The sequence below is a fragment of the Silene latifolia genome, chromosome 5 (genome assembly GCF_048544455.1).
Source record: "Silene latifolia isolate original U9 population chromosome 5, ASM4854445v1, whole genome shotgun sequence".
Taxonomy (NCBI): domain Eukaryota; kingdom Viridiplantae; phylum Streptophyta; class Magnoliopsida; order Caryophyllales; family Caryophyllaceae; genus Silene; species Silene latifolia.
In genome coordinates, this window is record NC_133530.1 from 84,497,580 (window position 1) to 84,569,668 (window position 72,089).

Sequence of the window (72,089 nt, forward strand, 5' to 3'; positions counted from 1 at the left end):
TTTGGATAACCTATAAAGTATGTCTTGACCGATCGTGGGCCGAGCTTATCCTCGTGTCTCCACTTGACATAAGTCTCGCAACCCCAAACCCCAATAAAGGACAAGTTGGGGACCGTTCCCTTCCACATTTCATATGGAGTCTTGTCGACAGCTTTAGACGGACTTCGGTTAAGTATAAGAGCGGCTGACAAAGCATAACCCCATAATGAATCGAGCACTACCCGTGTGACTCATCATGGATCGAACCATATCAAGTAAGGTTCGATTTCTCCGTTCGGACACACCATTCAATTGAGTACTGTTCGGTGGAGTTAAGCGCAAAACGATTCCACGATCTTTTCGGTGTTGATCAAACTCATTTGAAAGATATTCGCCACCCCGATCTGAACGGAGTGCTTTAACCTTTCTACTCAGTTGATTCTGAACCCTATTCTCGTATTCCTTGAATTTCTCAAAGGACTCACTTTTATGCTTCATTAAGTAGACATATCCGTATCTACTCAAATCGTCCGTGAAAGTGATAAAATATCTATAGCCATCTCTAGCGGTAATTGACATAGGTCCACATACGTCCGTATGTATGAGTCCTAATAGGTCACTAGCGCGCATTAAAACACCTTTGAAGGAAATTCGAGTCATCTTGCCAATGAGACATGATTTACACGTGCCATATGTAGAAAAATCGAATGCGGGAATTGTCCCATTATCGACGAGTTTCTTCACGCGTTTCTCATTTATGTGTCCCATTCGACAATGCCATAGATAGGTTTGATCTTTGTCACCAACCTTTAATTTCTTATTATTCATGTGTAATACTTCCGTGGTTTGATCTAAGATGTAAATTCCATTCATGGAAACTGCTTTTGCCATAAATCATTTCATTAAAAGAGAAAATACAAATATTATCCTTTATTGAAAATGCAAAACCGTCTTTAGCAAGTACGGAAACAAAAATAATGTTCTTAGATAAACTGGGTACATAGTAACAATTATTTAAAGATAACTCAAAACCACTAGGGAGTTGGATTACATATGTTCCCTTCGAGGCGCGAAACTCGTGCTCCATTCCCGACTCGCAAGTCCACATCACCTTTTTCGAGAGGTATGATGTTCTTTAGGCCCTGCAAATGATTACACAGATGAGAACCACAACCAGTATCTAGTACCCAAGTTCCGAAACTTGCATGGTTAATCTCAATCATATGAATATAAGATGACATACCAACAGAACGACGCGGCTGCTTTGATGTCCTCACGGTAGACGGGACAGTTCCTCCTCCAATGTCCAGTCTTGTGACAATGGTGGCACTCTATGTCACCGCCCTTGCTCTTTGCCTTGCCCTGTGAGCCACTAGTCTCACCTGGCGCACTCTTACCGTTTTCTGGCGTCTTAAACTTTGGCTTACCTACAGCTAGGTCGCCATGAGCCTTGCCCTTATCTTTACCCTTGTTTGAAATCATGAGAACACCCTGCTTCATGCTCCCACTCAATTTCATATCCTTCTCGGTCTGTACGAGAAGGGAGTGTAGCTCATGAGGACTCTTTTTCAAGTCATTCATGTAGTAGTTCGCCCTGAAAAGGGCAAAACCATCGTGAAGAGAATGAAGCATTCGGTCAATGACAATGCTCTCACCGATTTTACAATTCGATGTCTCCGACTTCTCGACATTCTCAATCATGTGAAGAATGTGTGGGCTAACCGGTTGGCCCTTCTGGAGTTTCGCATCAAAGAAGCGACAGGTATGCTCATATGTAACGATTCTCGGTGCTTTTGAGAACTCGTTAGTGAGCGTGGTGAAAATCTTGTTTGCACCTTGGGCAATGAAGCGTCTCTGCAAATTGGTTTCCATTGCAAAGATGAGTACGTTCTTTATCGCACCCGCTTCCATAACGAAGTCACTATAAGCGATTGACTCGTTGAAACCTGCATTGGGGCCTGGGTTGACCGGTATTGGCTCAATTAAGTACTTGAGCTTACCGTCAACAATGGCAGCATTCCGTAGTGCCGCCTCCCAGTCCGCAAAGTTGGACCCATCATTCTTCAGTCGCGTGGACTGATTCATTTGGTCCATGAATACTTTTAGCCAGGATGAACGATCTAGTGTGGCACTAGGCATTGGGATTGCGTTATTTCCAGCCATTTGTTGTAACAGTATTATCGAAAATAATCGTGTTCTACACTGCGAAAGAAGAATAAAAATAATAAGCATGTGCATCGTTTTGATTTTAAGTCTAATGAATTAATGTCATAACGCGAAGACTCAAAATATTTATACAATTGACCTCCCTCAAGAATTATATAAATGATCCCAAGACTCAATTCTCTGTAAATTGATAAGCTAATCTTTTAGCTAATTCTACCGTTAGAATTCTTGGTCGATAAATTTCTGTAAATACTATCTTAAGTCCATCATAATCACGAGAAACTCTTCGGACTATGATGTTGAGGTAAACTAAGTCAACACAACTACTTACCCAACGTAGAAGGGGTCATATTAGGCCTACCGACGAAGAAGGGATTCATAGATGTTTGCCCTTATAAAGACTAATCTCAATTTCCGTTTTAGAGGAAGATCCCATCATCTTTATTTTAATTCATTTTAAGTGAACTAATATCTAGCATGCGAGAATGAATAAACTAAGGTGATGGCTCAATAAGACTATGACATCTGTATGTCCATGAAAACTATCATACAACCTATATGAGTCAATTTTCATGCATTTTAGTAGTAGGTGGTTTGTTTTAGGCGGAATATGATGCATAAAACTAACATGTGAATGAAAAGCAATAAGAATGAAAACGTAAAAACAGTAAAAGTCCTAGTGTGGCCTATCCTATCAAAATGAACAATAAATACAAGTTTGGAATCCATCCTTGGACCCGAGAAGCTTGTCTTGATGTTCCATCTTGATCCATGTAGCGGGAGTGAGCTCCAATTTCCATCTTTAGTCTTCTTTGAAATTACAATAAATAAAATTACATAATTGACCTATTTATTACATTCTAATTTCAAAACCCAAAACTAAAATAAAAGGAGATTCGACATCTCATAATTACATAAAAAATCATGTTTCCTTCATTACGAAAACATAATTTGACTAAGGCCACACTAAGTATTACAATTTACAACTGATTGCAAAATTAAATACGTAAATAAAATTCATTCAATCGATTCATTCAACAAAATTAAAAGCATCAACTAAAAATAAATTAAACATACATGACACAATTTTTTAATTATGTTGATTAATTTATCCAAACCACCTATTTAAATTAAATTAAGTGACAATTCCGCAATTAATCACATTAATTTCATTCTTAATCCATATTAAACTTGTAATATGAATTCTATCCGTCAAAATTTTAAACTGCTTTAAAAAAATTCGGTATCTTTAAATTGTGAACCGTTTCACAATAACTAATTGGCCAAAATAAAAAAAAAAAACCTTTTTTTCTTGTTTGGTCTTGGCAGAACCATATAAACAAATTTTTTTTTTTTTTTTTTTTATAAATTCCCAGCTCACGACTGGAATAATAAAAAAACAGCCAAAATAAATTGTATGCGGCATTAAGGCAAAAACAAAACCTTCCCCTTATTTTTTCTAGATTCGGCATTCCAAAAAAAAAAAAAAAACAACCCAAAAACAGTTTTTTTTTTTTTTTTTTTTTTTTTTTTTTTTTTATGAACACTGTTCACGGTGAACAGTAACCGAATAGAAAAAAAAAACTCAACGGCAAAAAAAAATAAAACAGCCGTCACAAAAAAAACTTGCGGCAAGAATTGCCTTAAAACAAACCCGATGAATAAAATGTTTACAGTTGCCATATAGAACATGATTTAGCAAATGAGTTAATGAACATGATTAATCTTATATGCTAAAACGATATAGCAAAAACAAGTTCTTGTATCATCGACATGATTATTCCATTAACAATTTAATTTAATCCGAATTAAATCAAAATATCTACAAATTCATTTTATTATCATCTTAACTGATTAAAACAATAATTTGTATGAATCAAATGGAAATAAATCATCAACAATAAGAGAAAAAACGAGAAAAAACAGACGGTAAAAAAAAATTTACCTCACGGCAAAAAAATTTCAGCCGAAACAAATTTTTTTTCTTTTCGAAATTCCTCATTGTTTACATACAATTTTACGAAAATCATAAAAATTAAAATCCGTGGCCTAGCTCTGATACCACTTGTGGGAAATAATCTGTATACTCCTCATAATATTGAAGGATTATAACGAATTTAACAGTGATGATCAATAGTCATAAACAAAATACATAAACAAAGTATAAAGGATTCAGAATTAACCTTCGGTCCTAGCAAAATTGGCCTAAGAACAATATCAAAATTGATATTCGCCTATCAGCTGCACCCAAGACGATATGAGATATGCCCTATTGATTGTGCTAGAATCGATCTAAAATTTTCTGTAAAATTTAGTTGTTTTAGAATAATTCTCTCCCTTTCTTTCTTATACTGACCGAAAATTAGGAAGAATAAATCTTTCCTAATTTCGGCCCATCTGACCGAAATATATAAAATGTGTTGAATTGTCATCTAGTGAGGATCGAACCCCTGACCTCTTGGTTTGTGTACCCTCACTATTACCACTATGACACATTCATCTTGTTGATATTAAACATAACTGATTATATTTAATTACGAATTAACAGATTAATTCGTCCAAGCTAACATTACATACATTTAATTAAATATAACTTATTATATTTAATTTACGAATTGACAGTTAATTCGTCTCAACTAATATTATTTAATTTTCATTAAATAATTATCTCATCAACACATTGACTAACTATTTAGTCATATTGGGCATCAATGTGATTATATTTCTATAACCACATTTCTCAAATACATCATATAGGTGTGACCTTTAGGGACCAGTTGATCACCGCCATCTGTATGATAATAACGTCAAACTTTCTAGCAAGCCAACCGTTATTAGGTAAACGTTAATCAACTGATTAAATATACGAAGTATACCCTTGTGAACCTGTAAGAGATTTACAAATGTTATCACACTAATTTGTGGAGGACACAAGCTCCAACACAGACGTATGATTTTTGTATAAGGGGGTACAATTTTTTTTTTCAATATTCTCTTTTTAAAGCACTTTTTTAAATATTGAAATTTTTGTTTTACAAAGTAATCAAAATGAAAAAAATATGAAGCTTTCAATGAATTTTTTCTTCACTAAATAATGTTAGTTGTATAACAGATTTATTTTCCTATAATACTTTTAGTTTAAAACGATTGTAATTTATGGCATTAAGGAATTTGACTTTTATGATATATAAGACTTTCTTAGTTCCATTATGAGTTATTATCAATAAGTACTTGTGGTCTAATGGTTGAGAGGTTAAACATGTTATTATGAGGTCTAGTGTTCAAGCCCTATTGGAAATTAATTTTTGCCTCTACCAATTCTGCTACCCTAACTATATGCGTATAATGGATGCTTATACATATAAATTTCTAAAATATCATGGTGGACAGCTGCCCACCCCTTAAATCCGCCCCTAGAGTTAGTTCTTGTTTTTCGGATTAATCTCAGCTAATTTCAATTCAACTTTATTCAGTTCAGTTCTATTCAATTAAGTCCAACTCAACTTTTCACTAATTAACTTACTCGAGTTCAATTTTGTTAAAGTTAATTTAACTCTTTTTAACCAATCATATTTTATACTTCCTCCATTCAACTCCACGTCTCCACCCTATCATATTTCTTTTTGCATCCATTCATCTCCACTCTATCAGTTTCCTAAAAAATAATGTAAAATGACCCATTTGCCCTTATGAAAACCTCATATTTACATCTTTTTGTCACTCTTACCCCACTACAAATTATCATCAAATTCCACCCTAATTAAAATAAAACAACTTTCACACAACCTTTCTTTACAGCGGTTAAAAAAAAAAAAAAAAAAACTTTCACACAACCATCTATACTTTTATTACTTGTTTATTGTTACCTTTAATATTTGTGCATTTTGCATTATGATAGAGTGGAGTTGAATGAAGGAAGTATTATGTTGTGGCTCGTTTATAAAAACCAATAAAATGCCTTTACATAAAATTCAACGTTCAAAAGGAAGAGACCAAAATATTGGAGATTAATCTTTGTGTCAAAGTTGGGAGGAAGTACAACTACAACTGTGGGTCAATCAAGAATCAAGAGAATAAGGCAAGTCATTTTCCCACAAAACCCTCTTAATTATGACTTTTGTTGAGAATTAATGATGTCAACCTAATCATCAACTAAATAGCTCTTTAATCTTCATCTATTTTGCTATAAATTTCTAAAATATCATGGTGGACAGCTGCCCACCCCTTAAATCCGCCCCTAGAGTTAGTTCTTGTTTTTCGGATTAATCTCAGCTAATTTCAATTCAACTTTATTCAGTTCAGTTCTATTCAATTAAGTCCAACTCAACTTTTCACTAATTAACTTACTCGAGTTCAATTTTGTTAAAGTTAATTTAACTCTTTTTAACCAATCATATTTTATACTTCCTCCATTCAACTCCACGTCTCCACCCTATCATATTTCTTTTTGCATCCATTCATCTCCACTCTATCAGTTTCCTAAAAAATAATGTAAAATGACCCATTTGCCCTTATGAAAACCTCATATTTACATCTTTTTGTCACTCTTACCCCACTACAAATTATCATCAAATTCCACCCTAATTAAAATAAAACAACTTTCACACAACCTTTCTTTACAGCGGTTAAAAAAAAAAAAAAAAAAACTTTCACACAACCATCTATACTTTTATTACTTGTTTATTGTTACCTTTAATATTTGTGCATTTTGCATTATGATAGAGTGGAGTTGAATGAAGGAAGTATTATGTTGTGGCTCGTTTATAAAAACCAATAAAATGCCTTTACATAAAATTCAACGTTCAAAAGGAAGAGACCAAAATATTGGAGATTAATCTTTGTGTCAAAGTTGGGAGGAAGTACAACTACAACTGTGGGTCAATCAAGAATCAAGAGAATAAGGCAAGTCATTTTCCCACAAAACCCTCTTAATTATGGGGGTGTTTGGTAAACGGCGGATTGGGAAATTTTCAGCATATTCAAGGCTTTTAGCATGTTTGACTCACCAATCTACTATTTTGAGTGTTTGGTAAATGGCATATTGAAAGAGTAGATTGGAGCTCAATCTATCAAGCTTTTCCAATATCTTTCTTCTACCCAAGATATTCACATTAGTAGATTGTGAAATATGAATCCGTCAACAATCTACACATAGATACAACAAGTTATTAACCAAAATCTGCTAATTATCAAACACTTCTACAAAATCTGCTAATTGAAATATACTAGTCAAACCTGTTAATCCAATCATTTTTATAATCTACTTGTGCGTCTGCTTCGCTAATATCAATCATTGATTCAAAAAGAAAGCCTATGACTTTTGTTGAGAATTAATGATGTCAACCTAATCATCAACTAAATAGCTCTTTAATCTTCATCTATTTTGCTATACATTTATAATTTTATAGTCAAGTGGAATAGGGATACTTTCTAATTCAATCGGTTTCTCTTTGAAGAGATGGATTTTGTCCGTCTACAATGAGAATATGTGTACTTTCAAATTCAATTTTAATTGAATGAACCACTAATTTCGTGGTTTACTTGGACAAAGATCATTTTATTTAGTAGAAAGTACGATTAAATAAGAATTGGAGGGAAATATGTCAGAATCCGACCTTAGCTCAGTTGGTAGAGCGGAGGACTGTAGTTGTTCAAGCAGTTAATCCTTAGGTCGCTGGTTCGAATCCGGCAGGTCGGACTTTTTTTATATTTATGATATTTTGTGGATGTTTACTTAATAGTGTGGCAACAATGGTAGTTAATTAACTGAGACTGCAGCAGTGGGTAATCTTAGGTTGCTGGTTTTGATTTTGGCCGCTTAAATTTCTGTTTACTGTTAATGAATGCCCAACAGTTTATGGTTTGGTTGTATGAGATGGATAACTCAGTTGATTGTGTCAATTGAAACTGTATTCTGTATTGCTAACAAATGTATTGCTGCGTACATTAGACAGCTCCGCTCTGCAATTTGCGGGAGTTTTTGAGGCACTGTGTAATGTTGTTGATGATGAACTGATGACCACTAATTTATAGAACAATTAGTAATTAGTCGGAATTCCGTTGCTTTAAATTTGGTCGTGTAACTGTTTGAAGTTGCAAAATCCCCATGAACAACTAATTTCAGTTGCTGTAGAAGTTTATTACTACTTGAGTGTGAGTTGGTACTCAAAACATTTATTGCTGTGGGAAATCGTGATTAATCTTCCAAAGCAGTAGGACCATTGGCGGACTATTTGTGATTGATCATACGCCACGTTTTCCAGTCTAATAAATATTATGAACTGTGATTACTCTTTTGAAAGTGATTAGATGTTGGTTTCAGCAGCTCGGTTGAAAATTTCTTTGCTGTCATTGTCATTCTGTTTATTTTCAATTTGTATTTTACTTTGAACGGTCAGATATGGCTAGCTTGAAAATACAGTATATATTTGGAAACGCAGTGTTTTATTTTGATAGCATTTGTAGAGGTTGTAAATATGTCTTTGTTCTTATTTATGCTTCAGCTATTGTTAGCGCTGAAGTTAGCAGCAAGCATCGGAAATATTGCTTTTCCGAATTGTTCTGAACTTTGTGGTAAGGTCACGATTCCATACCCATTTGGTATTGGCGACAATTGCTACTATGAAGAATCATACGAGATCACCTGCAATAAGTCTTACAACCCGCCAAAACCATTTTTGCGTAAGTTCAATGTGGAGGTGTTGGATATCAGCTGGCCAGGAAAGTACTCAATACTTGACCCACGTTATAACTCAGAAGACGCCACGGACCTGAGACTGACGGTAGGCCTGCAAACTCCAAACCTTTGTCATAGTGAGGGAACAAAGCAAGTAAGTAGTTACGATTTTCGTGATAGTCCATTTCTATTTTCAAGGTGGTATAATGTGTTCGTAGTGGAGGGCTGTGGGGGAAGTGTTGTTTTGAAGAATAGGAGCGGAGACATCTTGACTGGATGCGCTTCATTTTGTGACAGTGTTGGTCGTCAGAATAACACAAGTAGTTGCTACGGGGTTGGATGCTGCCAAGCCTCACTCTTATCATCTCCGACAAGTAACTACATAGAAAAGGGGGAAGAAGGAGATCTTGATTTTTATAAATTATCGCTTGATTTTGAGCAACAATCCACAACTAACTCATGCAGTATATCCGCAACCTTGATTCAGAGTAAGTCAGTGAATGAATTTGCCGGGAAATTGTCAAGTTTGCCAACGTTGCCTACAGTCTTACAATGGCAGGGTATATATACACCATCCGATAATTATAAGAACTTCTCTTGTTATAAGGAATATAATAGTGGTCCACAATGCTATTGTGATTTCCCTTATGAAGGAAACCCATTTCTTCCTAATGGCTGCCAAGGTAAACGACAAATGACGTTCATTTTATGATCTATCCATTTCCAATGCTGTCATGGAGTTACTAACTGGACGCTGTTTTTCGTTTGTTTGTTTGTGATAGTCATTGAAGAATGTCGCAAGTGCAAACACCGCTGTGTTTCAGATTATAATCAAAATTTTACAAGTAGAATTATTGTGTGTGAGAAGAATCCATTGTTTAGACGAGCCTCCGTTATTGGTAAGTAAAATTCCTTTCAGATTGTGCTTTTCTATAATTTAGTCTTTGGGAAATCCGTTTGTTTGAGATAGTCATTGATCTATCCGTTTCAATGCTGTCATGGAATTACATACACGGATACACCTGTTTACATGGCTACATTGTACTCAGCAGAAAAAGATTGTTTATACAGATTCTACAATATAATGTTTCGACTTTTTAAGGCTGTCGCATATGTACAGTAGGTTCGTATAAAGCCTTGCATTAGTTTTAAAACGCAAAGAGATGGTTTCTAGATAATTAATGATGAAAATTGCATCGAGAATTTGTTTGGATGGCGGTTATTTCAGTAAATAAGAACTAGAACAATTTGATGAACTCTTTTGGTATAGTTGGATAAAAAGAGTTCAGTAAATAAGAGTAATAATCAGAAATACCTGTTGTGCCTACACAGTAGTGTTTTACGGCCTAAAATTTCCTGCCCAGCAATCGCCTGAATACTTTTCTTACAAACTAACCTCCCAAGTACACTGTTTGGTAATATGCATCATACTGCTGCTGCTGTTGTGTCTTACATAGTGACTCTTATTTTGGAGAGGAGTGAGACGCGTGCTATGCAGTTCTATTTTAATACTTACATGGATTTGTTGTGATCTTTGTATCTCTGTTGAGTCTGAAATCTGTAACTTTAATGTTTTTGGACGACATTTTGATAAACTATAGATACATGATGATGTTTACAGGATTCAGTTCCGCCATGGGTTTAGTGCTATTGGTTCTTGTTGGCTATTGGCTTTATAGATATTTGAAACGAAGAAAAAAGCTTAAGCAAAAAGCCGACAACTTCAAGAGAAATGGTGGTTTACTACTGCAACAACAAATGTCTTCGAATGAGGGTACTCTAGAGAGGACCAAAGTCTTCACCGTCGCTGAGCTAGAGAAAGCTACTGACAATTTCAATGAGAATAGAATACTCGGCCAAGGAGGACAAGGTACAGTATACAAGGGAATGTTAATGGATGGACGGATTGTTGCCATTAAGAAGTCGAAAAGAGTTGACGAGTCTCAGGTAGAACCCTTTATCAATGAGGTGGTTATTCTGTCTCAGATTAACCATCGGAATGTGGTCGGTATACTGGGATGTTGTTTAGAGACGGAAGTCCCGACCCTTGTCTATGAGTTTATCCCTAATGGAACACTTTATGAACATATCCAAGGTGGAGGTGATGATTTTCACATTAATTGGAAAATGCGCTTACAAATTGCAGCAGAATCTGCTGGTGCTATCGCGTATCTGCATTCATCTTCATCAGCTCCTATTTACCATAGAGACATCAAGTCGAGCAATATACTTCTGGATGAAAAATACAGGGCTAAAGTTTCTGATTTTGGGACCTCTAGGGCCATTAACATTGAACAAACTCATGTGACCACTGCTGTTCAAGGAACATACGGTTATTTGGATCCCGAGTACTTTCAGTCCAATCAATTCACCGAAAAAAGTGATGTTTATAGCTTTGGTGTAGTCCTTGTTGAGCTCCTAACAGGCAAGAAACCAATATGCCCTCTTGGAAATGGTGGATGGATAAGCTTGGCAGTTGAGTTCCTGTCAAAGATGGAAGATTCCCGTCTTTTTGACATCCTGGATAGCAGAATTTCAGATGAGGGTAAAAAAGACGAGTTTATTGCAGTGGCTGAACTTGCCAGGAAATGTTTGAATATGATCGGGAAACAACGGCCAACAATGAAGGAAATTGCAGTGCAACTGGATGCGATTAGATCCTCTCAAATGCCGATTTCAAACGAAGTAAGTAATCACGCTGTCACAGAAGTGATCCACTTTCATAGCGGTCCTGTGAGTACAAGCATGTTTTCTTTAGATGACGGTCCTCCTGCTTCCACAATCGAGGTTCAGCCGCTCATGGGTAGGACCTGACTCATCAAGTTACATCCTGTAGAATTCAGATTCTGTGATATACAGTGGCAGATTCAGCAGTTTTTATAACCAGGGTCTTGCTGAATATTATGTAACATATCATTGTATAAAATTTCAGTTTCAGGTATTTTTAAGCATGAAAATTAATCGAAATGGGCAAAATTGTTTGACTTTACGATGTTCAAGGAGGCCGTCTTCAATTAGGTGAATCCACCAAAGGTAGTGTATAATTTCTTAAGAAAGATTGTGATTTTTTCAGGTTTACTGAATACTTAAGTTCAATGTAATGCTACACACTTTTCCTGTACACTACATTCACCTGTGATTGGAAGAGACAGAGTTTATTATTAAATTTTGTGTTAAAGATGGCACTTACTTTAACTTTTGTCTGTAAAGGCATCTTGAAGGAGAAAAGTAATATGATAATCCTTAGAAAAATTTATATAATTTGAGGCATGTGATGCTAAACTGGTTTGATCACATTTTAAGATAACATACAAAATTTAAGAATTGAAAGAATAAATGTTGTTTATTGTTGGACCTCTAGTCCTAATTAATTGTTTTGATAATGACAGTAATGATTTGTATGTGAACTTAATATATAAACATATGCGTGTAATTGTGTGCTTAAGTCTTTATTTAGAAAGGAACAATTACAGTGACGCAAGCTTGAAGTTTGGACCAAGGAGGTACAACTTCAAATACACTTGATAGATGTATTCAAGCAAGATCAAGACCAAACAACAACCACGAGACTCAAGATGAGAGACTTGTGAAGAGACGATGCGTGTACTGAAGATCTACTGAAGATTAGTTAGTATAGGTCGTCATTCGGTAATGGTTTTACTTTGTTTGATTTAAAGGTTAGTGAAGTTATGACCTAATAGACATAACTTCATTGCTAGACAAAAATGATGCGTTAATTTTTGGAAAATATATTTTTAATGGTTTATAAAAATAAGAGAGTATTTATTTGGTTGGAATTAATTAATTAGAATTTAAGTTAAATAAACTATTGGTTTGTAACACGATATTTATATCGTCATGCAACCTAGGGCTTTAACTAAATTCTATCTCGATTTGTTGCGGGCTAGAGAAGCAAGGATGGACCGAAGGAGGCCTTGGGCCGGCCGAACCCTAGGGTGGCCGAAACCCTAGGAGGCCAAACTCCCTTCCTTTGCTTCCTACTTGTTCATCAAATTATTTGTTTCCAGAACATTCCTATGCCCTAATTCCAGAACATTCCAAACCCTAATCCTCTCTACTATAAATACTCTCATTCATTCAACATTAATTGTTGACACACACATCTACATAATTCAAGAGAGAAAAATATTTTTAAGCAAAAATCATTTGAGCTTTAATTCTTATTTTCATATTTGCTTATACAAAAATCACGCATCAAATTTGTCAATCACTCGAAGAAAAATCGTTATTGGATATTAAATACACAAGGATAGTATACTCACTCGCATAACGTGAGATTAGTATTTATCGTTGTATTTTTCTTATTAACGTAAGAGCAACCTAGAGTATTTAGCGATACTCAATCTGAGTTATAATCATATAGTTGATTATACGAGTGGATTGATAATTTTTGTAATCCGGAGAAAGGTACTAAAAATTATTAATCGAGAATAGTGGACGTAGGTTTCGACTTGTGAAACTGAACCACTTCAAAATCCTGTGTGTCTCTCTTTCTCTCTCTCTTTATTATTGTTATTTCGATTTTGCATTTATTGTTAATAATTTAATTAGTTGATTTTAATCAATAAAATCAAGTAATTAATTTATATCATATATTTCGAAAAAGCGGTCATCGTTTTTAATACTCAATTCACCCCCCCCCCTCTTTCGTATTCGATCAATAGACTCCACAATTGGTATCAGAGCCTCGTGCTCTTGATAGCCTAACAGCTAGAGTTGATCGATTTTTTTGTTGTCTATTTATCGTCTTTTCCGCTGCATTTATTTTCTATCAAATGGATTCCAAACACCTAAAGTGTCCTATATTCAATGGGAAGAACTATGGTCTATGGAAAAATATGATGACCCACTTCATTAAAGGAAACGACCGGGAGTGTTGGTTGATTATCAAGAATGGTCCGAATAAGATCTTACTTGCAACCAAAGAATGGCACTACCGTCGAAAAGAAAGAAGAAGATTATATTGAGGCGGATTATAAAAAGGCTGAGAAGAATTCAAAAGCAATAAGCTTATTGCAAAACGGTATGATTGCTACCGAATTCGATCGTTTCTCAACCAGTTCATCTGCCAAGGAAATATGGGATGGTCTAGAATTAGCCTATGAGGGAACCACTGTTGTCAAAAAGCAACGTATGGCATTGCTAATGCGAAAATACGAGCTTTTTGCCATGGAGCAAAACGAGTCAGTTGATAGCATGTCCTCTCGCTTTTCTAGCATCATCAATGAGCTAAAGAATTTAGGAAAAACTTTTGACTCCGAGGAAATTGCTAGAAAAATACTCGAAGTATGTCTCATGAGATGGAGACACAAAGTATCTGTCATAGAAGAATGTAAGGACCTAACTTCATTATCCTATCAGGAGCTACTCGGAACCTTAATGGCTCACGAGATTACTCTTAATCAGGATGAGGAGGAAGTTGGCACAAGCAAAAAGATGGCCTTACAAGCTGAGTCTAGCAAAGTTGATGATTCTTCAGATATTGAAGAAGAAACTAGCTTGTTTGTTAAACGTCTTAGGAAAAACCCCTTCTTTCAAAATCAAAATAAGACCAATAACAAATCAAAGCAAACTCCCAAGAAAAATTTTGAGTCAAAAGGGTCTTTCTCTAATCGTGGATGCTTCAAGTGTGGTGAAAATGATCATATGATCAAAGATTGCCCTACATGGAAGAAAATTAAAGACAAAAATCTACATGACAAAACAAAGAAGGAATTCAGGCAAGTTATGATGGCATATTGTTGGGGAGACTTGGACTTTGAAGATGGCGACTCCGAAGATGAAGAAGAAACTGCCAACGTTTGTCTAAGTAACGTCAGTCTTGACCTATTCTCCGAAAGCGACAATGAAAGCAATGCTTTGAGAGATGTCTTGTCGGAAATTCAGATTCGATTCGAGAGGATGATGAGGTAAATTATCCTGACCTTAAAAAGCGTGTTAGGAAACTTTCTAAGGAAAATTTACTTAAGTGTTGTGAACATACCCTTGATCACTGTCATGAACAAAGTCTAGAGTTAAAAGACCTTAGGGAACAGATTTTAGATATTGCTTGAGGAAAACCAACTTCAAAGCCAACGCCAAAAGCTCAAATCTAAAGTTATGGCTACTCCAGCTGCAACTTCAGACATGACAAATGTTGAGAAGAAAGCTCTTGAATCAAAAGTTAAGGCTAGTGATGCTATAACTTCAGAGCTCAAACTTAACATTAAGAATCTTCAAGCTAAAGTTACGGCTAGTGATGCCATAACTTCAGAGCTTAAACTCAACATTAAGCATCTTCAAGCTAAAGTTACAGCTAGTGATGCTATAACCTCTGAGTTGAAGAAAGTCAATGAGATCTTAAAAGATGAGCTTAATGGCAAAGATAGTGTGGTTTCCGAACACAAGAGAGAAATTGTATTTCTCACTAAGCAATTAGAAGAAACTAGTAATAGCATGTCCAAACTTAAGGAACAACATGAAATTGAGAAACGTGTCTTAAATGAACGTTTTGATAAATTTCGTGATAACTTTGAGAAAGGTAGCTCTTCCAAGGATTCAAAAGAAGATCATTCAAAATGTGAAAAAGAAATTGAGTCCTTGAAAGAATTACTTTTACATGCTCGAAAAGTTCATGATAAGTGGGAAGGTAGCACAAAGGTTTTAAACTTTCTTACTGAACAATCTGATAACAACATGAAGATGGGACTTGGTCATGAATGCTATAGTCGTAGAGACCATGATAAATGCAAATCAAATCCTTCTGAAAATGATTTCAGAAAAAGAAAATACGTTAATCTTCCAGAATACTTGATTTGCAATTACTGTGGCTCTACTGGACATATACAAGTCAATTGTGTCAAACTTGCTTGGGATAAGAAAAAGAATGTCGAAACTGCTAAGACTTGTGATTTCATAGTAGAAGACGATGTCTCTACTATAGATGAGCCTAACGACAATGAAGAACGCAATAATGAGTTTAGATGGACTTATGATATGGCTTTTGATTACTCATCTGTTCCTTCAAAATCAAACAAAATAAATGAGAATCGAAAGCATACATTCAAGCCCAAAGTTCAAAACCCTAAACCTAGAGCGTCTCATGAAGGTACTAGACCTAGAGCTACTTTTGTTAGAGCTAAACCTAAAGTACCTTATGTTCCGACTGTTAGACAACCCAATGTCAAAGCCAAAAGAATAACAAGACAAGTATGGGTTAGAAAGGATCAAATATATAGAATTACTAACCATAAAGGACCCAACTTAGCTTGGGTACCCAAAAGTTGTATTTGATTCATTTGCAGGTAGAAGTGAAAGAAAATAATCTATGGTATCTCGACAGTGGATGCTCGAGACACATGACAGAGAGGGACGAAGTCTTTTCTTTCACTAGAGCCCTTCTTTGGTGGCAAGGTTACCTTTGGAGATAACAAGAAGGGTATGATTATTGGAGTAGGAAAAATTGGAATTTCAACCTCTCACTCAATCGATAAAGTATATCTGGTAAGTGGTCTTAAACACAATTTACTTAGCATTTCTCAATTATGTGACAAAGGAAATAGAGTTGTTTTTCATGCCGATGTTTGTCGTATCATAATTGAAGGTACTAGTAATGTTTTACTTGAGGGTCACCGTATGAGGAATGTGTATATGATTGACTTAAATGCTGTCAATACAAATTCCTTTACGTGTATGAAAGTAACTTCAGATGAGTCTTGCTTGTGGCACAAGAGGTTTGCACACGTTAGTCCAACTATTTTAAAGAAACTTAAGTCCATGGATTTAGTTGAAGGCTTGCCCTCAATTAATTTCGAGCAAGAGACAATGTGTGACTCATGTGCCCGTTGCAAACATGTTAGATCCTCTTTTAAACCTAAGAGAATAGTTAGCACTAAACGACCACTTGAGATGGTACACATGGATTTATGTGGACCTATGAGAGTTAGAAGCCGTGGTGGATCAAAGTATGTATTTGTTCTAGTCGATGATTACTCAAGGTACGTCTGGCCAATCTTTCTTTCTTCTAAAGATGAAACTTTCGATGAGTTTGTGGTATTAATGAAGCTTGCCCAAAATAGATATGAAAATAAGCTTATTTCGATTCGGACGGATCACGGCACGGAATTTGACAATCAATCATTTATAGAATATTGTCGGGAAAATGGTGTGGGGCATAACTTCTCCGCACCACGTACCCCACAACAAAATGGTGTCGTGGAACGTATGAATCGAACCCTAGAGGATATGGCTCGCACTATGCTTTTGTGTAGTGGCCTTCCTAGAAGCTTTTGGGCAGAAGCTGTTAGTACCGCATGCTATGTGCATAATAGAGCTATGATCCGACCTGTTTTGAAAAAGACTCCCTATGAACTTTTAAGAGGGAGAAAACCCAATATATCACATCTCCGTTGCTTCGGGAGCAAATGTTTTGTTCATAATAATGGAAAAGAAAATTTAGGAAAATTTGACCCCCGAAGTGATGAAGCTGTTTTTCTGGGTTATTCGGATCATAGTAAAGCTTACAAAGTGTTCAACAAAAGAACCTTGAGCATAGAAGAAAGTGTTCATGTTCGCTTTGACGAAGATAATGTGTTTGATAAAGTCGAACAGAAGAAGAGGGATCCGAGATGAGCCCGATTTCTTTCTAGCAAGAAATGAGCCTTTAAATGAAGATGAAGATATTCAAGGTATCAATGATGAACTAGAGAATTCTGCAAACAATCCTAAGAGAAGTGATGAGTCCATAGTTAATGATACTATCGACCCTTCCTTAGATAAAGAAAAAGATCTTGAAGTTATACCTAATGATGGTGTAACTTCCGATCCAAATCATGATATGTCTAATGAAGTTAGTGATGCTTCTGAAGAAAATCCCGAGTCCAACTCAGGGGGAACAAATCATGATTCTTCGTCTACAGTTGAAGCTAGTCCATCAAATGATAATGAGCCTAGAGTTCTCAAAAAGTGGAAACATCAAAGCTCCCACCCTTTGGACAAAATCCTAGGGGATCTAGAGCAAGGCATTAAAACTAGAAGGTCCTTGAATAATTTTTGTTCGTTCTTTTCGTTTCTATCAACTATCGAACCTACCAATATTAAAGAAGCTCTTGCGGAACCTGATTGGATAATTGCTATGCAAGATGAGCTTCAACAATTCGAACGCAATAAGGTATGGCACTTAGTGCCACGACCTAGTGATCGAACTGTTATTGGTACTAGATGGGTGTTTAGAAACAAATTGGACGATACAGGACTTATTACAAGAAACAAGGCACGACTAGTTGTCCAAGGCTACAATCAACAGGAAGGGATCGATTATGACGAGACCTTTGCACCTGTAGCGAGACTTGAGGCTATACGTCTCATTATTGCATTTGCCGCTCATAAAGGAATGAAACTGTTCCAAATGGACGTTAAGACAGCATTTCTTAATGGTTATTTGGAGGAAGAAGTCTATGTAGAACAACCTCCTGGATTTTTAGATAGCAAGTTTCAAAACCATGTCTATAAATTAGACAAAGCTCTATATGGTTTGAAACAAGCTCCAAGGGCATGGTATGACAGATTATCCAAGTTTTTGTTACAAAATAATTTTACAAGAGGATCCGTCGATAAAACCTTGTTTCTAAAATCCGAGGGTTCTAATTTACTTGTTGTACAAATTTATGTAGACGATATTATATTCGGTTCTACTAATGAAAAATTGTGCAAGTATTTTTCTGATCTAATGACTTCTGAGTTTGAAATGAGCATGATGGGAGAACTGAAGTACTTTTTAGGCTTACAAATTCAACAAACAAAGGATGGTATAAAGATACACCAACATAAATATATCAAGGAACTAATCCGAAAGTTCGGTATGGAAAATGCAAAATCATACGATACACCTATGGTACCCGAAAAGAAGATGACTATAGATGAACATGGTAAGTGTGTCGATGAGACTACATATCGAGGTATGATTGGTTCACTTTTATATTTAACTCGCAAGTCGTCCCGATATAATGTTTAGCGTATGTGTTTGTGCTCGATTTCAATCATGCCCTAAAGAATCACATATGATTGCGATTAAACGTATCTTGAGATATTTAATTGGTACATCTAATTTATATTTATGGTATCCACTTGAGTGTAATTTCGATCTAGTAGGATATTCGGATGCGATTATCTTTGGATGTTCTTTAGATAGGAAAAGCACTTCTGGGTATGCAACGTTTGTTGGACCTTGTATTATCACATGGGGATCAAAGAAGCAAAATTCGATTGCAATGTCTATCTTGGGCTTTGAGCACGTGTCTCAGGATCGGTATGTTCTCAATTACTTTGGTTAAAGCAACAACTATGTGATTATGGTATAAATGTAGGTCGTATGCCTATTATGTGTGACAATACGAGTGCTATAGTAATCTCTAAAACCCCCGCCCAAAGACTCGAGGACCAAACATATAGATATTCGACACCATTTTCTACGGGATCATGTAGAGAAAGGCAACATTTCACTTGAATTTTGTAGTACCGAAAGGCAATGGGCTGATATCTTGACTAAGGCATTAGCTAGAAAACGCTTTGAGTTATTGAGACTTGAGATTGGTTTAATTAGTGATAATTAAATCCGTCATAATTATGTCCGGGAACCCGAATGATCGCTAGGAAGATAAGATTGTACGATTGTGTCCGTATATTTTTGTTGCAAGTTTAATTGTGTTAAATAATATTTATTTTACGTATTATATCTTGCTTATGTGTATGGTAATATTTTATATTCTGCATAATCACATTTCCTTACAAAAATCGACAAAATCTACAATAAATTGCCTTAATATAATAAAGATAATTCTATCTTATTATATTCCTCCACAAATCCTACCTAAACTCCATCAAAGATTTTCTTTCCTAATCTTATATCAAATAGGAGATAATGCCAAAAAAAAAAAAAAAAAAAAAGTGCGAAAAAAAAAAAAGGAAAAAACGCACGAAACAAAAAAAAAAAAAAAAAAAAGGGAAAGTGCCGTGAAAAAAAAAAGGGCACGAAACAAAAAAAAAAAAAGGAAAGATGCCGAAAAAAAAAAAAAAGAAAGGCATTAAAGAAATAAGGAAATTGGTATTATTCTCTATCTTTTAAGGAAACCTATTCTTACCTTAACTCAAATTCCTTATGTTATATATACCCCTTTAATCTCTCCATAATTCTCATCAATTATAATCTCTAAACCCTAATTACCTTCTATCTTTTATTTTCATAATGACTAATCAACCTACAACCCGTTTTCAATCAAAGAAACATGTTGTCATTAGAAAGAAGGTAAGCCAATCACCACCTCGCACCCGCTCCACCTCACCGGCCGAACCACCCCGTTCCCCACGGTCCAATGCCGACCAACCCTCCAACCTCATCAAGCGACGAAAATTGTTTAAGGGTAAGGGAAAGACGGTTTCGGAAATTGAGGTATGTTCTAAGACTGAGAACTATAAACTTCAAGATGGTTCTTCACGTATTCTTTACGCACAGCATATGGATGATTACACCAACAATGGACTAAATAATCTTAGACTAACTCAAGGAGAAAGAAGAGATGTCAATCAAGTTGCTCAATATCGCATTCACGCAGGACGAGTATATTCGATTGATTGGTTAAAGAAATACAAAGCACTTGGGTTTTTCAGAAATTTTCTCAAGGATCAAGGATGGGAAAATATTGTTGCTGTAAGTGGTCCTGTCTTTCCTATTGAGGTATATCAATTTTATGCTTCTGTTCATCTTAAGGAAGGAAATTTATTTGCTGTGGTCAATGAGACTTCCATAAAAGTCTCACCTGGTGATTTCTCGACTTGGCTCGAGTTCCCGAAGGAGGAACCGAGATCAATCCAAGCGTAGAATGGGGAGGTATGTTACCCGAAAAAGGTTGATAGTGAAACGGTATTTCAAACAAGATGCTACTTCGTCCGAGACTATCCTAGTCTGCGGTTGTCACCTAAATTGAGGTTCTTTTTGAACTTTCTTTGGAGTACTATTGTCCCTAGAAAAGAAGGTAGAGATAAATTTGGGGCACATGAGATGATTATAATGAAGGCTTGGCTTGAAGGAGAAAAGGTTAGTCTACCCTTGCTTGTGTTTCATAAAATTATACAAGCTAGTGTAACGGCTAAGATGGAGGATTTTGCTTCTACTTTAAGTCTGCCTTATGGGAATTGGATCTCACGAATTTTAGAGAAGAAAGGCGTAATTGGGAAGCAGAGTTATGGAGTTATCACTAATGACGAGATGAGCGATCTTTATCTATCTTATATGAAGCTCGTTATTAATGGCAACGAATTAGGTTTTGAGATAAAAGGAGAAAAAGGAGAAAAAGAAGGAAAAAGCAATGTGAATTTTGATATGTTGGATTCAAAGATGGATTCAAACTTTACTTCTATTCTTGGACGGATTAATGAACAAGACAAGAAATTGGAAGAATTGTTTGACCTAATTACAAAGCAAAGGAGAATTGATACTAGTGGACCAAGTGAAGTTAGCAACGCTCACATCAAAACCGTGTTGTCACGGTTTGATACTCGGCTCGAAGGTGTTTCGAAGGCCGCCGTGCGAACTCACTCTGAGTCTGTTCAAATAAAGGAAGGTATGGCTAGTTTGGTTAAATTTGGTGATGATCTTTTGCAATCTGGGAAGGAGATGAGGTCTGAAATGCAAACAATATATGAAGCAGTTAAAGCAATGACTTTGAGGATTGGTAACTTTGATACTCGATTAACCGATGCAAACAATATATGAAGCAGTTAAAGCAATGACTTTGAGGATTGGTAACTTTGATACTCGATTAACCGCTCAAGCTGCACTTCTCGACCATTGTCATGCGCGACTCGAGGACTTGGAGTACCGTACCCGTCCTAGGTCGAACCCACCGAGCCCTCGCTATCCTTGATCAATTTGCCCTAATCCATTCACCTTAGCCTTATCTTTTAAATCTTTGCTCACAATAAAAATCCATTCTTATGGATATTAGCTTTTTCAATTCCGCATTATTCCTTGTGTGATTTCAGTTTATAATATTATTATGCTAATTAAGAACTAGATTGCGTTTAATATATTATGTTTTTCATGATTATTTCTTGTCTCATAATATATTATTCTGGTCGTTTTATGTTTGTTCTTATCTTTTCAATGATACCAAGAGGGGGAATTGTTTTTATGATTTGCGACCGTCTCAAAGTTAATTCTCTCATGGCGTTCTATAGTTATAACTTTGAAGAGATCTTTAGTTTCTGCGCTCAACTGTTCTATAATTTGGGAAGTATTATGTTGAGGGGGAACTAGACTTAGACACAAATCATAGGAGACTTGTCATCATCAAAAAGGGGGAATTTGTTGGACCTCTAGTCCTAATTAATTGTTTTGATAATGACAGTAATGATTTGTATGTGAACTTAATATATAAACATATGCGTGTAATTGTGTGCTTAAGTCTTTATTTAGAAAGGAACAATTACAGTGACGCAAGCTTGAAGTTTGGACCAAGGAGGTACAACTTCAAATACACTTGATAGATGTATTCAAGCAAGATCAAGACCAAACAACAACCACGAGACTCAAGATGAGAGACTTGTGAAGAGACGATGCGTGTACTGAAGATCTACTGAAGATTAGTTAGTATAGGTCGTCATTCGGTAATGGTTTTACTTTGTTTGATTTAAAGGTTAGTGAAGTTATGACCTAATAGACATAACTTCATTGCTAGACAAAAATGATGCGTTAATTTTTGGAAAATATATTTTTAATGGTTTATAAAAATAAGAGAGTATTTATTTGGTTGGAATTAATTAATTAGAATTTAAGTTAAATAAACTATTGGTTTGTAACACGATATTTATATCGTCATGCAACCTAGGGCTTTAACTAAATTCTATCTCGATTTGTTGCGGGCTAGAGAAGCAAGGATGGACCGAAGGAGGCCTTGGGCCGGCCGAACCCTAGGGTGGCCGAAACCCTAGGAGGCCAAACTCCCTTCCTTTGCTTCCTACTTGTTCATCAAATTATTTGTTTCCAGAACATTCCTATGCCCTAATTCCAGAACATTCCAAACCCTAATCCTCTCTACTATAAATACTCTCATTCATTCAACATTAATTGTTGACACACACATCTACATAATTCAAGAGAGAAAAATATTTTTAAGCAAAAATCATTTGAGCTTTAATTCTTATTTTCATATTTGCTTATACAAAAATCACGCATCAAATTTGTCAATCACTCGAAGAAAAATCGTTATTGGATATTAAATACACAAGGATAGTATACTCACTCGCATAACGTGAGATTAGTATTTATCGTTGTATTTTTCTTATTAACGTAAGAGCAACCTAGAGTATTTAGCGATACTCAATCTGAGTTATAATCATATAGTTGATTATACGAGTGGATTGATAATTTTTGTAATCCGGAGAAAGGTACTAAAAATTATTAATCGAGAATAGTGGACGTAGGTTTCGACTTGTGAAACTGAACCACTTCAAAATCCTGTGTGTCTCTCTTTCTCTCTCTCTTTATTATTGTTATTTCGATTTTGCATTTATTGTTAATAATTTAATTAGTTGATTTTAATCAATAAAATCAAGTAATTAATTTATATCATATATTTCGAAAAAGCGGTCATCGTTTTTAATACTCAATTCACCCCCCCCTCTTTCGTATTCGATCAATAGACTCCACATTTATATTTAATTTGTTAGTGCTTAATGACCCATTTGTTCACTATCCTCCATTATTAAGTGGTGTTGTTTATCATGATATGAGCTTTACCGTTTCAAATTTCGAAAAAATGGTTTTGCTAAGCACAACTATGATACTATTGCTGTCTACATTGCTTCTAGTAGCTTTTCCCGATACAGTGAATGCTTCCTTATCTGTACCAACCACCATGGTCACTACCGCTAAAGCGAAAAAGCCGGAATGCCAACGTAAGTGTGGGAAATTGACGATTCCATACCCGTTTGGTATCGATAAAGATTGTGCCATGGGAGACGAGTATATCATTACGTGTAATGAAGACAACAAAGTTTACATCCCTCAGTTTCTAGATACGGATTTACAAGTTTTAGAAATTTCCGAGACACAAGTGACAATAGCAGCTGGTGAGCCACTAGCCGAGTCTTGTAAGTCTTCCGAAAAGGGAAACACGTGGGGCAGCCTTGATTTATCCTGTATGTCACAAGTTTTAGAAATTTTATGATTTTCTCTGTATTTTCAATGAAAATTTACTCTGCCAAAACTCTTCTCAGATATTAATGAGTGTGCTAGTGATCCCTGTGATGGTACATGCGAAAACACCGAAGGAGGCTATAAATGTCATTGCCCGAGTGGTTTTTATCGCGATGGAAGGATAGACGGATTGGGATGTCGTCCAAGGAGTTTAAGACTAGTCTTCATTCTGGGTAGTTTAAGTTTTTCCATCTAGCTAATTATGTTCATGTTAAAACTTAAAAAGTATCTTCTATAAACTAATGTTATTCTTAATTGTAGGAAACTGTGTTGGCTTGGGGTTTATACTGTTTTTGATCGGAGGATACATGGCCTACCGTATTGCAATTAGAAGAAAAGAAATCAAGAAAAAGGCGACAAATTTTAAGCGGAATGGTGGCCTATTGTTGAAACAAAAGATGTCTTCTGAGGAACGTCTGGCGGAACAAACTCGACTTTTCACGTCAAAAGAGCTAGAGAAAGCGACTGATCAGTTCAATGCGGACAGAGTACTTGGCCGCGGAGGACAAGGTATTGTTTATAAGGGTATGTTAAGCGATGGAAATCTTGTTGCCATAAAGAAACATAAGATAGGAAGTAATAGTCCATTGGAGGATTTTATCAACGAAATTGCCATCTTATCGGAATTAAACCATAGGAATATAGTCAAGCTGATAGGGTGTTGTTTGGAGACGGATGTTCCATTACTAGTTTATGAGTTCGTTCCAAATGGAACACTTTCGAAGTTTATCCATGATCCACAAGAGGAGTTCCCGATCACATGGGGGATGCGGTTACAAATAGCATTAGATGTAGCCGGGGCACTGACTTATTTGCACTACGCTTCTTCTAAACCAATACTTCACAAAGACGTAAAATCCTCAAATATACTACTTGATGCTAAGTATAGAGCGAAACTTTCTGATTTTGGGACATCAAGATCCATTGCTATCGATCAAACCCACTTAACTACCCGAGTTCAAGGGACATTTGGGTATCTAGACCCAGAATATTTTCAATCAAGTAAATACACAGAAAAGAGCGATGTCTATAGTTTTGGGGTAGTTCTTGTAGAGCTTCTAACGGGGAAGAAAGCGGTTGTTCAAACTGAATCTGATAATGGGAGGAGCCTGGTATCATGGTTTCTATCAAGTATGGAGAACTCTGATTTATATGACATTTTGGCTGATCGAGTTGTGAATGAGGCTTCAAAAGAGACTATTTTAGCAATTGCAAAGCTGGCAAAACAATCTTTGAACATGGACGGGAGGCAAAGGCCGACAATGAGACAAGTTTCATTGGAGTTAGAGGCGATCAGTCATCATCAAGGAGCATCTATTTCATTTCTTAAGAGCATGTCTATGGCAAGAGAACAGATATTAATGGAAGGTACCGATATAATTGACGGTGGTGTTAATCCTAGGTCTCTTTGATGATGCAGTGTTCAATTCCAGCGCAAATGAGAAAGAATGCTCAAAGTAGTAAATGTTATATACTACTGATATGTATCATGCACTCTTTGTTTATATGACACATTTGAGTTTTATGTTTCCAATGTACAGTTTTGATTTGATTACCATGTAAAAAGGATGGCTTTCTTGTAGTCTGTTTTAAATTGTTCTTGAATTCGGAAAATTCACATGGTATCCTTAAACTTTGTCACTTTGCACGTGATACTCAGTATTTTACATTTGTGTACGTGGTATGCTCAAGGATTGATCTTTGTGTACAATATGCCATTTTTATCGTTATGAAATTTTTTAATTGTTCGGAACTGGATATTTTTCTTTTCCAAATTATTCATAAGGGAAACTGCAATAGCATTGCGGACCACTGTTCAAATCATAAGAGCAAGAGACGTCGTTAGAATCATCAGATAGTGTATATACCCTGCAATTATAATACAGTAGGCAATTCCAGTAGGCAATCATCAGATAGTGTCTATAGGCTGTACTAAGCAGATGAATCAGAAATTATGCAGAATAGAACGATAACGAATGTAGCTATGTAGTGTACAATATAGGGTTCCTTGTTTGTGAGTTCATCCCTAACGGAACCCTTTATGAACATATCCTGATATCTGAGGTGAGGGTGATGATTTTCACATTAATTGGAAAATGCGCTTACAAATTGCAGCAGAACCAGCTGGTGCTGTTGCGTATAAGCGTATTTGCATTCATCTTTATCGTCTGAAATATACCATAGAGACATCAAGTCAAGCAATATACTTCTGGATGAAAAATACAGAGCAAAAGTTTCTGATTTTGGGACCTTTAGAGGCACTAACATTGCACAAACTCACGCGAATACTGCTGTTCAAGGAATCGAGGGTTATTTGGATCCCGAGTACTTTAAGACCAATCAATTCACCCAAAAAAGTAATGTCTCTATTACTCTATAGCATTGGTGTATAAACCAATATGACGAGATGGAAATGGGGGATGGATAAGCTTGGCAGTTGAGCTTCTTTCAACGATGGAAGATTCCCGACTTTTCAACATTCTAGACAGCAGAATTTCAGAAGAGGGAAAAGCCATAAAGAAGACGGGTTTCTGACATTTGCTGAAGTAGCCAGAAAATGGCTGAATATGAACCGGGAAACAATGGCTAACAATGAAAGAAATTGCAGTGCAATTAGATGTAATTCGATCCTCACAAATACCTATTTCGAAAGTAGTGAAAGCTAAAGAGAGCAAGCATTCCTTTCAGTAGAAGTATTTTTTTTTCTGTAAATGCTGGCTCAGTCGAGGTTCAGCCGCTCATGGGTCGGATGACTCATTGAGGTACATCCTGTAGAATTCTGTTTCTGTATTGCACAGAGGCAAATTTAGAAATATTTATTTCTGGACTCGCTCAAATATTTACTGTAATGGTTATTTACTGTAATGGTTATTTACTGTGATGCTTATATGCACCAATGTACTTTCAACTGATCAACTGTTTTACTTTAGTTAAGTTTCAGGCTAGTAGACTAAATTCATGTAATCAATCATGTGTATGAAGACGTGTTCATATTAAGGATATTTTTATATGTAAATTGATCGTCTTCTTGAATTTTGATCCACTTGTTCTCCAATATCGCTACCTACAATTGTCCCCTCGCTTCTCGTCTCAAAACCAAATTTAAAAAAAAAAAACTGAACACAAACACCAATAATAAGCCAACATGCCAGGTTTATTTTAAGAAAAAGTTATGTGGATGGCTTGACAAATCATGGCATGTTTGAAAAAGCATCTTGGATGAAAAATAAAATAAAATGATTAGGATTATAGAGGAGTTAATAATGTGAGTCATGTGCTGGCTTCACCTGTTCACATTTTATTAATATATAAATATCAACAAGGATAGGCGCCAATAGCAAAGAGTCGACCTCTAACCTTGAAGTCAGGGGTTCGATTCACATTGAGTTAAAATATAGCCATGTTGGTTTTTTTGGTATGCAAAATATAGATCTGTCCAGTGGTCTGCCCTGGCCTTGGACTGGGTAAGGCCTGCACTTAAACCTAAACTTTTATATACCAAAAAAAAAAAAAAAAAAAAAAAACATTTTAAGATATTGTTAATTTGTTGTTGCTTAGTGACCCCAATTGTTAAGCACAATTACAGGAATAAATAATAAAAAATTTCCTGAAAAAAGCTAACAATTCTTTTTACTAGTAAATCTCTTTTCAGATTGTTGTTCTCTGTTCAAACCAATCAAAGACATGGTTTTGCTAAGCACAACTATCTTAGTATTGCTATTTACATTGCTTCTACTAATTTTGTCAAATCTAGTGAATTGTTCATACTCTGTACCAACCACCATGCTCACCGCTACCAACCTGACAAAGCCGGGATGCCAGCGAAAGTGCGGGAATTTGACGATACCATATCCGTTTGGTATTAAAAAAGGTTGTGCCATGGGAGATGAGTATCTCATTAATTGTTATGAAGAAGACAACAAAGTTTACACCCCTCAATTTCTACAGAGTACTTCACAAGTAATGGAAATTTCCGAGACGCAGGTTATAGTGGCAGCTGGGGGACCCCTAGCCGAGTCATGTAACTCTTCCAAGAAGGGAAACACGTGGGGACACATTGATTTATCAGGAATGCCTTACGCGTTGTCGTCTACTGGCAACAAATTTATGGTCATTGGTTGCCATCATTACGGGTTGATTGAGGCGCGGACTGCTGCAGGGCGCAAGGTGTTTAGTTGTGTCGCCCTGTGTACGGAAAATGAGGATTTGCTTGACAGGTCATGTGCCGGGATTGGTTGTTGTCAAGTTCCGCTTCCAAAGGGGTTACAGAGCTTCAGTGCTAGTTTGGAGTTGATAAGATATAATACAAGTATATCATCAGGGAGTTGTAGTTATTCCTTTATTGTGGAACGTTCGAGTTTTGAGTTTCATGGGGCTATTGATCTGAAAGGGCCGGGATTTATAGACCGGCTTAATAATATGCCAGTTGCATTGGACTGGTTTGTTGCGAAAGATTCATGTAGGTCTGCTAAGAAGAACTCGAGTTCATATGCCTGCAAGAAGAATACCATTTGTGTTGATCTTAATAAGATCTTGGATGTTATGGGGTACAGATGCAAGTGTATCAACGGGTATGAAGGAAATCCTTATCTAAGTCCCGGTTGTACAGGTTTGTGTTTAATTTCGTCCCAAGTATTTTATAACATATTGCGTGAGGGACAAATCTCGTGATGTTCTCCATATCCTCAATCAAATTTTTACTAGTTGCTGAATTCCTTCTGGTTGTTGTAGAGTTGTGACCCTTATAAAACCGTATGTGTACTTTTTCTCAGATATTGATGAGTGTGCAAATGATCCTTGTGACGGTATATGCAAAAATGTCCAAGGAGGCTATAATTGTCATTGCCCGAGTGGTTTTTATGGAGATGGAAGAAAAGACGGTGTGGGATGTCGTGCAAGGAGTTTACGATTGGTTTTCATTCTGGGTAATGTATTTTAAGTTTTTCTATGTATCTAAGCACATATTTTTTTTTGTTTAATTACATGATTGCTCAGATCTGTAATGCTATTCTTCCATTGTAGGACTTTGTGTTGGCTTGGGGACTATATTACTTTTGATGGGAGGATATTGGGCCTACCTTACTGTAGTTAGAAGGAAAGAAATGAAGCAAAAGACGAGAAACTTTAAGCGGAATGGTGGTCTGTTGTTGAAAGAAAAGATGATGTCTCCAGAGGGACGTTTGGGAGAACAAACTCGACTTTTCACGGCAAATGAGCTAGAGAAAGCCACTGATCAGTTCAATGAAGACAGAATACTTGGCCGCGGAGGGCAAGGTATTGTGTATAAGGGTATGTTGAGTGATGGAAATCTTGTTGCTATAAAGAAACATAAGATAGGAAGTAACAGTTCGTTGGGGGATTTTATCAACGAAATTGCTATCTTGTCGGAAATAAATCATAGAAATATAGTCAAGCTGATAGGATGTTGCTTGGAGACGGATGTTCCCTTATTAGTTTATGAATTTGTTCCAAATGGAGTTCTCTCGAAGTTTGTCCATGATCCGCAAGAAGAGTTTCCGATCACATGGGAAATGCGGTTACAAATAGCGTTAGATGTGGCCGGTGCACTGACTTACTTGCACTCTGCATCCTCTAAACCAATCTTCCACAAAGACATAAAAACGTCAAATATACTACTCGATGCTAAATATAGAGCAAAACTGTCAGATTTTGGGACGTCAAGATCCATAGCTATTGATCAGACACACTTAACTACCCGAGTTCAAGGCACATTTGGGTACCTTGATCCGCAATATTTTCAATCAAATAAATACACAGAAAAGAGTGACGTCTACAGCTTTGGGGTAGTTCTTGTAGAGCTTTTGACCGGGAAGAAAGCGGTTGTTCAAACCGAATCTGATAATGGGAGAAGTCTAGTATCATGGTTCCTGTCAAGTATGGAGAACTCTGATTTATATGACATTTTGGCTGATCGAGTCGTGAACGAGGCTAAGAAAGAGACTATTTCAGCAATTGCAAATCTAGCAAGACAATCTTTGAACATGGACGGGAAACAAAGACCGACAATGAGACAAGTTCTGTTGGAGCTAGAGGCAATCAGTCATGACCAAGGAGCAACTATCTCATTTCTAAAGAGCGCATCAGCCGTTAGAGAGCAGGCACCAATGGGTACAAGTATCATTGATGGTGTTCATGATGATGCAAGTGTTCCTTGCTGTCTAGATGACACAACGCACAATTTCAGTATACACGAGGAAGAATGTTCAAAGTAGCGTATGTACCAACATGATGACACAACGCACAATTTCAGTTTTCTAATCTCATTTTGCAGTCTTGCTTTGATTTAAGCTTCCAGATATCATTTGTAAACTTTTGTACCTGAACTGCTCATAGGTCCTGTGTTTAACCTCGCGTCTCTTATATAGTCGTGAGCCTATACTAATTAGAGGAGAGCAAATCAAAACCGATTACTAGTGTTGCTTTGTAAAGTTGTGCCAGTATATAAACGCGGAATCTAGTTTACCAAAATCTATTTATTTTAATTGTGAACCATCTTTTAATATGTTTCAATGTTTGTATAATTGTATCAGCAGCTTTATTCTAACCTGTTCTGCATTACTTGCCTCAGTGTTATAATCCTGCATTCTGCTCTTGCATCTTCCAGAGCTGTTGAACAATGCTTATCATATTCGGTCGTTCCTCCCCTTTCTTTGCTACACATGTCAATGCAAGCCGTGCAACCTGTCGAATCAGATCGTCTCTTGCTTCTTCCAACACTCCACTGTCAATCATCTCCGCCATGCTATTATTTTCCACAGCTGAGACGAAGACATCAACCAAGTCCGTCTCGTGCAAGGCCATCACAATAGGCTGCTTTCCTGTTAATAGCTCCAGCAACAACACCCCAAAACTGTACACATCACACTTCTCTGTCACCTTCTTAGTTTCGACATACTCAGGATCAATATACCCCGGAGTTCCTAGAACAGGCCATCTTTGAGTCGTCTCCCCTGGAGTGAGAGTCACAGAATACCCAAAATTTGATAACTTTGCATGAAATGACTGGTCGAGAAGTATGCTGAAAGATCGAACATTCCTATGTACTATCGGCCTAGACAGGGCAGTATGCATATAAGATAAAGCATATGCAGTGTCAGTTGCGACCCTTAACCGATCACACCATTTTATACGGTTGTTATTCACATGTAGAAGGTTAAAGAGGCTTCCATTTGGAAAGTACTCGTACACCATTATTGGAATATAAGTTTCGAGGCAACAACCATAGACCTTAATCAAGTTTTCATGATTCATGACCATTGCTGTCGCGGCTTCTGTCAAGTAGAGATCAATGAAATCTGAATTTAGCTGAAAATCTGTAGGGACTTTGACAGCCACAACTTGGTCCTCCATAACTCCTTTATAAACAGTGGATTCAATACCATCAAGAACAAGACTTGGATCATAGTTGTTTATAGCCTTCTCGATTTCGCTGATTGACAGTGTTTTCAGCTGCCTTGATCCTGTGTTTTGCCCTCTACTAAGAGCAAGTTGTTTTTCTAAGAAAATGTTTCCATTCAGGATGAAATACTTTTCCTTGGATTCAAATTTTGTCTTTATGTTGTTCTTTTTCTTTGTTTGTATTTGACCCATTACTATGCTTAAAATGGTATGAATGATCTTGGATTCGGTCTGTATAAATGTCTATGAATTCAAATTACGAGAAAGAAGGTGAAATAGCTCTCGTTTTTATGAGTGTGACACCAACCTTTGATGATGTCCATGATAGAATATGGCTTTGTTGACTTTCTGCAATTTAGCAACTTTATAAGAGGCAATTGCATTAGAAATTACATATGGCTTTGTTGACTTCCTGCAATTAATCTTGACAAAATAGGTCACTTCACATTACAAGACAATACCAACAATTACATATTTTATACACTCATTCAACCCTCATGCATGCTTATAAATATTATTGCTTGTGAAGCACTCTGATCTGATAAGCAAAATGACCTATTATACTAGTCGCGCTTCTTTTTATTATAAAGTAGCCGTCATTTGATATAATTCTCAACACAATTTTCATTTTCCATTCAAAAAGGTACAAAGACCAAGGAAAAAGGAAGGGCCAATTACCAAATGACAAGTGGTAGAAATTGAGGGTGAATGATCAAATTGTTCATCAAGTTCATTCTTAAAATAGAAAGGACAACTCACTGAGACACTCTAATATGGAAAATGACAACAAATGACCGGGACAGAGGGAGTAATATTTATAGGGGCTAAGGTTACGGGCTCACTTGACTTCTCCCTTTCTCCTATCCTGCAATTTGCGAGAGCCCTTAAAATACTGGGATAATGTCGTTATTATCAATTAAATAATTCATATGAAGATGTGGCTTAAGTGAGTTTTATATTGCTCTCATAAGCATAGTAGGGCCAAAAATAACATTTTTATTTTGTCACATCATAATTATATACACTAAATCAACACTCATGCTCTGCTAATGAAGCTCCTTGATTAGTTAACCTCAACAACTCTTATATTATACATTATCTTGTTCCCCATGATTTGTGACCGAAATCATTAACCTATATGAATTTTTTTAGTAGAAATTTGTATCTAGGGAAAATGAACAAACCAAACATTACTAGATTCTTCGGGTTTTGGACGGTGTTGGAGACTTGGAGTCTTTTGAGACGTTTAAGTAATAACTTTATTTGATTATTCCGTCCTATATGCATTTCACATTTGGTTCTGTTTTTTATGTTTTTGGCAATATATATTAGTCGCGATTTTATGTACTACTATCTTACAGTAATCACAGCAAAAATATGTTTCCCAGTACAAATTTAGTAGCATCCTGTACATGGATACGGATATGGGTTCTGCTGGTGTTTACGTGTCTAGTGGGTGCTTCGTTTTTGAAACCCGACACCATGTTCACTGCTGTTAACGCGCAAAAGCCAGGATGCAAACCGAAATGTGGGAACATTACGATTCCATACCCGTTTGGTATTGGAAGAGATTGTGCCATGTCTGATGACTATGTTGTCAATTGTACTAACATAAGAGGTCATATCTATGCCTTATATGTTGATAACAACACGGCTATTCTCGACATGTCTGAGACCGAGTTGACTCTAACATCTAGTGCAGCTGCTCGATCATGCAATTCCGAAGGGAAGGAGACAACTGCAAATAACTGGGGTGAGATTCATGTGCTAGGGAAACCTTATGCACTGTCGAGCACTGCCAACACGTTTATGGTTGTTGGTTGCCATCACTATGGATTGCTGAGGGCGACAACAAAAACTGACCGGAGAGTGGTTAGTTGTGTTGCCTTATGTACTGAGGAAGCGGATTTATATGACGACTCTTGCTCTGGGATTGGGTGTTGTGAAGCTCCTCTCCCGAAGGGGTTACAGGACTTCCAGGCCGGCTTAGAAAAGATTGTATATAGCACAAACGTCACCTTGGGGAATTGTAGTTATTCGTTTCTAGCAAAACGGTCTAGCATTGATTTTCATCGTGCTATTGATCTTCAGGATCCGGGATTTGATAAAAAGGTTCAGATTTTGCCTTCTGTGATGGATTGGTTTATCGCGAATGCTACTTGCAAGGAAGCGCAGAAGAATTTGACTACATTTGCATGCCAACAGAATACGAGTTGCATAGATCTTGACCGGGATTTGAATGTTTATGGGTACCGCTGTAAATGTCTGCAAGGGTTCGAGGGTAACCCATACCTGAGTCCGGGCTGCACAGGTCAGTTTCTAAGATTCTACTTAAATTTTGGTAAACGGGTCATTCAGGTTGGGTACCGGTCATTTCAGGTATATGGTCTCCTCAGTCATTTCATTTCAGGTATATGCCGCCTTATTTATGTTAATTTTGAGCTTGCTAGATATTGACGAGTGTCGAGGACCGAGCAATCCATGTTCCCATTCTTGCACAAACATTCCAGGAAGCTATCAATGCGACTGCCCTAGTGGTTTTAATGGAGACGGAAAGAAAAATGGGACGGGCTGTTTTCCTAAGAGTTTGAAATTGGCCTTGCCCCTAGGTAAGGTGTTTTATGTATTTCTCAGTCGATTTACAGGTAATCAAAGAAGTATAACTAATTATTATCTCTGCATATTATGTAACATGTAGGACTCGGAATTGGGTTGGGAACGGTACTTTTTGCCTTAGGAGTATATTGGTTTTTCATTATGGCAAAAAGAAGAAAGGAGATTTTGCAAAGAGCTAACAACTTCAAGAGAAATGGCGGTTTGTTATTGCAACAACAAATGTCATCCACGGAAGGTATGATTGAGCGAACAAGAATTTTTACTAACGATGAGCTAGATAAAGCCACTGATCACTTCAATGAAAACAGAGTTCTCGGTCAGGGTGGGCAAGGTACGGTTTATAAAGGTATGTTGAGTGACGGGAATATTGTCGCCATTAAGAAATCTAAGAAGGTTGGACATAGCCATGTAGGCGAGTTTATCAATGAAGTGGTTATTTTATCACAAATCAACCATAGAAATATAGTTAAGTTGTTAGGATGTTGCCTGGAGACGGAAATCCCTCTATTGGTTTACGAATATGTTCCAAATGGCACTCTTTCGAGGCTTATCCATGATCCAAGTGAAGATTTTCCAATTACTTGGGAAATGCGTTTGCAAATCGCTATTGACGTGGCAGGGGCACTTAATTACCTACACTCGTCTTCCTCAAATCCTATCTTTCACAGAGATATCAAAACCTCCAATATACTTCTGGATGCCAAGTATCGAGCAAAATTGTCTGATTTTGGGACCTCAAGATCGATTGCTGTTGATCAAACACATTTAACTACCCGTGTTCAGGGCACATTTGGCTATCTGGATCCTGAATATTTCCGATCACACCAATTTACAGATAAAAGTGATGTCTACGGATTTGGAGTAGTCCTTGTAGAGCTTTTGACCGGACTCAGAGCCATTCTTCCAAGTCAAGCATATGATGGAAAAAGTCTAGCTTCATGGTTTCTATCGGCTATGGAAAACTTCAACTTGGACGATATCCTGGCTACTCGAGTAGCTAAAGAGGGCAGCCAAGAAGCTATTCTTGCTGTCGCAAACCTCGCTAAAAGATCACTAAACATGGATGGGAAAAATAGGCCGACTATGAGAGAAGTCTTTGTAGAGTTGGAGATGATTAGTCAGCAACACCATCTTCTTGCCTCGAATCAGAAGAAAACTCCAGAGGTCAATGAGCAAACATCAAGGGACATTACATTTAGTCCAAGTGAAAGGCTTTTGCGGCCATATACAGATGAAGATTACTCTTTGCCTTCGAACTGGTCCACCGCTTCTCAGATTCAGGATCACTCTATGGAAACATTTTTCAGGAGGCAATGATAAGGCGTACGTGGTTTTACTCTGTTTTCTACATGTAATTATATAGTTTTAGTCTGTAAGTTCAATTAACTGTCTTTTGCCTTAATGCACTGATAACTTGGGAGTTGGAAATTGAAGGCGAAAGTATGTAACAATATTCAACTATGTTGTCAATGCATTTAAACGCTTCATTTTAACACCGAACACAATTGTTTTTTCACAAATAATCATAAATTTTACAGTAGCTTTTGCTGTGTAATATGTTTCAGCTTTTGTTCTTGTCTTGATCTTGCATTTGCCAAAGCTCTTGAACCACATTAATCATAGTCGGTCGTTCATCCCCTTTCTTTGCGACACATTTCAACGCAAGTCCGGCAACCTGTCGGATCTCATAGTCACTAGCTTGTTCCAGCAATTCGCTATCAATCATATCCATCATTTCATTATCTTCCACAGAAAAAACAAACATATCAACCAAGTCATTGTTGTATCTAGCCATCATAATAGGTTGCTTTCCTGTTAACAACTCCAATAACAAAACCCCGAAACTATAAACATCACATTTCTCTGTCACTTGCTCAGTTTCAATGTACTCAGGATCAATACAACCCGGAGATCCAAGAACAGGCCATTTTTGAGCCGTCTCCCCGGGAGTAAGAGTCACTGAGTACCCAAAATTGGATAACTTTGCGCGAAATGACTGATCGAGAAGTATACTGAATGATTGAACATTCCTGTGCACCATTGGCCTTGACATAGCATTATGCATATAAGATAAACCATAAGCGATATCAGTTGCGACTGTTAATCGATCAGACCATTTCATGCGATTCTTGCCCGAATGTAGATGTTGAACAAGGCTTCCATTAGGCAAGTACTCGTACACCATTATAGGTATAAAAGTTTCAAGACAACCACCATAGATCTTAACCAAATTTTCATGATTCATAACCATTGATGTCGCGGCTTCAGTCAAGTATAGTTCAATGAGGTGGTGATTCAGATGAAAATCTCTAGGTACTTTGACAGCTACAACTTGGTCATCTATTACTCCTTTAAAGACAGTGGACTGGATTCTACCGACAACTAGATTGGGATCGTAGTTGTTTGTAGCTTTCTCGATTTCGTCGACTGACAATATTTTCAGCTGGGTCGATCCTGTATTTTGGCCTCTGCTCAGAGCAATCTGTTTTGAAAGCAAAATGCTTCCATTGTCAATGAAATGTTTCTCATTGGAGTAAAATTTTGGCTCTGTGATACACTTTTTTGTTTGTGTTTGACCCATCAGTATGGTATGAATGTGAGTGTGGATTTTTTGTCAATTAAAAGTGTAATGGATTCAAAGTAATATAATAAGTAAAAAAAAAAAAAAAAAGAGTTTTATAACAAGTTGTACATGTTTGACTAATTGGAGTACCACCAACTAAGATGGGACTTGCGTTAGGAACGTTGACATAATGTCACCGTCATTTGTGATCCATAAAAATAGACGGTGTATAATTAAATGGAGCAATTTTAAAGAATAGGATAACTTCGGAATATGATCATTGTATGTAGGCCTTATGTTTATTTCTAACCTCATTTACCTCGTAAAATAAGTCGTGAAGATGCATGATGGTTTGAGCAGATGTCGACTAACATAATTGGTAAAGTCACGAGAGGTGGGGTTCATTGCTTGAATTCGAACCTCATCAGCATAAGAAATTATCCTTGTGACTCTCTTTAATTACACCAGAAAAAAGATGCATGTTTTGAGAGAGTTTTAAATTGCATATGACTTCCTCTATTCAATGGTGTGAGTGGGGGGCCCGGCCACCTAACGGGTAAGATTTCTGTAGTTTTTAGTTAAATTTTTTCGAGTGTACGTTGTATAATTACTTATTCGCCCTCCTTTCCCCCTCCCCCCAAGTTCAAATCTTGATTCCGCCACTAACTGTATTGATTTGTTGACTTCCTGTACTAACAGTTGTGCATCATCCTGCACATTGCAATCATTAAGTGTACGTTATATAGTGTCCTAGTACTCTAGTAACCTCAAAAATAAGATTTATGTTGTTACATCATACTCGTATTATATACACTAAATCAACTCTTGTATACTGGCATGATGCCGATGATGGGAATTTTTTGGTTTATTAGCGTTATTAAGCAAACTAATTAGGTAATTAGTGTTGAGTTGAAACTATTTACGTTTCTAGTGTCCACGTCAGCACTTTTTTTTCCGCAGATTTTCAACAAAGCCGCTGAGGTTCTTAGCGGCTTTCCTTCTTTTTTTACTACGCAACCATTTTCCACAATCCAGTGCACTGGACTCAAAAATTGCAAAAATAAGAGGTAAAGCCGCTTAGGTTCTTAACGGCTTTGTCAACTTTTTTTTAAAAAAAAAACAAACCCCATAAGTCGCTGAGGTTCTTAGCGGCTTTGCATGTGGATTTGGGAAAAAAAATGCTTGCACAATCCAGTAGCTACTGGATTCCAGAAATGCTTCTTAGTTTTCCAGGACACCAAAGAGGTACCTAAGTATATGCAATAGCCAGTGACAGACCTTCCTGAGTAAGCACAAGTGCCCCAATCCGCGTCACAGTAGCTTTGCAATTGCAGATCAGTTTTTGCAGAGTAAAAAAGCCCCAAATCAAGACTGCCTTTAAGGTATCTGATGAGATGTAAAGTAGCTTGATAATGTGGGATGCGTGGCTCACTTAAAAACTGACTAAGTTGCTGAACACTGTAGGAGATGTCGAGGCCTAGTGATGTTTAGATAGAGGAGCACGCCTATTAGCCGTCTGTATACTTCGGGGTGTCAAGAATGCCACCCGAGTCGGTGGACAAACGCAATCCAAAGAGGGTAGAGGAGAAGCTGCAGCTTACGCCTTCCATCCTAGCATCCTTAATGATATCAACTATATATTTTCGTTGATTCAAGAGAATACCAGACTGAGATCTGGCAACTTCAATGCCAAGAAAATATCGTAGTTGTAACACCCCCATACTCCAAGTGCCTTACCAGGACCACTTAAGGCATGGAAATGCTACCATCTCGGTTACCCGAGGCAATGATTATCATAAGACAATAAAGAAACATACTTTAAATAATAATTAACGTTTAAAGTGATTACATGCCAAAACCAAAACTGAATAAGAGATACAAGTTCTCCAAAACTATCTACTATCAAAGACTATAAAACTATCAAACACAGCGGAAGACTTCTAAACTGCATCGTGGTGACTCCTCCCAGTTATCCCATACGCATCAGCTCATACCGCTCAATAACCGCTCACCACCCCGAATGGATCACCACGCTTTTAAAATATTTAAACGGGGTCGGTCAGTACTAATCACACAATCAATATAGATAACAACAATAAGATAAACAGACAATTGAATCACACACACACACACACACACACACACACACACCAACTCCTATCATCTCAATACCGATCGTCCACTTGGACCCACCTCGCCAAATGGGGGACCGCAGCCGTTCCCACCTAAGCCCCGCTCATCGTACGAGCGATAACCCTGTCCATTAATGTACACATCCCCTTCCGTGGCGGGTTCCACGAAGGGCGAAACTAGGGCGTGAGATCACTCCCGCAAGTGACCCCACTCAGCCGAGAACGCATCTCGAGAGCCATAGAAACCAATCACAATCACAATCACAATCACAATCACAATCATCATATCAAACAACTAACTACAAAGACATCACCAAAATCCCATTATGGGACTAATACGAGTAGGAAATCCTACCTGGAAAGCACAACACGCAGACGGTATCTACAACTGTATCAAAACGGCTCCTCTACGAATTCTCCTCCTATCATACAACACATAAAGACTACACATCACAAACTACACACCAAAACCCCCCAATTCCTAAATTAGGGTTTCACCAAACTTAACAAAACATTATAAAAACTATGTTAAAAGCTTACCCTCGACGCAAGGAATCCAACGACACGAAAAACAGCAAGAACCGACCGTCGAACTCCGGAATTGTTAAGGATGCGATTAGGAAGATGATCGATCGCTTTCTCTCTTAAACAAGTTTTAGGTTTTGGTAAAAGTGAATTAAAACAACGACGATTATGTTTAAATACCCTAATCGCATAATTAACAAAACCCGAGAAAAACTCCCCGTAAACCGGACACTCGATCGAGTACCCAAGGTACTCGATCGAGTACCCCCTTACTCGATCGAGTACCCCAGCTACTCGATCGAGTACCCAACAGGTCAGAAACTATTTTATTTCGCAACTTGCCCTTACTCGACAGAGTAAGGGCTACTCGATAGAGTACCCCAAGACATATAAATACGGAGTATTACAGTCTTCCCTCCTTAAAAAGAACTTCGTCCCCGAAGTTCAACCCATACATAAAAACAACCATACTAGCTCGACCAAGACACAACAACATAACTAAGAACTCAAAACAAAACTCCAACCCAAACATGAACTCGTAACACCAACTCCACTAACTATTCCTACCTCCACAACATGGCTCACGATATCGTATCAACTCCACATATATATATCTCTCACGACACCAACTCCATACATAACCAACTACCATCCTCTAACGCTGCTAGCTCCATAATATCATCCACTATCAAATCCAAAATCAAGACACTCATAGACATCAAACGGAATGTTACATTCTACCACCCTTAAAAGGAACTTCGTCCTCGAAGTTTACTCACACTCATAATTTCATCATCCAACTTTCAACACTATCGAAGTATTCTCGCATTCCTAACATCAAACTACTACAAGCATGTCCGTGACCTTTTAACACTATCAACCACAACATATACAAATCCATATCTTATGCTACACCAACACTCTACTTCCAAATATACTACCATATGAACAACCATCAAAATCTCTTTTATTGCATCCTACTCCTCTTAAGATAAATGTTACATCCTCGTAACCTACTAATACTAAATCCTAGATATATCTTTTCATTACCCTCTTTACCACCACATGTCAAAGATAACCGTCTATAAACCAAACACTCACCATGCATATATCCAAGGCTCTCTTACTTAAACATTTCTCATAACTCAACTCATTTGGCATACCACCTAACCTATACCATAAAACTCGTAGCAAAATCACCATACTAACTCTCCATTATTTCTGCAAAACAACATACCTCTCTATGTAAGGCACTTATCTCCCAGAAGCATAACTCACGATCCACACTCGTTACGTACACGCACACTAGATCCTCAAGTTCTTTCTTCCATTACCGCAAAACTCATACACAACTTAACATGACACTAATTCCCAATACCCTACACTCACTGTCTCAACAAAAGATTATGAACCACCTGCATCTTTCGGGTCATCACCACACATGTTCTACGACTCACTTGCCATTACCATGTCTACTGAAACCTTAACTAGAACAAGATCATAATTACTGTAACAACTTCTCACAACCGTGTCCCATCAACGGAATATCACTATACCTTGACAACAACGAAAACATATACAACTCTATTTATATCATACTCTACCCACATACCAAAACTTAACTGGTAAGAAACATCAATGATCAAGACAACTGTCTATCTGTCCAAACTGAACTCACAGGAAACAACAACAAACGAAACAACAATCTATGTATAACTGGTATGTACTTTCGAAACTCGAATCATAATCATCCCGCCTACTCCACCACAACCGGTGACGGCATCACAACACCGCCACCAACAGCCACACCGTAGTGCGAAAATACCCGCATCACAACACTATGTACCGTGCCCGGATCACCACCCGAGGCACCACAACCACACCGATAGACATCACAACTGCATACGTTTCCCATAAACACTGACTGAGCATAACTTCTCAGACAAGAAAAACTTACTCAAATCCACTTTATTAAATCACCACGCAACATATTATATGGATAAACAGATAAGCATCTCCCTTTTTACATCTCTAGAAATCAAAATTCTCTTTTTATACCGTTAATTGCCCAAGGAAATCACACATTAGTTTCGTCTCTCGGTGACACAAATTTCCAAACTCAGTCACTATCTGCAAATCCACGTCGCGACATATCCCATTAAGTTTACTATATACCACTCGTCTCAATTCCTCTAAAATGACCTTTCATTACATATATTCTTACTCAACACTATTTCTAACCATCTCCCTCCATAATCCGTTATGCATCTCAAGTTGTTACTATCCACATCCTTTCTTTCAATACTTTCATTCTCACGTTCCTTAAACTTGCATCATCCCTTGCCCACATTCACTTACATTTTCATTACTCAACATACAAACATGTCACTCATCTCGTCTCACAAAACATGCTCTATGCCTCAATTAAGTCTTACCAATCCCAACACATATAAATCATGTCCTCCCCACCGAACTCATATTCATCATAGGTGTCACTCTTTACACCACAAAATTGGGTAACTTACGCGTCAAGACCAACATACATGTAAAACAATGCATAAAGAAGCAAAATAACGCCTTTGAATTAAACATAATATGCAACGAAGTCAAAAGATAAGCATATGACCCAAAATAGAGGTCACTAGATCGAGTACAGGCCACTCGATCGAGTAAGGGACTTACTCGATCGAGTAGGTGAAGATCAGAAGCATGTAAAACAAATTATCAGGGACACTCGATCGAGTACCTGACGTACTCGATCGAGTACCCCCCTACTCGATCGAGTACCAAGGCTACTCGATCGAGTACCATATTTCTCAGCACTGTCCAGTTTTCGTAAAACAGCCATAACTCACTCATTTCTTGGTCGTTTGGGGCGTGTGACCTATCGTTAGAATCGTAAAAGGACAAACTATCACCTCCAATTGGAATCACATCAAAATCATTTATGCATCTCAAGTTATAACAGTTTAAAGACAACTTTGCTGTAATCAGACGACATAACTATTTGATTTTTACTTCCAAACAGCTTAAACAACAACCAAGCAAACAAAACCAGTCCAAAACTCATAAAACCAGTATTCATAATCATATGTTACTATTTTCAAAAGCCAAGCAACAACATTCATCATGCACATAATTTATCTAACTTGCCAATTATGACTTACCCACATGTTTTTATTCTATTACCTTTCGTAAACAAAATCACAAATACATGACATCAAATCCCCTATTCACATGTTACTAGCATAACAACATTATAAAATAACTTTCATTATATAACATGCTTAATCGGGACCATGTTACCATACCACGATGATTCATCTTTTTCCACTAATTCATCCATCATACCACATATTTATCCACCATATTCGTTCAACATATTCACCCAGCACATGTTCAATTTACACTCCCAACCTTCTGTACTTTTACTCAACACGACAATAACAACATGTATACTTACACATCGCTTTATATATATATATAGACAAAACACTTTTCCTTACATAATTATAACATGCCAACTTACATAATTATATGTATCAATAATTATACTTTCATGCTTTACAATCAACCAACATACAATTCACGTCATTATGATCTTTCATTCATCAATTCATACAACATACTACTACATAGATACACACAGCACACAATAAGCACATAACGATCCCGACACATATCCCATGGTGACCGGTTCAAAATTTTAGGGCGAGTTCGCGACTTTAGGACGTCTCCCAAGTCTTTGCATTAGCTCCTACAACTTTTACCCCGGGTTCATTTTAATTGACTCCCTATGTTCATTAGGTTCATTGGTTACAGGTTTCAGGATCGTCGCTCTGATACCATTTGTAACACCCCCATACTCCAAGTGCCTTACCAGGACCACTTAAGGCATGGAAATGCTACCATCTCGGTTACCCGAGGCAATGATTATCATAAGACAATAAAGAAACATACTTTAAATAATAATTAACGTTTAAAGTGATTACATGCCAAAACCAAAACTGAATAAGAGATACAAGTTCTCCAAAACTATCTACTATCAAAGACTATAAAACTATCAAACACAGCGGAAGACTTCTAAACCGCATCGTGGTGACTCCTCCCGATTATCCCATACGCATCACTCATACCGCTCAATAATCGCTCACCACCCCCGAATGGATCACCACAGTTTTAAAACATTTAAACGGGTCGTACTAATCACACAATCAATATAGATAACAACAATAAGATAAACAGACAAATTTGACCGTCACACACACACACACACACACACACACACCACCAACTCCTATCATCTCAATACGACCGTCCACCGGACTGGACCACCAGCTGGGGACCGCAGCCGTTCCCACCTAAGCCCCGCTCATCGTACGAGCGATAACCCCGTCCATTAATGTGCACATCCCCTTCCGTGGCGGGTTCCACGAAGGGCGAAACTAGGGCGTGAGATCACTCCCGCAAGTGACCCCACTCATCCGAGAACGCATCTCGAGAGCCATAGAAACCAATCACAATCACAATCACAATCACAATCACAATCATCATATCAAACAACTAACTACAAAGACATCACCAAAATCCCATTATGGGACTAATACGAGTAGGAAATCCTACCGGAAAGCACAACACGCAGACGGTATCTACAAATTGTATCAAAACGGCTCCTCTACGAATTCTCCTCCTATCATACAACACATAAAGACTACACATCACAAACTACACACCAAAACCCCCAATTCCTAAATTAGGGTTTCACCAAACTTAACAAAACATTATAAAAACTATGTTAAAAGCTTACCCTCGACGCAAGGAATCCAACGACACGAAAAAATAAAGAAGAACCGACCGTCAACTCCGGAATTGTTAAGGATGCGATTAGGAAGTTGATCGATCGCTTTCTCTCTTAAACAGGTTTTAGGTTTTGGTAAAAGTGAATTAAAACAACGACGATTATGTTTAAATACCCTAATCGCATAATTAACAAAACCCGAGAAAAACTCCCCGTAAAACTGGACACTCGATCGAGTACCCAAGGTACTCGATCGAGTACCCCTTACTCGATCGAGTACCACAACTACTCGATCGAGTACCCAACAGGTCAGAAACTATTTTATTTCGCCACTTGCCCTTACTCGACAGAGTAAGGGCTACTCGATAGAGTACCCCAAGACATATAAATACGGAGTATTACAGTAGTGGCCCCAAATCCTTGATGGTAAAAGCTTGATCAAGAGCATGCTTAATATGAGTAATGTGACTCTCATTATTGCCTGTGACCAATAAATCATCAACATATACCACAATTGCAAGAAAAGAACCACCGAATCGACTTAGTAAAGAGAGAATAGTCAGATTTGGATTTGACAAAGCCTTGACCTATGAGAAACTTGGACAATTCAAAGTTCCATTGCCTTGATGCTTGTTTCAGGCCATACAAAGATCTCTTTAAGAGACAAACATCATCAATGTGCCCAGATGTGTACCCTTCAGGTCTTTTCATGTAGACCTCCTCATCTAAGAACCCATGGAGAAAGGCATTATTGATGTCTAGTTGATGTAGGGACCATTGCCTTGCTGCTGCTAAGGCAATTAAAAGCCGAACTGTTGTGAGCTTAGCAACTGGACTGAAAGTGTGCTTGTAGTCCTTGCCCTCAACCTGACTATACCCCTTAGCAACTAGCCTGGCTTTATATCTTTCAACACTTCCATCTGGGTTAAACTTGATTTTGTAAACCCATTTGGCCCCAATTGCCTTCTTACCCTTAGGAAGAGGTGTCAAAACCCAGGTATTATTGTCCTCCAAAGCTTTCAATTCCTTGTTCATGGCCTCAACCCAGAGAGGATTTGTTTTGGCCTGATTATAACAAGCAGGCTCAAAAACTTTGAGAACATTATGACATGACCTCTGATAGTCATCAGAGTACCCTGTCAAACTAAGAGAAACAGCAGCATAACTCACAGAAGAAGGAGTGAGAGAAGGAGGCAGTCCTTTACAGTCAAAGCCACGGAGTGTGGATGGCAATTGCCTTGACCTTCCTGATTTCCTAGATGGTTCAGGAGCAGAATGAGAGACATCAGGGATATTATTTGATACATTTGTATTATTTGGAATAATATTGAGGTCTTGTGTAGTGTCACCAGTATTAGTATTTGATGTCATAATTGGAGAGCTATCTTGTACAAAATTTTGTGTGCCATTATCAGCAGTCTCAGAGATATCAGAATGCAATGCCTCTGAGAAATGTTGTGCATTATTGTTATAATATTTTGGAAAATCTGGATTTGCACTATCCCTCAAAGTTGTATCAAAGTTGAATTTTGGATCAAATAGAAAAAGTTTCTCCTGAAAGAGAACATCTCTGCTAAGAATTACTTTCTTTTTGTCCAAATCATATAATCTGTAACCTTTTTGAGCAAAAGGATAACCAAGGAACACACATCTGGATGCCCTTGGTTCAAACTTATCCCCTACTTTCTGTGCTGCATAACATAGACAGCCAATTACCCTCAGATGACTATAATCAGGAGAAGTCTTGAATAAGACCTCAAATGGAGTCATCCAACCAAGAACCACAAAGAGGCATTAAATTTATCAAATGGGTGGCAGCTAGAATCATATCACCCCGAACCTCTTAGGTAAGTGACTTTGGAACCCGAGAGCTCTTGCAGCTCTCCAATAAGTGCCTGTGCTTTCTCTCAACAGTCCCATTCTGTTGAGGATTGCCAGGAATTGTCTTTTGATGTACTATGCCTTTGTCAAGAAACATTTGCCCACATTCTTCCTGAACTACCTCAGTGCCATTGTCACTTCTAATGACTTTAATTTGTTTATGAAATTGGGTATTAACATAGGCAAAGAAATTTAGCAATGTTTGACAAACATCAACTTTAGATTTAAGCAACATAGTCCAAGTTACTCTACTAAAATCATCAACAATGGTAAGAAAATATGAAGCACCAAATCGAGTTTTTACTCTATATGGTCCCCACAAATCAATATGAACCAAATAATAAAAGAGGAAATTTTATTACCAATTTTGTTAACTTACAAAATCTGTTATGTACATTCCTTTATATACAAATCAGAAATGCTAAAGAGTAAGCTAGATCAATGTAACAAACTCCTAAAGTTAGTTACAAGTTTGTTGTGCGGATGATGTGGCGATGAGTCAGCTCTAACAGAATTCTGTTAGAGGCTGCTGTAACTTCTACACCCCCCCATCAAGTTGGACTTGGGGATGAAGAGACAAGACCTAAATTGACAACAAAGTGAGCATGCTGTTGTTTATTAAGAGCTTTAGTAAAACCATCAGCTAGCTGATCTGCACTAGAGAGATGAGCAGTTTTAATCAATCCTTCAGCAATCCTTTCTCGAACATAATGGCAATCTAACTTCAGATGTTTAGTTCTCTCGTGAAAAACGGGATTTTCAGCAATGTGCTGAGCAGCCTTGTTATCACAGAAGAGTGTAGTAGGCATGGGAACCATGAGATGCAGATCCTTCAAAAGTTCAGTAAGCCAAGTGATTTCACTAGCCGTCTGACTCATGCTCCTGTACTCTGATTCAGCCGATGATTTGCTAACAGTGGATTGCTTCTTAGTTTTCCAGGACACCAAAGAGGTACCTAAGTATATGCAATAGCCAGTGACAGACCTTCCTGAGTAAGCACAAGTGCCCCAATCCGCGTCACAGTAGCTTTGCAATTGCAGATCAGTTTTTGCAGAGTAAAAAAGCCCCAAATCAAGACTGCCTTTAAGGTATCTGATGAGATGTAAAGTAGCTTGATAATGTGGGATGCGTGGCTCACTTAAAAACCGACTAAGCCGCTAAACACCGTAGGAGATGTCGGGCCTAGTGATGTTTAGATAGAGGAGCTCGCCTATTAGCCGTCTCAGATACTTCGGGGGTGTCAAGAATGCCACCTGAGTTAGTGGACAAACGCAATCCAGTAGGTAGAGGAGAAGCTGCAGGCTTACAGTCTTCCATCCTAGCATCCTTAATGATATCAACTATATATTTTCGTTGATTCAAGAGAATACCAGACTGAGATCTGGCAACTTCAATGCCAAGAAAATATCGTAGTGGCCCCAAATCCTTGATGGTAAAAGCTTGATCAAGAGCATGCTTAATATGAGTAATGTGACTCTCATTATTGCCTGTGACCAATAAATCATCAACATATACCACAATTGCAGTAAAAGAACCACCAGAATCTGACTTAGTAAAGAGAGAATAGTCAGATTTGGATTTGACAAAGCCTTGACCTATGAGAAACTTGGACAATTCAAAGTTCCATTGCCTTGATGCTTGTTTCAGGCCATACAAAGATCTCTTTAAGAGACAAACATCATCAATGTGCCCAGATGTGTACCCTTCAGGTCTTTTCATGTAGACCTCCTCATCTTAGAACCCATGGAGAAAGGCATTATTGATGTCTAGTTGATGTAGGGACCATTGCCTTGCTGCTGCTAAGGCAATTAAAAGCCGAACTGTTGTGAGCTTAGCAACTGGACTGAAAGTGTGCTTGTAGTCCTTGCCCTCAACCTGACTATACCCCTTAGCAACTAGCCTGGCTTTATATCTTTCAACACTTCCATCTGGGTTAAACTTGATTTTGTAAACCCATTTGGCCCCAATTGCCTTCTTACCCTTAGGAAGAGGTGTCAAAACCAGTGTATTATTGTCCTCCAAAGCTTTCAATTCCTTGTTCATGGCCTCAACCCAGAGAGGATTTGTTTTGGCCTGATTATAACAAGCAGGCTCAAAAACTTTGAGAACATTATGACATGACCTCGATAGTCATCGTAGTACCCAGTCAAACTAAGAGAAACAAAGAAGATAACTCACGAAGAAGGAGTGAGAGAAGGAGGCGGTCCTTTACGATCAAAGCCACGGAGTGTGGATGACAATTGCCTTGACCTTCCCGATTTCCTAGATGGTTCGGGAGCGAGAATGAGAGACATCAGGGATATTATTTGATACATTTGTATTATTTGGAATAATATTGAGGTCTTGTGTAGTGTCACCAGTATTAGTATTTGATGTCATAATTGGAGAGCTATCTTGTACAAAATTTTGTGTGCCATTATCAGCAGTCTCAGAGATATCAGAATGCAATGCCTCTGAGAAATGTTGTGCATTATTGTTATAATATTTTGGAAAATCTGGATTTGCACTATCCCTCAAAGTTGTATCAAAGTTGAATTTTGGATCAAATGGAAAAAGTTTCTCCTGAAAGAGAACATCTCTGCTAAGAATTACTTTCTTTTTGTCCAAATCATATAATCTGTAACCTTTTTGAGCAAAAGGATAACCAAGGAACACACATCTGGATGCCCTTGGTTCAAACTTATCCCCTACTTTCTGTGCTGCATAACATAGACAGCCAATTACCCTCAGATGACTATAATCAGGAGAAGTCTTGAATAAGACCTCAAATGGAGTCATCCAACCAAGAACCACAGTAGGCATTAAATTTATCAAATGGGTGGCAGCTAGAATCATATCACCCCAGAACCTCTTAGGTAAGTGACTTTGGAACCTGAGAGCTCTTGCAGTCTCCAATAAGTGCCTGTGCTTTCTCTCAACAGTCCCATTCTGTTGAGGATTGCCAGGAATTGTCTTTTGATGTACTATGCCTTTGTCAAGAAACATTTGCCCACATTCTTCCTGAACTACCTCAGTGCCATTGTCACTTCTAATGACTTTAATTTGTTTATGAAATTGGGTATTAACATAGGCAAAGAAATTTAGCAATGTTTGACAAACATCAACTTTAGATTTAAGCAACATAGTCCAAGTTACTCTACTAAAATCATCAACAATGGTAAGAAAATATGAAGCACCAGTCAGAGTTTTTACTCTATATGGTCCCCACAAATCAATATGAACCAAATAATAAAAGAGGAAATTTTATTACCAATTTTGTTAACTTACAAAATCTGTTATGTACATTCCTTTATATACAAATCAGAAATGCTAAAGAGTAAGCTAGATCAATGTAACAAACTCCTAAAGTTAGTTACAAGTTTGTTGTGCGGATGATGTGGCGATGAGTCAGCTCTAACAGAATTCTGTTAGAGGCTGCTGTAACTTCTACACCCCCCCATCAAGTTGGACTTGGGGATGAAGAGACAAGACCTAACTTGACAACAAAGTGAGCATGCTGTTGTTTAGTAAGAGCTTTAGTAAAACCATCAGCTAGCTGATCTGCACTAGAGACATGAGCAGTTTTAATCAATCCTTCAGCAATCCTTTCTCGAACATAATGGCAATCTAACTTCAGATGTTTAGTTCTCTCGTGAAAAACGGGATTTTCAGCAATGTGCTGAGCAGCCTTGTTATCACAGAAGAGTGTAGTAGGCATGGGAACCATGAGATGCAGATCCTTCAAAAGTTCAGTAAGCCAAGTGATTTCACTAGCCGTCTGACTCATGCTCCTGTACTCTGATTCAGCCGATGATTTGCTAACAGTGGATTGCTTCTTAGTTTTCCAGGACACCAAAGAGGTACCCAAGTATATGCAATAGCCAGTGACAGACCTTCCTGAGTAAGCACAAGTGCCCCAATCCGCGTCACAGTAGCTTTGCAATTGCAGATCAGTTTTTGCAGAGTAAAAAAGCCCCAAATCAAGACTGCCTTTAAGGTATCTGATGAGATGTAAAGTAGCTTGATAATGTGGGATGCGTGGCTCACTTAAAAACTGACTAAGCTGCTGAACACTGTAGGAGATGTCAGGCCTAGTGATGTTTAGATAGAGGAGCCTGCCTATTAGCCGTCTGTATACTTCAGGGGTGTCAAGAATGCCACCTGAGTCAGTGGACAAACGCAATCCAGTAGGTAGAGGAGAAGCTGCAGGCTTACAGTCTTCCATCCTAGCATCCTTAATGATATCAACTATATATTTTCGTTGATTCAAGAGAATACCAGACTGAGATCTGGCAACTTCAATGCCAAGAAAATATCGTAGTGGCCCCAAATCCTTGATGGTAAAAGCTTGATCAAGAGCATGCTTAATATGAGTAATGTGACTCTCATTATTTCCTGTGACCAATAAATCATCAACATATACCACAATTGCAGTAAAAGAACCACCAGAATCTGACTTAGTAAAGAGAGAATAGTCAGATTTGGATTTGACAAAGCCTTGACCTATGAGAAACTTGGACAATTCAAAGTTCCATTGCCTTGATGCTTGTTTCAGGCCATACAAAGATCTCTTTAAGAGACAAACATCATCAATGTGCCCAGATGTGTACCCTTCAGGTCTTTTCATGTAGACCTCCTCATCTAAGAACCCATGGAGAAAGGCATTATTGATGTCTAGTTGATGTAGGGACCATTGTCTTGCTGCTGCTAAGGCAATTAAAAGCCGAACTGTTGTGAGCTTAGCAACTGGACTGAAAGTGTGCTTGTAGTCCTTGCCCTCAACCTGACTATACCCCTTAGCAACTAGCCTGGCTTTATATCTTTTAACACTTCCATCTGGGTTAAACTTGATTTTGTAAACCCATTTGGCCCCAATTGCCTTCTTACCCTTAGGAAGAGGTGTCAAAACCCAGGTATTATTGTCCTCCAAAGCTTTCAATTCCTTGTTCATGGCCTCAACCCAGAGAGGATTTGTTTTGGCCTGATTATAACAAGCAGGCTCAAAAACTTTGAGAACATTATGACATGATCTCTGATAGTCATCAGAGTACCCTGCCAAACTAGGAGAAACAGCAGCATAACTCACAGAAGAAGGAGTGAGAGAAGGAGGCATTCCTTTACAGTCAAAGCCACGGAGTGTGGATGACAATTGCCTTGACCTTCCTGATTTCCTAGATGGTTCAGGAGCAGAATGAGAGACATCAGGGATATTATTTGATACATTTGTATTATTTGGAATAATATTGAGGTCTTGTGTAGTGTCACCAGTATTAGTATTTGATGTCATAATTGGAGAGCTATCTTGTACAAAATTTTGTGTGCCATTATCAGCAGATCTCAGATATCGAGAATGCAATGCCTCTGAGAAATGTTGTGCATTATTGTTATAATATTTTGGAAAATCTGGATTTGCACTATCCCTCAAAGTTGTATCAAAGTTGAATTTTGGATCAAATGGAAAAAGTTTCTCCTGAAAGAGAACATCTCTGCTAAGAATTACTTTCTTTTTGTCCAAATCATATAATCTGTAACCTTTTTGAGCAAAAGGATAACCAAGGAACACACATCTGGATGCCCTTGGTTCAAACTTATCCCCTACTTTCTGTGCTGCATAACATAGACAGCCAATTACCCTCAGATGACTATAATCAGGAGAAGTCTTGAATAAGACCTCAAATGGAGTCATCCAACCAAGAACCACAATGAGGCATTAAATTTATCAAATGGGTGGCGGCTAGAATCATATCACCCCGAACCTCTTAGGTAAGTGACTTTGGAACCTGAGAGCTCTTGCAGTCTCCAATAAGTGCCTGTGCTTTCTCTCAACAGTCCCATTCTGTTGAGGATTGCCAGGAATTGTCTTTTGATGTACTATGCCTTTGTCAAGAAACATTTGCCCACATTCTTCCTGAACTACCTCAGTGCCATTGTCACTTCTAATGACTTTAATTTGTTTATGAAATTGGGTATTAACATAGGCAAAGAAATTTAGCAATGTTTGACAAACATCAACTTTAGATTTAAGCAACATAGTCCAAGTTACTCTACTAAAATCATCAACAATGGTAAGAAAATATGAAGCACCAGTCAGAGTTTTTACTCTATATGGTCCCCACAAATCAATATGAACCAAATCAAACACAGCAGAAGTGACTGTTTGACTAATAGGAAATGGCATTTTATGGTGCTTGGCAAGTAAACATGTATCACAATGCAAAGAACTGTTTGTTTTATTTAGTATTGATCCTGGTATTACATGCTTCAAGGTACTAAGGGAAGAATGACCCAAACGTGCATGTAACAAAGCTACATCATCAAGAACAGTAGCAGCAGAAAAGGAAAAACCAGAATTACAAACAGTCTGACGAGATACAGTGTTATTAGCAGCTCTAAATTGATATATGCCATCAGTCTTCCATCCTGAACACAAGATCTTTTTAGTGGAAGGATCCTGAACATGACATTCAGTTGAAGTGAAGTTAGCTATTAGTCTTTGATCAGACAAAAGCCTACCAAGAGAAAGCAAATTGTGTTTGAAATCAGATAAGAAGAGCACATTATGCAATGTTATATCTGCATTTAACACAACTGCACCAGTGATTTTGACAAGTTTAATTTGGCCATCAGGTAAAGTAATAGTCAGAGGTTTAGACAAGCATTTGATGTTGGTTAGGACTGTGAAATCTGATGTCATATGATCAGATGCACCAGAATCTATTATCCAACAATCAGAAGAATTTAGAGCAGAACAAACACGAGCAGTAGAGGCAAAAATTGTACCTCCAAAAGAAGGACCAGAAACATCAGAAGAAGAAGCAGATGACTGCAACCTAAAAACCTCCCTTGCTACAACTTGAACAAATGCAGGATTAGGAGCATCTGCCCGAGAACCAGAAGAAGAAGGCCTGCACACTTCAAGAGGAGAATCAGACTCATAGCTCTGTGTCTCTACATTCGCAGCAAGTTTCTTTGACTTCCCTGAATAGTGGCCTGCAGGCATCTTAGCTTTGGCCTTCTCCTTTGCAATCTCCTTTGCAAGCTCAGGATGAGCTTTAAGCCATTGCTTGTATGTCCAACAATAGTCAATAGTATGACCAACTTTCTCACAGTGATCACAGAAGAATTTTGAACGATCAACTTTAGGCTTCTTTGCATCACGCATCCAAACATTAGAAGGAACACCAGACTGCGGAGTCTGAGAAGCAGCAAGTGCAACTCCATCAGTCACCACCGATCTGATTCGATGATGAGTTTCTGAGCTTCAATCTGGTGAACAGTTGCAAAAACTTGATTCACCTTAGGTAAAGGCTCCATTGCAAGAATTTGAGAACGAGTATGCTCATATTTCTTGTCTAAGCCCATGAGAAAATCAAGAACATGATGAATGTTCTCTCTTTCTACAATCTTCTTCAGAATTTGACAAGGACATTTCACAAGAACACCACAGCTACACTCAGGCAAAGGATCTAGGGACCTCATATCCTCCCAAATTGAACGCAATCGAGCATAATAATCAGCAACAGATGAAGTACCTTGAGTAATTTGATGAGCATCCTTACGAAGCTGGTACAAGAATGGCGCATTTGATTGATTGTACCTTTCATGAAGCTCATCCCATAGCTGTTTACTAGAAGTAACATAGGATAAACCAGCAGAGATCTTAGAGTCAAGAGAGTGTAAGATCCAGCGCATAACAGTATAATCCGTGCGAATCCAATCGCAATAATTGTCATGATCTTCATCAGGTTGCGGATAACCGCCATTGATGAAACCGAGCTTGTTTTTGGTGATCAACGCAATGCGAATGTTCCGAGACCAGTGTAAGAACGATTTTCCATCGAAAACATGAGGAATCAACTGAATCAACGATTGATCAGCAGTAGTGAGATGAAGAGGATCCTTGTATACTGATGTATACGAAGGTGCTGGAGTTTCTGGCATTTTTGTGAAAGAAGTATTGATTGTGAAAGAAAAAGAAAGAAAAATGAAATTTGAGATAAAATGTGCAGCGGAATGTAGCGATAATTGGACAAAGTAATCGCTGAAAAGAATATCACAGGATCTTTGTAGACGATGATACCATGAAGAAACCTTCAAGCTTGATCAATACTCCATTAATGGAGGTAAACTTACATTAGAAGTGACAATGGCACTGAGGTAGTTCAGGAAGAATGTGGGCAAATGTTTCTTGACAAAGGCATAGTACATCAAAAGACAATTCCTGGCAATCCTCAACAGAATGGGACTGTTGAGAGAAAGCACAGGCACTTATTGGAGACTGCAAGAGCTCTCAGGTTCCAAAGTCACTTACCTAAGAGGTTCTGGGGTGATATGATTCTAGCTGCCACCCATTTGATAAATTTAATGCCTACTGTGCCCACCTACAATCACACCTGCACAAACAAACCCCAAATGCCCAAACATACACTCCATCACACATACATTCACCCATGCACAAACTTTCAACATGATTTACACAATGCCCAAACATACACTCCAAACACGGGATTGAAATCCGGAAATGCAATTCATGTCATTGATAACAAACTAAACCAACTAAAGTTCATACAAAATAAACCAACTAAAATTCATACAAACTCCACCAACTAAAGTTCATACAAATTAAACCAACTAAAATTCATGCAAACTAAACCAACTAAAGTTCATACAAACTAAACCAACTAAACTACTTGGCACATTAGCCTAATCTTGAGCGAATCTTCTTTGGTCTTGAACTTGAACCGGTAGGTGTCTCCTCCTCACGGATAAGGATAGGGGTAAGCCTATGCTCCAAGTGACGTAAATGATATCTAGGAGGAGGTTGGTGTGGAGGGCTTGGATGATCGGCTTCAATGGGTGGGACTAGATGCCCGTGTCCCGAGCGTTGAAAGCATTCGAGTGACATTGTCTGCATCTCTCGCAACATGCCTACATGTGATAGTGGAACATCCTCCGGCATTGATGGTTATCAAATAATACCTCGCAAGTGCACGATTTTATCGTTGTACACTATTAAGGGTCGATCCCACAAGGAGTTGAAAAGATTACTAATTGTTCTAATCCGATCGTTTAGCTAAGTCGAAAATAAAAGATGATGGTTGATATACTAATGCTACCTAAAATGAAATGAGATGCAATCTAAACAAAAGCAAGGTAAATGAGCAACAACGAAAGATAAGTTGTAATTCAAATGATTAAAAAGGCCTAGGACTCGGTTCTTCCCAAACTATTCGCAATTCCACATAATTAAATCCCTAGGCTAATCACAAGGGTAGTTAGGTGAGGAGGTGACGGCTCTAATTCGCCTAAGACCTCCCTCTCGGGTTCGAAATAGGACACTAGCTCTACCCACCAACCCCCCTCTCGGGTTCGAAGGTCGGAATCCCTAACTCTATACCCGACTACCCCAAAAACATGCATTTTCCCAAGGTAGTCCGATAATTGCTAAGGTCATTAAGCCCCATCAATTCCCGGGTCATCCCACTCCCTCTCTCGAGGGTCGATTTCAAACGCTAATTTAGAGGTGTCCTACCCTGTTCTCCTTTCGGTCTCAACCGGGGTCAACAATAGGGTCAAAACTCGGGTATCCAAATCACAACCTAACCAACTCTCGTTGGTGGTCGAGGGTCGTAAGTCAACACTACCCAAGAGTCAACCCATAACCCAAGTCATTCCTCTAAACTACCCTCACCAATTTCCCCAAATAATTAGCCTTTATGAAATTCAATTAATGAAATTACTCATGTTTGGTCAAACCGAGCCCTAGTGGAAGACTACTCACTAATCATGGTCCTAATTCCAAAATAAACAATAAAGATGGAAGCTTTGGTCACAAACATGGTGAGAAGATGAAATTCACTACTAAACATGCAACAATCTAACAATGGGTATAAGGAAAGATGATTTAATCTAATAATGAGAGTGATTAACCCTAAAGACCCAATCTTTAACCAAATCAACTCAAAGATTAAGTCTTTGAGGACAACTACCCAAGGATGAACAAATGAAAGAGGAACAAAGGAAAGATGAACAATGAAAAGATGAATAGTGATGAAATCAACAACAACAAACAAACAACAACAATAATTTCAACATAAACATTCAAACAAACATGAAGAAAGAACAAGATGTAAACAAATGAAAATAAGGAGAGAAATAATACCAATCCAAAGCAAGAAAGGAAATAGAATAGAACCAATAAGTATAAACCTTCAATCTTGTTCTTACAACCCAACTTCAATCCCAAATTAATTGAAGAACTAGCTTAATTAGGGAATGATTAGCAAAATAATTAACAAAGTTTTAAACTTGAAAGGGTAAATATTCTGGATCTAGGGTTGTGTGTCAAAGGGTTTAAGGAGAGGGGTATTTATAGGCTTGTACAAGATTAGGAAGAAAAGAGGAAGAAAAGCCCAAAATCCCGTCTGCTGCGTTTTGCTTGGTCCACCGTGAGCCGTGGTCCTACCGGCAAAACCGTGCAAGGTTTTAAAAATAGCTGGCATCTGTGTTTTGCCGGTGGGCCGGTTGCCGGCCTGCCGGCAAAACACCTTCTTCAGGACTTCTTCTTATCTCTGATGTGTGAAATGCCGGTTGGCCGGCTGCCGGTGCTCCTACCGGCAGCGAGGCCAAGCTTGTTTTTCCTCCATTCTTCTTTTAATTCCGATTCTTTGCTTTTACCGGGTGGGCGGTTGCGGCCTACTACCGCAAAGCACCTTCTTCAGGTTTTCTTCAAAGTTCTTGGGTGATCCTCTGGGGTGTGTTTTGCCGGTGGCTAGACCGGCTGCCGGTCTGCCGGCAAAACACACTCTTCTTCATTTCTTCACTCTTTCTTCATGTAAAGGCAATGGGGTGCCCTTCTTGCCCCAATTCCTCCATACTTGGGCCGTTTCCTACAAAAGGACACACAAGGTAACAAGTACGGGCATTGGGCACAAAAATGCAAGGAAAAACACCCAAAACCGACTCGATATGAGTCGGTTTGCATAAAAGAAAGAGGGAATTAGAAGTAAATTAATCGTATATCAAACCTCCCCACACTTAAGCCTTACTCGTCCCCGAGTAAGTCCTTAAACCAAATGTACAAAACATTGTTATGATAGATATGGAGAGTGGATGCACAATATAAGCATCACTCAACTAAACTACTACTAAAGCCGATCGAGTATTAGCGCACTCAACGCCCCTTCAACTCACAATTTGACACCCATGAGGGGAGAGTGCCCTATTGCAAGGCAAGTTGGGTCTTGCTACAAAACTTTTGACACATTCATCATGAAAGCACGTGATCAACAAGTAGAATGCATCTAACAAAATGACCCACTTTCCTCATCTAAGTGGTCGGATTTTTCAAACATCAAAACATGGTCTCGGTCGGGAGTACCGTCTCAGGAGTGCCAATTGAGGTGCCAACCCCCTAAATGTGACAAAAGCAACCCTTGTGTGACCAATGCTCAAGAAACAAATTCAAGAGCGGGGAAAGGGAAGAAAGGGCAAGTCCGCCGAGAATTACAAAACCGACACAAGATTCAACCAAAGGACCCATGACTAAGGAGACCAAGGCAACGACATCCTCACGGTTTTCACTCGTCACTCAATGAAAGAACAAGGTGATTTTTGTGACAAATAGTAACCAAAATCACTCTCCTAACTCGACTAGCGAAAACATGCCCGCAATCTAATGTGTAAGACCGTCCTATGTCCAATGAAATGCAAACAATGGGAGAAATGCACAAAACATGAAGCAAGGGTTACAATGGGGCTAAGGAGAAGGTCGAAACGGGATTGGTGCAAGCACCGGTTGGACAAGTGGGGTTCAAATCAAGAATCGTCGACACATCACATCCCATCTCTTATTGCAACACATGAGACACGTCTATGCCCTAACATAGCATTGATGACCAAAACCATGCAAAAATTGCATAAACCCAACTCAAGTAGGAAAAATTTGATAAAACTCCTTTTATTTCAACAAATGGTAACGTCTACACCGTAACAACGACTCGGTTTCCAAAGCCATGCAAAAAAATGTGTAGACCCGACTCATTTTTGGAAAAACATCAATTTGCCCCTTTTTATTTAGCAACGGCTTTTTCTACCCCTTTAAATGATGAGTAGGGGTGTTGCTCGCCTTTTTCTTTTTCTTGGCAACTAACAAATATATACAACATAACTCATTTTTCTTTTGATTTTTCATGACTTTTTCACTTTTCTATTTTTTTTTTTTTTTTTTTTTTTTTTTTTTTTCTTTTTCAAAACCTCTTATTTATATATGATGCCAAATTCATACCAAGTTCCGACCCAAACGGATATGTGAACTATCCATCACTATGCCCCAAATCACCTCCTACAACACAACTACAAAACCGACCAATTCTTGATTAAGGAAAGGTGTTTATGGAATGTAGTTAATTTAGTGGGTTTGCCAATGAAAAGGCTAAGGCTCAAGAGGGGGTGAATCAAAAAGGGAGATAATGTAGGGAATAAAACAAGGCTATTTGGCTATTGTGAGGTTCATATAAACTGATTTTTGCTTCATATCATATGCACAAAAATGTAATGCAATTTCATGATCTAAGGACGATGCGACACACTTATGCGTAATGATGGGACACGCCTCGCGAGGAGACCTACTCTCGAACCTAGATGAGGGCGGGGTATGAATGTACCCGCCCTGGGAGGCTCTACCCTTACCTTTGAGTAGTTAAGTCGAGCCAAAGGTCTAGCCTACGGCCCAAGGTCTCACAAGTTCGGTCTAGACTCATTGGTCAAGCTCCCCCTTCCTCGGCTAACTAAGAGGCCACGGGTGCGAGTCACGAGGAGGGGAAAGGCACAATTGGGCACAATAGTTCATCATGGGGGTACTTGGTTCCCTTCCTTTGACCATGTTCTTCCTTAAAAGCTTATTTACAAACTCAATGCAAAAGAAAGAAATGCAACAAGTATTTACATGTGAACAAATGCATGCGGAAATTCAAACAAACATGAAATGAAACGTGCAACAAATTGGCTAAACCTAGCAGCACATCAACACCAAAATTCCAAACGGTCTCCCAAGGAGACACCCAAAGCAACAAAATTCCCATTCTCCTTCAAAATATCCAAGATACTAAAAAGAAAGAATAGTAAAAAGGAGCAAGAGATAGGAAGGATTATCCCAAGCGGTCTTCAAGCTCCTTTTTGCCTCAAGTGGTCAATGCGCCGAGCCAAAAGGTTAGACAAAACATATATAAACAATGCAATTTTTTTTGAAATTTTCAGAAATTTTTCAATTTTTAGGCATTTTCTTGAATTTTCTTAAATTTACAAGCATTTACAAATATATACAAATATTCACAAGAGTGATATTTCCCTCCCCACACTTGAGATGTACATTGTCCTCAATGGACAAAAGCATAGGGAGTGAAGAGGAAAAAGAAAGGAACATATTTTTTTTGATTTTTGATTTTTCAAAGGGAAAATAACATATTTTTGTGATTTTTGGTTTTGAAAAATTAAAAAGACATATTTTTGGGTTTTTGATATGAGAACTCCCTCCCCACACTTATTTATTTACATTACTTCCAAATGGAAATAAATGTGTGGAGGGAGTACAAACTAAAAGACATATTTTTGTTTTTTTTTTTAGGCCCTCCCCACACTTATTTATAGACAAGGGAGGGCATTTTAGTGAAATAAATTAACATGTTTTTGGTGTTTTGGTCATTTTTTCATTTTTTAGTTGGTTTTTATTTTGAAAATGCAATGCATGCTCTATTCTATATGCTAAATTGAAATAACAATGCAAATTATGCTACGTGAATGCAATTACTAAATGTGACAATATATTACAAAATTGAAATCTAATGCAATCCTATATGATGCAACTAAATGATTTATCAACTAAATGCATGCGAAAAATTTAAACATGAATGAGAAATTTGGATAAAAGGGAGAAATCATACTTTGCATTTGGATTGATTGGGAGGACAAAAGAAACCATCAATTCGGGGACTAAGACCCCATCTCATCATCAAAATCTTCATCATTGATATCATCTTCGGTGTTTAAATCGGAGCCTTGAATCAAATCATCGGCGTTGAAGGTGAAATTACCTCCACTACCGCCGACACCCGGAAAACCACCCGTGAAATCACCACTCATATTCATCACGCCGCTATCTCCTCCCGTGACACCACCACCGGACCCCGACGCACCCGCATCACTAGCAAAATAGGGCCGAACTCCTCCAAACCATTGGGCCTCATGGCCCTCCGGTCTAGACTCGGGCATAGGCGGGAAAACGGGTCGCGCAAAGTAGTCCGGTTGGAGGTTAAAACCTCCGCGGACCATACTCCCATCCTCTCTCGAGTAGTTCCCATCGGGCCAAGTGAAGTAGGAGGGGTGAGGGTACTCATAACCCACGTAATCCCGACGACAAAAATCATCATAGATGGGATAAGTACCGGTAGCTTGATCATAATATATCCGGTCTAACTTTCTTCCCAAAACGTCCCTCTCACTAGCGGCTTTTGCCGTGGCATTGTCCATCCTCTCCATCCACTCGGTTAGGGAAGGTGGCAAGGGAGGAGGGGTCGAGGAGGACGCCTCACCTTGTTGAAATTGCCACGGGGGAGGTTGGTGAGTTTGTGGCCTTTGATATTGGAGGGTGGAAGGAGTGTTCACTCGGCGGTCTCGTGAATAAACCCGTGGAATAGTGGGAGGAGGTTGGTCGGTGGGAGGTTCTTCTTCAATATCAAGGAGATAGGACTCCTTGTCCTTTTCAATTTTTACCGCGGTAGCATTTGGAAGCCGGATTGAGTTTTTGCGATTGATTTGCCAATATTCAAGATCGTCAAAGGGGCTCACCTTGAACCACTCAAGCTTGGTGGTCATGTAGTGCTTTGTCAAGTAGGTGTCCCCGGGTATCCAATTCATCGTGGAAAGGTCAACCGGACGATCCATGCTACGGGCAATTCGGGTGATCATGCCACCCACATGTATCGGGACTTTGTGCCCCGGAGAACTTGCAATTTTTGATAGGTTAAGGGCGAGGTAGTGAGCCACATTAATTCGGAAGGGGGTGGGTTTGGTGAACAAGTAGGACCCTAATATTTCAAGCTCGTGGGTCCTAAACACCCAAGGTTCATCCACCGCAAGAACGGTGCACCCCATACATCTATGCCACACCCGAATGACGGGATTGTGGCAACTTGTCGCGGGCCTTTTCACCCCGGGTTGATCATCAAGGCCCGAAATCGCCTTCCATACACGGGAATAGTGAAAATCAGCGGGCGGGGTATGCGACGGCGCATTTTCCAGCCCAAAAATTTGAGCCAACCTACCCAAAGTGATGTTGTGTTCCCGGTTCATTAGTCTAAAACTAAGAGTGGCCACCATCCCCGATTGCCGGCTCTTGGTAATCTTAAGACTACTCAAAAATTCCCATGTGATCCGGGGGTAAGTATACTCATGCATGTTAAATATCCCCCTCATACCACACCCCTCAAACAAAGTTTCCGTCTCCCTAGCAATCCCAAGGGCACACAAAGACGGATGATGAAGAAACTTAGTAGGGGTGAAAGGGCGATTTTTAAAGAGAATAAACTTACCCTTCATAGTTGGTGTGGTAAACTCGACTGTAGGAAAGTCCGGATCAGGGTATGTATCGGTCGCCGCCCGAGCAATCAATGCCTCTTGGTCCCTTGCTATGTCGGCCCTTGTTCTTCTTCCGGCCATCTTGATGATTGGAGGAGATTGGTGAAGGTTGGAGGGAGTTTGATTGAGTTTTAATGGAGTTAGGGTTAGAAAGGGGGAAAAATAATGGAGGTTTGAAGAAGGAAGAAAGAAGAAATGATTTGGGAAAGGGGATTCACGGGTTATATCTTGTGTTCTGCGGGTGCGTTTTGCCGGTTGGTGAACCGGCAACCGGTCTGCCGGTAAAACGCACTCCCCTTTTTTCAATTCTACGAATTTCCTTTCTGAAATGCTTGGTCTCGCTGCCGGTGCACAGACCGGCTGCCGGTCCACCGGCAAAACACTTTCCTCAATTAATTTTCCATAAACCAGGTGTGTTCTGCCGGTGAGCCGGATGCCGGCCTACCGGCAAAACACACTCCTACTCAAAAATCCAACTTCCCAGCTTTATAATATGAGTGTTCTACCGGTGGGCCGGTTGCCGGCCTGCCGGCAAAACACTCCTCTTCACCAATTTTCAAGATTTTCCAAGTCTTCATGTGTGTCCTGCCGGTGGGCCGGTTGCCGGCCTTCCGGCAAAACACACTCCTCATCATCAATTCTTCGTGTTTTCAACTTACCAGGTGTGTTATGCCGGTGAGCCGGTTGCCGGCCTACCGGCAAAACACACCCTTCTTCAATTTTTCGAAATTTTTGTTTGGCCTCGCTACCGGTGGACAGGCCGGCTGCCGGTCCACCGGCAAAACACAACACACGGCTATTTTTTCGTTGTGTTCTTCCAATTTGCTCAATTTTTCTTCAACTCAACCTTGAGCTTTTTCATTGACCCCGGGATTCATGTTTTCCACAATTACTCCGACGCATGATGTCGGGATTTCGGGTCAACGAAAATAAAACTTGTGTTCTTCAAAAGTGACCTCCGTCACCAATCCAAAAAGACAAAATACGACTCCAAATTTCTCACTTCTAGTCTAGAATGCAAATTATGTACAAAGATGCATGGGTTGCCTCCCATGAAGCGCCCTTGTTTTATGTCGTAGGCTCGACGGAGTTATGAATGACAATCAATAGTTTTGAAGGTAGGTAGCAATGGAGCTCACACTCTTGATGATAGGGGTCCCGGCAATGTAGTGCTTTAGCCGTTGTCCATTTACCTTGAATGTTTGGTCTCCATCGGATACCTCAACCGACCCATAGGGGAAAGCTCGGACCACGGTGAAAGGCCCCGACCACTTTGACTTTAGTTTTCCCGAAAATAGCTTGAATCTTGAGTTGAAGAGGAGAACCAAGTCCCCATCCTTGAATTCCCTCCTTATAATAGCTTTGTCATGGAATCGCTTGGTCTTTTCCTTGTACAACCTAGAGCTCTCATAAGCCTCTAGTCTAAATTCTTCAAGCTCATTGAGGTCAAGTAGCCGCTTCTCCCCGGCGCTCTTCAAGTCAAAGTTGAGTCGTCGGATGGCCCAATGTGCCTTGTGCTCCAACTCAACCGGTAAATGACAAGGCTTACCGTACACCAACCGGAACGGTGAAGTTCCTATTGGTGTCTTGAAAGCGGTCCGGTAAGCCCACAACGCATCATTGAGCTTGGTAGACCAATCTTTCCTTGACCGGCTCACGGTCTTTTCAAGGATCATCTTGATTTCACGGTTAGAGATTTCGGCTTGGCCGTTAGCTTGTGGGTGATAGGCAAGGCTCCGCCTATGTTGCACCCCATGCTTCTTGAGTAGTGCATCAAGAGTCCTCTCCCGGAAATGAGTTCCACGGTCACTTATCACAATTCGTGGAACTCCAAACCGGGGGAATATGATTGTCTCCATGAGCTTGGTCACGGATTTTGCGTCACAAGTCTTTGTTGGAATTGCTTCAACCCATTTGCTCACGTAGTCCACCGCAACAAGAATATACTCATTCCCATTTGATGAGGGAAAAGGGCCTTGATAGTCAATGCCCCATACATCGAACACCTCCACCTCAAGTATGTAGTTCATTGGCATTTCATGCCTCTTTGAAATGTTACCACTTCTTTGACACTTGTCACACTTCTTGACGTAGGTGGCCACATCGTGAAATAGGGAAGGCCAAAAGAATCCACATTGGAGCACCCTCGCGGCGGTTTTTCGTGAACTACCATGCCCTCCACTTGGCATGTCATGGCAATGAGAGATTATGGGTTGGACTTCTTCATTGGGGATGCATCTTCTAATTATCCCGTCGGCACAAGCTTTGTAGAGGCACGGTTCTTCCCAAAAATATTGCTTTAGGTCATGGAAGAACTTCTTTTTCTTATGGGAATCATAACCGTGTGGGATAACCCCGGATACCAAATAATTTACATAGTCCGCGTACCACGGGGTATCCATCAAAGCTAGTGCGAATAGTTGATCATCCGGTAATGTGTCATCAATTGGCAATCCATCCTTATCCTTGACATGGAGTAGCCGAGAAAGATGATCGGCTACCACATTTTCTACACCTTTCTTGTCTCTAATCTCGATATCGAACTCTTGCAACAATAGTATCCACCGAATCAAGCGGGGCTTTGACTCCTTCTTAATTAGCAAGTGTCTCAACGCCGTGTGATCGGTGTGCACAATAACCTTAGAGCCCACCAAATAAGAACGGAACTTGTTCATGGCATATATGACCGCCAAAAGCTCCTTTTCGGTGGTAGTGTAATGTGATTGAGCTTCATCCAAAGTCTTGCTTGCATAATATATGGCATGGAGTTTACCATTCTTCTTTTGTCCTAGCACCGCTCCCACCGCCACATCACTAGCATCGCACATCAACTCAAAAGGTTCTCCCCAAGTGGGAGGTTGCATGATTGGAGCGGTGATGAGAGCTTCCTTCAACCTATTGAATGCATCCAAACACTCATTAGTAAATTCAAATGGCACATCTTTTCCAAGCAACAAAGTTAAAGGTCGGGCAATCAAAGAAAAATCCTTAATGAATCTCCTAGTAAAACCGGCATGCCCAAGAAAACTCCTAATTCCTTTAACATTAGTGGGAGGGGGTAGAGTTTTGATCACTTCAATCTTGGCTTGATCAACTTCCAAGCCCTTACTTGACACTACATGACCCAAAACAACCCCGGATGTCACCATGAAGTGACATTTCTCCCAATTCAAGACTAGACCACTCTCTTGACATCTTTTCAAGACCTTACCCAAATTAGCTAGACATCCATCAAATGAGGTGCCTACGACTGAGAAGTCGTCCATAAACACCTCCATGATATTCTCAACATATTCGGAAAATATAGCTAGCATGCATCTTTGAAATGTGGCCGGCGCATTGCAAAGCCCAAAGGGCATGCGCCTATAAGCAAAGGTGCCGAATGGGCACGTGAATGTGGTCTTTTCTTGGTCATTAGGGTGAATCGGGATTTGGAAAAACCCCGAAAACCCATCAAGGTAGCAAAAATGAGAATTTTGGGCAAGTCTTTCCAACATTTGGTCAAGGAAAGGGAGGGGGAAATGGTCTTTCCTAGTTGCCTTGTTGAGGCGCCTATAGTCTATACACATTCTCCACCCGGTTGTGACTCTTATTGGAATTAGTTCATTCTTATCATTGGTGACTACCGTGACCCCGCCCTTCTTTGGCACAACATGCACCGGGCTCACCCATGCACTATCGGAGATAGGGTAAATTATGCTTGCATCATAGAGCTTCAACACCTCCTTCCTAACCACTTCTTTCATAGCGGGGTTAAGGCGGCGTTGAGGCTCAATGGAAGATGCACTCTCATCCTCCAAGTGAATACGATGGGTGCAAAAAGAAGGGCTAATCCCCTTTATATCATCAATTGAGTACCCAATGACATCCTTGAATTTTCTCACAACATCAAGTAATTTTTGAAGTTCGGTGTCATTGAGTGCACTATTGACAATAATAGGGTAAGTATCATTAGGGCCAAGGAAAGCATGTTTAAGAGTAGAGGGAAGGGGTTTCAACTCCACTTGAGGAGGCGTGGATCTCTCCTCTTTCTTATCATCTCTTCTCAAGCTTTCAAATTCTTTGTCCGGGTCTTCTTCAATTGTTGCTTCCATAGCTAAAGCATACTCCCGGTGCTCCTTGCAATCCGTTACCTTGCCCTCAAGGAACCCTTGCAAACCCTTGTCTTCATCAAATTTCTTCATATCAACCCATTCTTCTACCACATCAATCATATAACAAGACTTTTCTTCCGAAGGCTCTTTCATAGCCTTGTTTAAGGAGAATTCAACCTTATCTTCACCCACTTGCAAAGAAAGCTTCCCATTCTTCACATCAATCATGGCACCCCCCGTATCAAGGCATGGACGCCCCAATATGATGGGAATATTTGAGTCTTCGGGGATGTCCATTACATAGAAATCACATGGAAATGCAAGTTTCCCCACCTTGAGTGGGACATCCTCCACAAGACCAATAGGGTATCTTACCGACCTATCCGCAAGTTGGAGAGAAACCCTTGTTGGTGAAAGCTCATAACCCTTCAACTTCTTGAAAATTTTGAGGGGCATAAGACTAATGCTTGCCCCCAAATCACACAAAGCCCTCTCAATGTGCACGGTCCCTATCTTGCAAGGTATGGAAAAACTCCCCGGGTCTTCAAGCTTTTGAGGAGCTTCATTCATGAGAATTGCACTACACTCCTTGGATAAGCTCACCGTAGTTGTTGGGCTCAAAGAGTTTTTGTTTGAGATAAGCTCCTTCAAGAATTTGCCATAGCTCGGAATCTCCTTTACGGCATCAATGAAAGGCATGGTAATGTTGATACCCTTCATCATGTCCATGAACTTCCCATACTTTTGTTCAAGTTTGGCTCTTGCCAATCTTTGTGGAAAGGGAACCGGTGGTACATAAGTTCTTACCACTTGTTGTTGAGGCTCTTCAATCACCCTTGTTGGTTCATCAATCACCTTTGGAGTTTCCACCACAATTTCCACAAGCTCATCTTTTTCCTCCTTTTCTTCAATTACCTTAGGAGGTTCAACCACCATTTGAGGTTCAATGACATTGCCCGGTCTACTACTCTTCCTTTTCTTGACAAATTCCCGGTCTTCCAAATCTCTACCACTCCTCAAGTGAATAGCATTCATGGTTTTCGGATTTTCCTCGGTTTTACCCGGGAATTTACCTTGGGAGGCTTGTAGTTGGCTCATTTGGGTAGCCAATTGGGAGATTTGGTTGTCCGTCATTCGTTGAGAGGCTTGCATTTGGGTTCTAAGTTGGTTGATGGATGTGGTTGTCTCTTCTTGTTTTTGGGTGGTATGGTTGATGAATTGTGTTTGATGACTCATCATTTGTTCCATCATGAGTTCCATGTTTGACTTTGGTTGGGTGGGTTGTTGGAATGTTTGGAAATTTTGTTGGAAAGGTTGGGTGGTTTGTTGGAATGGTTGGGTGGTTGGTGGGAATGGTTGGGTGGTTGGTGGGTTAAGTGATTGAAATTGTTGTCTAGGTTGGAAGGTTCTTCCTTGGAAACCCGGTGGACCTTGATTAAATGTGGTGTTTTGTTTTTGAGTTTGGAAGTTTGGTTGTTGTGATTTTTGTTGGAAGGTTGGGTTTTGGACATTTTGAGAGCCATAAGAGAAGTTTGGGTGGGCTCTTAATCCGGGGTGATATTGGTTGTTGTTGAATGCTTGCTTGGCCGGACTAGACTCCCATATCCCGTTCACTTGCTCCATACAACTTCCATCTCCAACCACCAAGGGACACTCATTGGGCGGGTGTCCTTGGTCTCCACAAAGCTCACAACTATAGACTTGGTTCCTCATACAAGAATTGCTAGATGTCTTGCTTGAGCTCATCAAGGCTACTTGTTGCTTAAGCTCTTCTATCATCTCTTTCACTTCCACATTGTTGGCCGATTCGACCGTTGACTTCCCTTTCCTCTTGTGCCTATCATTGTTCCAATGAAAGGTACGAGAAGCCATTTCTTCAATAAGCTCTTTTGCCGTCTTGTGGTCTATCTTATCCAATGCTCCCTTCCCCGAGCCGGAATCAAGGTTCATCTTCATATCATTGTTTAACCCTTCATAGAAATTGTTGATGAGCTCGTCATCTCCAATACCGTGGTGAGGACATAGCCTTTGGAGGCCCTTGTACCTCTCCCATGCTTCATAAAGGGTCTCATCTTCTTGTTGGGTGAACCCTTGGAGCTCACTCTTGATTTTTGCGGTTCGTTGGGGTGGGAAATACTTGTTGAGAAAAGCCTTAGAGACATCATCCCAAGTCCGAAGAGAGTCGGGTTCACAACTTTTAAGCCACTCCTTGGCACTTCCCCTCAAAGAGTAAGGGAAAAGCCTAAGGCGTACGGCATCTTCCGTGACTCCATTGGCCTTGAACATGTCACAACTATCCAAGAACTCGTTGAGATGCTCGTTGGGGTTTTCGGTGGCTCCCCCTCCAAATTGGTTCCCTTGGACAAGTTGTAGCAAGGTGGCTTTCACATCAAAATTGTTGGCTTGAATAGGTGGCTTCACAATACTCGGATTCACCACCTGTTTCGGAGCCAAGTTATCTCTCATAGGAACCGCGGCCATTGTTACTTCCGTTTCCGGTGTTGCAAAAGGATTTTCGAAAGTTTCAAAGACCCGTGGTCCTTCTTGAAGGTTCTCAATTACTGGATTTTCTTGAGGAATTGGTGTTTCTATAAGCCCTCTTCTACGAAGCGAATTTAGTCTTCTCGCGGTTGCTTCGATCTCGTGGTCAATCGGACGTACGGGTTGGCCTCTTCGAGATCTCCTAACCATGCAAGAAATCCTACACACTCAAGAGAGGGATTAGAAACAAAAGACTTAGTCTAAACAAGAATGAAAACAATTAATATCTAGCCGAACTCCCCGGCAACGGCGCCAAAAACTTGATGGTTATCAAATAATACCTCGCAAGTGCACGATTTTATCGTTGTACACTATTAAGGGTCGATCCCACAAGGAGTTGAAAAGATTACTAATTGTTCTAATCCGATCGTTTAGCTAAGTCGAAAATAAAAGATGATGGTTGATATACTAATGCTACCTAAAATGAAATGAGATGCAATCTAAACAAAAGCAAGGTAAATGAGCAACAACGAAAGATAAGTTGTAATTCAAATGATTAAAAAGGCCTAGGACTCGGTTCTTCCCAAACTATTCGCAATTCCACATAATTAAATCCCTAGGCTAATCACAAGGGTAGTTAGGTGAGGAGGTGACGGCTCTAATTCGCCTAAGACCCCCCTCTCGGGTTCGAAATAGGACACTAGCTCTACCCACCAACCCCCCTCTCGGGTTCGAAGGTCGGAATCCCTAACTCTATACCCGACTACCCCAAAAACATGCATTTTCCCAAGGTAGTCCGATAATTGCTAAGGTCATTAAGCCCCATCAATTCCCGGGTCATCCCACTCCCTCTCTCGAGGGTCGATTTCAAACGCTAATTTAGAGGTGTCCTACCCCGGTTCTCCCTTTCGGTCTCAACCGGGGTCAACAATAGGGTCAAAACTCGGGTATCCAAATCACAACCTAACCAACTCTCGTTGGTGGTCGAGGGTCGTAAGTCAACACTACCCAAGAGTCAACCCATAACCCAAGTCATTCCTCTAAACTACCCTCACCAATTTCCCCAAATAATTAGCCTTTATGAAATTCAATTAATGAAATTACTCATGTTTGGTCAAACCGAGCCCTAGTGGAAGACTACTCACTAATCATGGTCCTAATTCCAAAATAAACAATAAAGATGGAAGCTTTGGTCACAAACATGGTGAGAAGATGAAATTCACTACTAAACATGCAACAATCTAACAATGGGTATAAGGAAAGATGATTTAATCTAATAATGAGAGTGATTAACCCTAAAGACCCAATCTTTAACCAAATCAACTCAAAGATTAAGTCTTTGAGGACAACTACCCAAGGATGAACAAATGAAAGAGGAACAAAGGAAAGATGAACAATGAAAAGATGAATAGTGATGAAATCAACAACAACAAACAAACAACAACAATAATTTCAACATAAACATTCAAACAAACATGAAGAAAGAACAAGATGTAAACAAATGAAAATAAGGAGAGAAATAATACCAATCCAAAGCAAGAAAGGAAATAGAATAGAACCAATAAATATAAACCTTCAATCTTGTTCTTACAACCCAACTTCAATCCCAAATTAATTGAAGAACTAGCTTAATTAGGGAATGATTAGCAAAATAATTAACAAAGTTTTAAACTTGAAAGGGTAAATATTCTGGATCTAGGGTTGTGTGTCAAAGGGTTTAAGGAGAGGGGTATTTATAGGCTTGTACAAGATTAGGAAGAAAAGAGGAAGAAAAGCCCAAAATCCCGTCTGCTGCGTTTTGCCGGTCCACCGGCAGCCGGTGGTCCTACCGGCAAAACCGTGCAAGGTTTTAAAAATAGCTGGCATCTGTGTTTTGCCGGTGGGCCGGTTGCCGGCCTGCCGGCAAAACACCTTCTTCAGGACTTCTTCTTATCTCTGATGTGTGAAATGCCGGTTGGCCGGCTGCCGGTGCTCCTACCGGCAGCGAGGCCAAGCTTGTTTTTCCTCCAATTCTTCTTTTAATTCCAGTTGCTGTGCTTTACCGGTGGGCCGGTTGCCGGCCTACCGGCAAAGCACCTTCTTCAGGTTTTCTTCAAAGTTCTTGGGTGATCCTCTGAGGTGTGTTTTGCCGGTGGCTAGACCGGCTGCCGGTCTGCCGGCAAAACACACTCTTCTTCATTTCTTCACTCTTTCTTCATGTAAAGGCAATGGGGTGCCCTTCTTGCCCCAATTCCTCCATACTTGGGCCGTTTCCTACAAAAGGACACACAAGGTAACAAGTACGGGCATTGGGCACAAAAATGCAAGGAAAAACACCCAAAACCGACTCGATATGAGTCGGTTTGCATAAAAGAAAGAGGGAATTAGAAGTAAATTAATCGTATATCAGGCATGTTACCAAGCATAGTAGTAGCATGCCTATAGTTGTATAAATGACCCTCCGTCTGCAAAATTTAACAAGTACAATTCTTGCTAAAATTAAACTAATACTAAACAAATTGAAATTGTGTCTCTTCTTGCTAAAATTAAACTAATGCTAAAGTTAAAATTGAAGAAATACTTACAAGTAGCATGTTGTCCGCCGCATTCGGATAGAAATTATTTACCTCTACTTCACCATTCCACCAACAAGTCAATGGAAAATTATTTATCTCCATTGTAAATAATCAAACTAAATACAAACTATATCAACCAAGCTACTAATTTGAACTATCAAAGTAACAAACTAAGCTAAAAACAATTACAAAACTAAGCACAAAATAATTACTAAATTGGGGGAAAAATTACTTAAGTATGCACGAAAATTAGTAAACTAGGGTTGAATTATTACCTTTAGATGAATATAGGATGAATTAGGTTGATGGAAATGAATTGATTGAAAGAAATTTGGTGGATTTTGGGTGAGAAATTGGGTTTTTCGCACAACTAGGGTTTCGGGTTTGTAGAGAGCAATTGGGGATTTTTTTGTTCAATAGAATGAATGAAGATTCCCGTGTTTTTTTTTATAGACCCAGCAAAGCCGCTATACTTCTTAGCGGCTTATGGTTTTTTTTTTTTTTTTTTTTTTTTGAAAATTACACAAAGCCGCTAATAATCTCAGCGGCTTTGCCTGTATTTTTTGAATTTACAAATCCAAGAGCTACTTTGGATTGTGCAAGCTTTTTTTTCCCAAATCCACAAGCAAAGCCGCTAATAACCTCAGCGGCTTATGGGGTTTGCTTTTTTTTTATTTTTTTGAAAAGTTGACAAAGCCGCTAAGAACCTTCGCGGCTTTACCTCTTATTTTTGCAATTTTTGAGTCCAGTGTACTGGATTGTGGAAAGTGGTTGCGTAGTAAAAAAAAGAAGGAAAGCCGCTAAGAACCTCAGCGGCTTTGTTGAAAATCTGCGGAAAAAAAAAAGTGTTGACGTGGACCTAGAAACGTAAATAGTTTCAACTCAACACTAATTACCTAATTAGTTTGCTTAATAACGCTAATAAACCAAAAAATTCCGATGATGGTTTTATATTCTGAAACGGTTTTACAACGAGTCTTTATATTCGATTATTCATTCCTGTCAGCATTTTGCAGAGTAGGTGATTAGTAATATTTGATTATGTAAAGAGTTTTTGTTTATGCATGGTTTGTTGTTCAGTGAGAACAAATGATCAACATATATACGATTTTAAAATGCAGGGTAGGTGATTAGTAATATTTAATTATGTTACCACCCATTTAAACACTTCACCAAAGACATAGACGAATCTGAGTAACATAGCTTGAACTTGCAAACATAATTTGAGATTTGATAATAATACTCAGCTACAGTGTTGCCTACTTGCCTTTCACATTAACAATACTGAAGCTTAGATTTCACTTATCAAACGCTACTTTGCCTTTGCTCCTGTGTTGTC

The 72,089-nt window shown here is 38.9% G+C and overlaps 6 protein-coding genes and 2 non-coding genes across 8 annotated transcripts; 6 read left to right on the plus strand and 2 right to left on the minus strand.

The window, feature by feature from the left end:
- Positions 1-7,755: 7,755 nt before the first annotated feature.
- On the plus strand, positions 7,756-7,843 carry TRNAY-GUA (transfer RNA tyrosine (anticodon GUA)). Its single transcript is given in 2 exon segments — positions 7,756-7,792; positions 7,808-7,843. It is a non-coding gene; the product is annotated as a tRNA-Tyr (tRNA).
- A 624-nt stretch (positions 7,844-8,467) lies between these two features.
- LOC141657702 (putative wall-associated receptor kinase-like 11) lies at positions 8,468-11,963 on the plus strand. Its single transcript, XM_074465016.1, has 3 exons — positions 8,468-9,504; positions 9,604-9,720; positions 10,443-11,963. The coding sequence occupies exons 1-3, from the start codon at positions 8,622-8,624 to the stop codon at positions 11,633-11,635; spliced, it is 2,193 nt and encodes a 730-aa protein (XP_074321117.1). The 5' UTR covers positions 8,468-8,621; the 3' UTR covers positions 11,636-11,963.
- An 11,671-nt stretch (positions 11,964-23,634) lies between these two features.
- On the plus strand, positions 23,635-25,486 carry LOC141655661 (wall-associated receptor kinase-like 1). The gene is made up of 3 exons (XM_074462730.1): positions 23,635-24,016; positions 24,095-24,247; positions 24,336-25,486. Exons 1-3 carry the CDS (start codon positions 23,635-23,637, stop codon positions 25,484-25,486), a joined length of 1,686 nt encoding a protein of 561 aa, XP_074318831.1.
- Positions 25,487-27,735: 2,249 nt separating this feature from the next.
- On the plus strand, positions 27,736-30,430 carry LOC141657703 (wall-associated receptor kinase-like 8). The gene is made up of 3 exons (XM_074465017.1): positions 27,736-28,683; positions 28,847-28,999; positions 29,097-30,430. The coding sequence occupies exons 1-3, from the start codon at positions 27,759-27,761 to the stop codon at positions 30,305-30,307; spliced, it is 2,289 nt and encodes a 762-aa protein (XP_074321118.1). The 5' UTR covers positions 27,736-27,758; the 3' UTR covers positions 30,308-30,430.
- A 235-nt stretch (positions 30,431-30,665) lies between these two features.
- LOC141655663 (wall-associated receptor kinase-like 2) lies at positions 30,666-31,685 on the minus strand. The gene has a single exon (XM_074462731.1). The coding sequence runs from the start codon at positions 31,683-31,685 to the stop codon at positions 30,666-30,668; it is 1,020 nt and encodes a 339-aa protein (XP_074318832.1).
- Positions 31,686-32,870: 1,185 nt separating this feature from the next.
- On the plus strand, positions 32,871-35,484 carry LOC141657704 (wall-associated receptor kinase-like 6). Its single transcript, XM_074465018.1, has 3 exons — positions 32,871-33,804; positions 33,944-34,102; positions 34,192-35,484. The coding sequence occupies exons 1-3, from the start codon at positions 32,871-32,873 to the stop codon at positions 35,424-35,426; spliced, it is 2,328 nt and encodes a 775-aa protein (XP_074321119.1). The 3' UTR covers positions 35,427-35,484.
- Positions 35,485-35,670: 186 nt separating this feature from the next.
- LOC141655664 (wall-associated receptor kinase-like 2) lies at positions 35,671-36,690 on the minus strand. The gene has a single exon (XM_074462732.1). The coding sequence runs from the start codon at positions 36,688-36,690 to the stop codon at positions 35,671-35,673; it is 1,020 nt and encodes a 339-aa protein (XP_074318833.1).
- Positions 36,691-67,719: 31,029 nt separating this feature from the next.
- Positions 67,720-67,826, plus strand: LOC141658074 (small nucleolar RNA R71). Its single transcript, XR_012548983.1, has one exon. It is a non-coding gene; the product is annotated as a small nucleolar RNA R71 (small nucleolar RNA).
- Positions 67,827-72,089: the final 4,263 nt, after the last annotated feature.

Coding starts and splice junctions, on each gene's coding strand:
- LOC141657702 (XM_074465016.1), top strand. CDS start 8,622: ATGTCTTTGTTCTTATTTATGCTTCAGCTATTGTTAGCGCTGAAGTTA. Junction 9,505..9,603: donor TCTTCCTAATGGCTGCCAAG/GTAAACGACAAA, acceptor TGTTTGTGATAG/TCATTGAAGAATGTCGCAAG. Junction 9,721..10,442: donor TAGACGAGCCTCCGTTATTG/GTAAGTAAAATT, acceptor TGATGTTTACAG/GATTCAGTTCCGCCATGGGT.
- LOC141655661 (XM_074462730.1), top strand. CDS start 23,635: ATGGTTTTGCTAAGCACAACTATGATACTATTGCTGTCTACATTGCTT. Junction 24,017..24,094: donor GGGCAGCCTTGATTTATCCT/GTATGTCACAAG, acceptor AACTCTTCTCAG/ATATTAATGAGTGTGCTAGT. Junction 24,248..24,335: donor AAGACTAGTCTTCATTCTGG/GTAGTTTAAGTT, acceptor TCTTAATTGTAG/GAAACTGTGTTGGCTTGGGG.
- LOC141657703 (XM_074465017.1), top strand. CDS start 27,759: ATGGTTTTGCTAAGCACAACTATCTTAGTATTGCTATTTACATTGCTT. Junction 28,684..28,846: donor TCTAAGTCCCGGTTGTACAG/GTTTGTGTTTAA, acceptor ACTTTTTCTCAG/ATATTGATGAGTGTGCAAAT. Junction 29,000..29,096: donor ACGATTGGTTTTCATTCTGG/GTAATGTATTTT, acceptor CTTCCATTGTAG/GACTTTGTGTTGGCTTGGGG.
- LOC141655663 (XM_074462731.1), bottom strand. CDS start 31,685: ATGGGTCAAATACAAACAAAGAAAAAGAACAACATAAAGACAAAATTT.
- LOC141657704 (XM_074465018.1), top strand. CDS start 32,871: ATGTTTCCCAGTACAAATTTAGTAGCATCCTGTACATGGATACGGATA. Junction 33,805..33,943: donor CCTGAGTCCGGGCTGCACAG/GTCAGTTTCTAA, acceptor TGAGCTTGCTAG/ATATTGACGAGTGTCGAGGA. Junction 34,103..34,191: donor GAAATTGGCCTTGCCCCTAG/GTAAGGTGTTTT, acceptor TGTAACATGTAG/GACTCGGAATTGGGTTGGGA.
- LOC141655664 (XM_074462732.1), bottom strand. CDS start 36,690: ATGGGTCAAACACAAACAAAAAAGTGTATCACAGAGCCAAAATTTTAC.